At 49.4% G+C, this 69,877-nt stretch overlaps 4 protein-coding genes, 1 long non-coding RNA gene and 1 pseudogene across 8 annotated transcripts; 2 read left to right on the forward strand and 4 right to left on the reverse strand.

Annotated features, from left to right (window-relative positions):
• The first annotated feature begins 10,359 nt into the window (after positions 1-10,359).
• Positions 10,360-12,627, forward strand: LOC120667263 (DNA-directed RNA polymerase V subunit 7-like). 2 transcript variants are annotated; one of them, XM_039947351.1, is made up of 3 exons: positions 10,360-10,509; positions 11,280-11,318; positions 11,802-12,627. In XM_039947351.1, the coding sequence occupies exon 3, from the start codon at positions 11,812-11,814 to the stop codon at positions 12,337-12,339; it is 528 nt and encodes a 175-aa protein (XP_039803285.1). In that variant the 5' UTR covers positions 10,360-10,509; positions 11,280-11,318; positions 11,802-11,811; the 3' UTR covers positions 12,340-12,627. The 2 variants fall into 2 exon arrangements, with proteins under 2 accessions (XP_039803285.1, XP_039803286.1); XM_039947352.1 differs by lacking the exon at positions 11,280-11,318.
• A 186-nt stretch (positions 12,628-12,813) lies between these two features.
• On the reverse strand, positions 12,814-16,418 carry LOC120667264 (universal stress protein PHOS34-like). The gene is made up of 4 exons (XM_039947353.1): positions 16,084-16,418; positions 13,480-13,589; positions 13,272-13,390; positions 12,814-13,186 (listed from the first exon to the last, which is right to left on the reverse strand). Exons 1-4 carry the CDS (start codon positions 16,268-16,270, stop codon positions 13,105-13,107), a joined length of 498 nt encoding a protein of 165 aa, XP_039803287.1. The 5' UTR covers positions 16,271-16,418; the 3' UTR covers positions 12,814-13,104.
• Positions 16,419-16,899: 481 nt separating this feature from the next.
• LOC120667265 lies at positions 16,900-21,176 on the reverse strand (annotated as a pseudogene).
• Positions 21,177-22,111: 935 nt separating this feature from the next.
• Positions 22,112-24,830, reverse strand: LOC120667266. Of its 2 annotated transcripts, none has more exons than XM_039947355.1 (8): positions 24,357-24,830; positions 24,206-24,250; positions 23,932-24,018; positions 23,359-23,439; positions 23,225-23,284; positions 22,744-22,977; positions 22,524-22,626; positions 22,112-22,413 (listed from the first exon to the last, which is right to left on the reverse strand). In XM_039947355.1, the coding sequence occupies exons 1-8, from the start codon at positions 24,543-24,545 to the stop codon at positions 22,364-22,366; spliced, it is 849 nt and encodes a 282-aa protein (XP_039803289.1). In that variant the 5' UTR covers positions 24,546-24,830; the 3' UTR covers positions 22,112-22,363. The 2 variants fall into 2 exon arrangements, with proteins under 2 accessions (XP_039803289.1, XP_039803288.1); XM_039947354.1 differs by having other exon boundaries at positions 22,744-23,019; positions 24,357-24,694.
• A 746-nt stretch (positions 24,831-25,576) lies between these two features.
• On the forward strand, positions 25,577-28,250 carry LOC120667267. Of its 2 annotated transcripts, none has more exons than XR_005672117.1 (6): positions 25,577-26,026; positions 26,153-26,215; positions 26,293-26,591; positions 27,023-27,088; positions 27,548-27,661; positions 27,923-28,250. It is a non-coding gene; the product is annotated as an uncharacterized LOC120667267 (long non-coding RNA). The 2 variants fall into 2 exon arrangements; XR_005672116.1 differs by having other exon boundaries at positions 25,580-26,026; positions 27,023-27,071.
• A 5,666-nt stretch (positions 28,251-33,916) lies between these two features.
• Positions 33,917-39,825, reverse strand: LOC120667270 (serine carboxypeptidase-like 26). The gene is made up of 10 exons (XM_039947359.1): positions 39,457-39,825; positions 39,172-39,279; positions 38,998-39,093; positions 38,703-38,795; positions 36,888-36,976; positions 35,064-35,327; positions 34,836-34,978; positions 34,637-34,732; positions 34,347-34,452; positions 33,917-34,256 (listed from the first exon to the last, which is right to left on the reverse strand). The coding sequence occupies exons 1-10, from the start codon at positions 39,710-39,712 to the stop codon at positions 34,110-34,112; spliced, it is 1,398 nt and encodes a 465-aa protein (XP_039803293.1). The 5' UTR covers positions 39,713-39,825; the 3' UTR covers positions 33,917-34,109.
• Between the last annotated feature and the right edge of the window lie 30,052 nt (positions 39,826-69,877).

The raw sequence follows: 69,877 nt of genomic DNA on the forward strand, positions 1-69,877 counted from the left end.
CACAAAAAACTTGAAATTCTAGGGATAGAAATGACGTAGCTGTTGTATATTCCAAGCGTTGGTGAGGACTTCGCCTTTTTTGTTGGCCAGCTTGTACGTGCCGGGTTTGAGCACCTCGGCAATTATGTACAGTCCTTCCCATGGAGGTGAGAGCTTGTGGCGGCCCCTGTTGTCCTGTCGAAGCCTTAGCACCAAGTCAACTTCGTTGAGGTCTCGGCGCCGGACCCTCTGCGCTTGATACCTTCGCAAGGACTGCTGGTAGCGCGCAGAGTGGAGGAGCGCCATGTCTCGAGCCTCGTCCACTTGGTCCAGCGAGTCTTCGCGAGCTCGCTGGTTTCGTTGTTCTTGATATGCCTTAAGCCTCGGCGATCCGTACTCCAAGTCAGTGGGGAGGATAGCCTCGGCACCGTAGACGAGGAAGAACGGAGAAAAGCCCGTGGCTCTGCTCGGGGTCGTCCTCAGGCTCCAGATGACCGAGGGTAGCTCTGTGAGCCACCTCCGGCCGAACTTGTTCAGCTTGTTGAAGATCCTTGGCTTTAGTCCTTGGAGGATCATGCCATTGGCACGCTCCACTTGCCCGTTCGTCTGTGGGTGTGCCACAGCTGACCAGTCCACACGTATGTGGAAGCTATCGCAGAACGCCAAGAACTTCTTGCCTGTGAACTGGGTACCGTTGTCGGTGATGATCGAGTTCGAGACCCCGAACCTGAAGACGATGTCGTTGAAGAATAGAGCTGCTTGCTCGGATTTGATCTTTCCGATGGGTCGAGCCTCGATCCACTTGGAGAATTTGTCGACCGCCACCAGCAAGTGGGTGAAGCCCCCGGGCGCCTTCTTCAGTGGACCGACGAGGTCTAGTCCCCACACGGCAAACGGCAACGTGATGGGGATCGTCTGCAGGGCATGGGCCGGGAGGTGTGTTTTTCGGGCGTAGAACTGGCAACCCTCGCAAGTCCGCACGACGTCGGTGGCGTCGGCGACCGCGGTGGGCTAGTAGAAGCCTTGCCGAAACGCATTACCCACGAGGGTGCGTGGCGCGGCGTGGTGGCCGCAGACGCCAGCATGGATGTCGCGGATCAGCTCCTTGCCCTCGGGGATGGGGATGCATCGTTGCAGGACACCCAAGGGGCCACACTTGTGTAGCTCATTGTCGATTAGAATGAAGGACTTGGCCCTTCTGGCGAGGCGCCGCGCCTGAGCATGGTTCGAGAGTAAGATCCCTCGAATCATCCAGTCAAGGTACTGGATGCGCCAGTCTCCCGAAATGGGGGCCTCGTCGACTTCCATTGCTTCGGCCTCGTCCGCGGAGGTGGTCCCGGAGTCAATGTCCATGGGCTCGACCCCGTCCGCCGGGGGGTTCCCGTCGGGGGACCCGGTAGACAAGGGGCCCGGCTCCAACGGGTCCTTGAATTCGGCGGAGGGCTTGGTGATGTCGCGGGCGAAGATATTCGGGGGGACGGTGGTCCATCCCGAAGCTATCTTGGCCAGTTCGTCGGCGTCCTCGTTGTACTTGCACGGGACATGATTGAGCTTGAGGCCGTCGAATTTGTCTTCGAGGTGGCGTACTGCGTTGCAGTACGACTCCATCTTCGGGTCATGACAGCTAGACTCCTTCATTACTTGGTCGACGACGAGCTGAGAGTCACCGCGCGCGTCGAGGCATATGACGCCGAGCTCGATGGCGATTCGGAGGCCACCGAGGAGGGCCTCATACTCCGCCATATTGTTCGAAGCAGGGAAATGCAAGCGGATCACGTACCGCATGTGTTCCCCGAGGGGTGAGACGAAGAGGAGGCCGGCACCGGCACCAGTTTTCATCACTGACCCGTCGAAGTACATAGTCCAGCATTCGCCCTGGATTTGTGATGGGGGTAGCTGAGTGTCCGTCCACTTAGCCACGAAGTCAGCCAAGATTTGGGACTTGATCGCTCTGCGGGGGGCGTAGGTGAGAGTCTCCCCCATCAGCTCCACAGACCATTTGGCAATTCTACCCTCGGCTTCCCGGTTGCGGGCTATCTCTCCCAAAGGGAAAGACGAGACCACGGTGACGGGGTGGGCCTCGAAGTAGTGGCGCAGCTTGCGTCGAGCCAACACTACTGCATAGAGCAGCTTCTGAATTTGCGGATAGCGTGTCTTGGTTTCAGACAACACCTCGCTGATATAGTACACCGGCCGCTGGACGGGCAGAGCCTGACCCTCCTCATGTCTTTCAACCACGATCACCACGTTGACCACTTGGGTCGTCGCAGCTACGTACAGATAGAGGGGCTCGCCGTCCGTAGGTGGTGTAAGAATGGGAGCACGGGTGAGCGATGCCTTCAGCCTTTCGAGGGCTTCTTGAGCTTCGGGGGTCCATGTGAAGCGCTCGGTTTTCCTCAAGAGTCGGTACAGGGGTAAGCCTTTTTCGCCGAGACGCGAAATAAAACGGCTGAGGGACGCTAGGCATCCCATGACCCTTTGTACCCCCTTTAGGTCTCGGATCGGTCCCATCCGAGTGATGGCCGAGACTTTGTCAGGGTTGGGTTCGATGCCCCGCTGGGAGACAATGAAACCCAAGAGCATACCTCGAGGCACCCCGAATACGCACTTCTCGGGGTTAAGTTTTACCCCTTTGGCCCGTAGGCAATCGAAAGCGATCCTGAGATCAGCAACCAGGTTGTCCGCCTTCCTGGATTTTACAACGATATCATCGACATATGCCTCTACGCTCCGCCCGAGATGGTCTCCAAAAACGTGGAGCATACACCGTTGATAGGTAGCTCCGGCGTTTCTGAGGCCAAAGGGCATCGTAACGTAGCAGTACATGCAGAAAGGTGTGATAAAAGAAGTCGCGAGCTGGTCGGACTCTTTCATCTTGATTTGGTGGCCATGAACTTGGCGTAGCAAGGACGACCAAGGATGGCATGGTAGGATCCTCGAAACCCCACCACCTCAAAAGTGAGTACCTCCTTGCGGAAGTTAGCTGCCGTGCCGAAGCAGACAGGCAGATCGATCTGGCCGAGGGGTTGGACTCGCTTCCCCGGCGTGATGCCGTGGAATGGCGACTTGCTGGGGCGAAGCTTGTCCAGTCCGATCCCCATGAGCTCCAAGGTGGGGGCGTACATGATGTTGAGGCTGCTGCCTCCGTCCATGAGCACCTTGGAGAAGTGGGTGTTGCCGATGATGGGGTCGACAACGAACGGATACCGTCCCGGATGCGGGACGTAGTCGGGGTGGTCCTCGCGGCCAAAGGCGATGGTATCCTTCGACCAGTCGAGGTAGGATGGCGTGGCTTTGGTGACGGAAAAGACTTCGCGGCGCTCACGCTTGCGCTGCCGAGGAGTCATATTTGTCATTGCTCCTCCGAAAATGAAGAAGGCGTTCTCCACCGGGGGGAACTCGTCATCTCCACCTTTGTCACCCGCATCCTTCTTCTTGTCTTCGTCGCGATGCGCGACGCGGTTGTAGTATTTCTTGAGCATCTCACACTGCTCGAGGGTATGATTGACCGGGCCCTTGTGGTAAGGGCACGGCTTTTTAAGCATGTCGTCGAACTGGCCACCACCACCTTGAGGGGGGCCTCGAGGTCTGGGGCGGCTGCGAAGGCCTCCTCGGAGTCCTCTACCTGCCCCGACCCGCGCTGGTTCGGTGGGACCGGCTTCTTTCCCTTCCTCCCCCGCTTCTATTTCTTGGCGGGGGCGTTGGGCTTGACGTTGCTGCCCTCCGCGGGCGCATCGTCCTTGCGCTTGCTCGGCTTGTCGTCGAAGATGGCACCAACCGCTTCTTCGCCGGCGGCGAAGTTGGTGGCAGCGTCGAACAACTCGTTGGTGTTAACGGGTCGGCTTCTCGCGAGCTCATGCACCAGATTCCTGCACGTCGTACCCTCGAGGAAAGCGTTGATGACCTCGACGTGGGTGACGCTGGGGAGCTCGGTGCACTGCTTGGAGAAGCGTCGCACATAGTCACGCAGGGACTCGCGGGGCTTTTGACGACACCCCTTGAGGTCCCAGGAATTCCCAGGGCGCACGTACGTGCCCTGGAAGTTGCCCACGAAGATGTGCACCAAGTCGGCCCAGTTGTGGATCTGATCCGCAGGCAGGTGCTCGAGCCACGTTCGTGTGGCGTCAGCAAGATGAAGAGGAAGGTTGCGGATGACGACCGCGTCCTCCGTCGCGCCGCCTAGCTGGCATGCTAGGCAGTAGTCGTTGAGCCAGACTGCAGGATCAGTCTCGCCCGAGTATTTGACGAGGGTGTTGGGTTGTCGGAAGCGCGGGGGAAAGGGCGCGGTCCGAATCTCCCGCTGAACACCCGGGTGCCCGGAGGCTCCTGTGACTCACCCCTGTCGTGCTCGGGGTCGAAGCGTCCACCCCGTCGAGGGGTGTACCTCCTGCCGTCAATGACGTTGCGGGCGTCGCCGTCGCCAGCGTGCCCGCGAGTGTCACAGATTCGCTCCCTCACGGGAACTCTTCCGATGCGCTCGTGCACCGAGGGTGCCCTCGCACCGGGTATTACGGCAGCCTTGCCCCTCCGTGCTGGTAGCGTGTGCACAGAAGCCTCGCGGTCCTGATGCACAGTCCCGCCAGGCGGCTCCGGGGCCTTCGAGCGCATACGAGACGCAGAACTTTCGGCCTGCTGCACGGCAGCTTGCTCGATGAGCTCCTGTGCCTCGCGGCGCAGGTTGCGGCCCGAAGGCGTCGATGGCTCAGGCATAGCTTGGAGTAGATAGGCCGCAGCGACGAGTTTCTCGCCGGCCGTTTGCAGTTCCGGAGCTTTGTCGACGTTGTCGTCGGCCAGGATGCGCTCCCGCGCAACTCGTCCTGCTGCCTGAGCATGTGTACCACGCGCGGTACGCTGCTGCTCGAGTGCGGCGTGTAGCTCCTGAGTTTGTTGATGCTGCTCGTCGAGCTTGGCTTGAAGCTCGTTGAGCTGCGCCAGTTGAGCCTGTCGCGCCGCTGAACTTGATGAGGAAGGGGCTGCAGGCGGGTTCACCGGTTGCTTTGCCCGCGCGTCCGCCCCGGCGTCCCCGTCGTTGCTTGGGGCGTTGTCGTTCTGCTCGTCCGCCAGGTCCACCATAAAGCACTCCCGGGAAGGATCGAAATCCCTCTCGCTGGAGCCTTCGGAGCAGGTGAGGCAGTAACCCGCCGCCAGTTGGAATGAGCGAAGAGCGTCGGGGTCGCAGACCCCGGAGTAGTCCTCGGCCTCGTCGGCCGTGAAGTTGTTCATGAAGAAGTTGACGTCGTCGGCGATGGAGCTTGCCGCCTCGGGGTAAGGTTCGTCAGGAGACGACACGTCGAGGTTGCGGATCGATAGAAGATGATGCCCCGGAAGATCCGCACGCTTGGTGAAGTTAGTGCTGACCGAAGAGAGGTAGGCAGCAGCGTTGCGCATCCCGAAAGGGAAGGGTGATGGCGAGGTCGAACCCCCCCTAGGGAGCACTGGTGCCGCCGCAGAAGACGGCGGCGACGCAGGCGATGCCGGAGCACGTGGTGACGATGCGGTGGCCTCGTTGGCCGTGATGCTGAGTCGCGATATGCCAGCCTCAACGTTGGCCCGAGCGCCTGTTGCGCCGGGCTGGTGAAGTAGGAGTGACGTGGTCGCGTCCGGGGGAGAGGAGCTGCATGAGGTAACCGTTGCCGGTTGCTCTGAACTCGAGATTCCCGAACGAGATCACGCGTCCTGCTGGAAGCGGATCCAAAAAACCCATAGGGTATGGGTTGGATCTGCTCGCCATTCCTGGAGATCAAATGGGAACAAGAGAGAAAAAATGTCACGCGGCAGCTCCCCTACCTGGCGCGCCAACTATCGGTGTCCTGACCCGGGGGTCCGGATCCCAACTAGTAAATGCTGCGTGTTTCCTCGTCCCAGATGATGATGCAAGAGGCAACACAATAACGCACGGTTTATCCTGGTTCCGGCCGCGGGGCCGTACGTCCAGCAAAGGGGGCGTGCGAGGGCACTGTATTATCTTGCACCCGGAGTGCTTGTAGTAGGGGTACAAGCGAGGCGAGAGAGGGAGAGAAGCTCCCAAGTCTCGGCTAGGAGTGGAGTCGGTTGAGATGAGTGCTCAGTAGACCTTGTACGTCCTCTTGAAGAGAGAAGCCAGAGAGACCAGGCAAAAACAAAGTCCAGAGACCAGGGTCCCCTAAGGGGAGTCCGCAACCACATACCACTGGAGCACCGCAAATGCGATGCCAATCAACGCCGCCACCGGGATGAACACCTCGACAGCCACGGTGCCGAGCACAGCCATGGCTGTACGCCCTCAAGCTCACAAGTTTTTGCTCTTCCTTTGATCTCCGATGGATGGAGTGCTTGGGAAGATGCTATGTGGAGCAGCGACGGCCAAGCCCGGGTTTAAAACAAGGAACGGAAGGTCGGATGCGGTGGGGTGATAACTTGTGACTGCACCCCTTGGTTCAAAGCTTATCACAAATTAGCACCCCTTGGTTCAAAGCTTATCACAAATTAGTCCTCTGAGAAGATACTCGGAAGGTGTATGTAATATCCCACATATCCAATGGTTTCAGTGAGAAAAGAAGTCACGTTTTGTGTGACCAGTGACCACGCCGGGTACCGGCAGTCGCCAGCCACACCGACTGTTTGTTGGAGACGATGCAGTAAGAGAAGTATACTAGTCGGCTGGGAGCGGGCGAGATCCGACGGGGAGCAGAGAGAAAATATGAGAGAGAGAGGAGAGAACAAGCGACTCGTGAGATGTCGGCACTGTAGCAGGCGAAATATACTGTGCGGACCTCTTTTCCACTCCCATCCTTACATCACAGCTGAGCACCAAAAATTGGTGGGGTCCGCCACCCACGAGCTCGGCAGGTCGGGTGAGCCAGAGCTCGATACGCCGACAAGCAGACGTAGTTATTAGGCTTGCTCTAACAACTGGTTTTCCCTGCCACCGCAAGGTAAAAGCTTTCATGGTGTGTTCACAGTTTTGTTGCTTATGCAACTTATTTTGTCACAATCGCATGCTTTCTGGGAAATAAAAGATAGCCTAAAGTGCCTGCAAAATACACTGCCCAGAATTCCCTACTGTAGGTTCAGACAGTGCATGAATGTGAGATCGATGTATGGGATGATGTCACCAGGAGTTCTTTTAGACACTAAAACCTCCCTACTCATGTGATTTACAACCTTTTTTCACCATTTCTTGTGTGGTTGTTATGGAAATATATCCTTTCTTTTTCACCGAAAGTTGAGGGAAAATGAACTGCCATGTAACAGTTGTTTAGATTTATGCACCAATTTAAATTTCTATATATATACTGCAATCAAATGTGCTTAGTACGTGAACAAAAATTGTGGCATGCATAACATTCGAGGATGCCACCATGAGGGGAAAAAAACCGTAGGCATTCGGAGAAAAGCATTGGATGCGACAGAATTCCCACCTATTTTTTCTTTTAGCGTCTTTTTATTATACAGCTCATTGTAGCTATCCTTACGTATGCGTTTCGCATTTTTTCGGGGTCAAAGATGTTCCGTGGACTACTTTCCTTCCTAGCACTCTAGTACTAGAGAGTTTCTCGTGAGTTACATTCTAGTTAACAAATCAATATAACTGTGCCTCGCAGGCACACCGTACCCAGCGCAAAAGCCTCGTAGGATAGAGAGGCGTGTCGCTTGCGGGTTTGGCCGTGTGTGCCACCCACAACGGTGGCAACAACAAAACAAATCAATATAATTTTCCTAAATAACGAATCAATATAATTGTTCTTGAAAATTTTTACCACTATTTTAAGCATGTGATGTTTCTATTCATCAGATGACTCCTAAAGTTGGAGGAGTTTATCTGTACCTTGGAGGGATTCGGGTTCAAAGGTGTTCCATAGACTATTTTCCTTCCAGCAGTCTAGTTAACAAATCAATATAATTGTGCCTCGCGAGTACATCGTACCAAACGCACACAAAGCCTCACATGATAGAGAGCGTGTCGCTTGTGGGTTTGACCGTGTGGGGCATGCACACCGATGGCAACAACAAAAACAAATCAATAAAATTTTCCTAAAAAATGAATCAATATAATTGTTCTTGAAATTTTTTACGACTATTTTAAGCATGTAATGTTCCTATTCATAGGATGACTCCTAAAGTTGGAGGAGTTTATCTGTATCTTAGAGGGCTTCATCTAGCACACACAAAGCCTCGCAGGACAGAGAGGCGCGTCGCTTGCGGGTTTGGCCATGTGCGGCACGCACACCGGTGGCAACAACAAAAACAACTCAATATAATTTTCTTAAAAAGTTGAATCAATATAATTGTTCTTGAAATTTTTATGACTATTTTAACCATGTAATGTTTCTATCCATCAGATGACTCCTAAAGTTGGAGTTTATCTGTACCTTGGAGGGCATCGGATATAAAGGTGTTTTGTGGACTACTTTCCTTCCTAGCGGCTGGCGCTCTGTTCAAAGTAATAGAGAGTTTCTCGTGAGTTATAGTCTAGTTAACAAATCAATATAATTGTGCCTCGCAGGCACACCGTACCTAGCGCACACAAAACCTAGCAGGGCAGAGAGGCATGTCGCTTGCGGGTTTGGTCGTGTGCAGCACGCACACCGATGGCAACAACAAAAACAAATCAATATAACTTTCCTAAAAAAGAATCAATATAATTGTTTTTGAAATTTTTACGACTATTTTAAGCATGTAATGTTTCTATCCATCAGATGACTCCTAAAGTAGGATTTTATTTGTATCTTGGAGGGCGTCGGGTTCAAAGGTGTTCCGCGGACTACTTTCCTTCTTGGCGCTCTGTTAAAAGTACTAGAGAGTTTCTCGTGAGTTACAGTCTAAGTAACAAATCATTATAATTGTGCCTCGCAGGCACACCATACCCAGCGCATATAAAGCGTCGCATGACAGAGAGGCATGTCGCTTGCGGGTTTGGTTGTGTGCGGCACGCACACCGATGGCAGCAACAAAAATAAATCAATATAATTTTCCTAAAAAAATCAATATAATTGTTCTTGAAACTTTTTACGACTATTTTAAGCATGTAATGTTTCTATTCATCAGATGACTCATAAAGTAGGAGTTTATCTGTATTTTGGAGGGCTTCAGGTTCAAAGGTGTTCCATGGGCTACTTTCCTTCCTAGCGCTCTGTTCAAAGTACTGGAGAGTTTCTCGTAAGTTTCATTCTAATTAACAAATCAATATTATTGTGCCTCGCGGACGCGGTCACACCGTACCCTAGCAGGACAGAGAGGCATGTCGCTTGCAGGTTCGGCCGTGTGCGTCACGCACACAGGTGGCAACAACAAAAACAAATCAATATAATTTTCCTAAAGAATGAATCAATATAATTGTTCTTGAAATTTTTTATGACTATTTTAAGTATGTAATTTTTCCATTCATCAGATGACTGTTGAAGTTGGAGGAGTTTATCTGTACTTGGAGGCCTGCGGAACACCTCTAATTAGCCTCATTATATCTCTGCCTTGGCGCCTTGGTGGCCAGCAGGATGTAACCTACTTGTAATCTCCTAAAGTAGGGAGCGACCGAAGCAAACAAAAATTGTTTCACTTGAATACAGAACCACCACATGTTGTTGTAGGGAGGCGTTGTCTTATGATTCATGTGCCTCTCAGTTACCAACATGATTTATAAGGCCACACCAACACCACAAAGGGATAAACACAACCTTGCTAAGCCACCGAGCCTGGAGAAAAAGGATACTACGATGAGTCATAACCAACATTCACTTATCACTACTGACACGGGATTCGTAATGTTTCATTTTGTGTCACAACAAAGTTTTGGGTTTCCTTGCACATAAATTATCTTCTCTTGGATGGATGCTTAGTCTAGTTGCTGCTGTTTTGGGGCCTTTGAGCTAGGGGACAACCACTTTCTTTCTTTCTTTTTTTTTGAGAAAGACACCAAAAAAGTGTCTCATTTGATATATATCAAGAAAAATAATTGATAGTATAATAGAAGGACAACCACTTTTCTTGGTTAAATACATAAAAACGAACACTGTAAAACCAGGAGGTCCCGCTGCATTTGTGGGCTTCTCGTGGGCCTCCTGACGCACCGCACGGAAGTCCCCTCTCTCTCGCTCGCTCGCTCGGCCGCCTTCTTTCCAAGCGGCGATGACTGGGGGAGTGGCGCCACCCTTGCCAGGTCCAGTGACGGATCTGCCGGTGGGGCGGGCGGGGCTCGAGCCCCCCTACTGCCGGAGAAGCCATGGAGTCCTCCTTTGGCCCCCCTTAAATTTTTTGGCCATGGGAGGAAGGATAGGGGGGTCTGGAGGTTGAAGACGACCATGGGATGCGGCTGGGCTGGCAGCTTGGGCCAAAATTTTCCCCCTTGCGCCAAAGCCCATAAAGCCCAGTAGACCCAAGTCAGCCTTTTTTTTTCTTTCTACCGGTCTTTTTTTTCCTCTCTCTCGGTCGTTCTCTGCCTGTCCGTCTGTCGCTCTCTCTCTCCGCCTCTCCTCCGCCCGGCGCCTCGGCCTAGGGTTAGGCAGCTCCTGCGCGCGGGCCAGGTCTTCGTCGGGCGCTTCGCCGGCCGACAGGGTATATCCGCCCTTTCCCTTCCCTCCCCTTCCTTTCCTGCTGTGCGAAATCGAACATCCAAACCCCCTAACCTGTGCGAAATCGAACACCAATGTCCTATACTGGGTCCGCCCCGCCCCAATGTTGAGTACGCGTACGGCGTACGCCCCTGGTCCACCGAATGGCGATGCGGTGTTGGGTTGGGGTCATGGAGGCAGGAAATTAAGACTGGCAATGTTCAGCAAGCAATGTGTTGCCTGGAAACTAAGACTAGCATGCGGGTCTTTACCGAATCCGTTTGGCGATCTGGTTTGTCTGAAATTGTTACTTCGATTGGTTTTATAGTGACCCTTCCTCCCCCCCTCCCTCTTACAGAAGCAAACAGACATAGTGCAACTACAATTGAAAACTCGAAATGATAACATACTCATGCCGCTGAATTTTTCCATATTGTTTTTTTTTCGGTTGTTTTATTAGAATGTGGTTGGTTGTACTCCGGGTATTGTTGTAGAGGTCATGTTGGTAGAACTGGTTGATGGGATGTTCGAAAATCCTTCCGTAGCAGTTGGGGTCTTGGGCTTCAGGGTAACCATCTCGTATCCCTAGTCCTTCCCTGCTGCTGCCACACATTAGTTATGCACTACTGCAATAGATAGATGCATAAAATTCTGCAGCACTGTGTTTTTGATTGATATACGGGAAGTGTAAAATAAGAACCTCACCTACTATAACTCCATCCCTGAGAATTTAACTGTAGATGCCTTTCTTTATTTTGAACTTATTTTTTTCAGTTGAACTTCTCAAGGACACAGTGCAGGGTGGGCTGTGAGGTAAAAGCAATTTTGTTATTTATTTACATGCTTGTTTAGATTCTATAATGTCCAGGTTCCATCATTCTTTTGATTCCAGTAGTTAGTTTCACTAAGCTGTTATTCAGATAAGTCCTCTACATAACCTTAAAGAGGAGAATTGTATTAGATAATATCATAATACGCAGTCCTCTACATAACCTTAAAGAGGAGAATTGTATTAGATAATATCATAATACGCTATGAAGTAGTAGAAAACCTTCTCTTACCTCAAATTATTGCCATGATGATATGGGAACCAGAATCATGCTCATAAGACCATGACGATGTCTTGACATTCAAATTTGAGTTAATGTTATCTCTAACATAGTTTTGTTTTATATTCTTTTAACCTGTTACTTGTGTGATGATACTGCAATCACAATTGCATGTCTTCCATGAATCAATGGGTCACTTTATTTTACCCAGAAATACGGTAACCCAGCATGTCCTATATTTTGGCAGGTACTCAGCCATGGTTTTTCTTGAGGCAGAGATGTCATGGAATGTGTTGATCTCACCTAGCCAGCTGGACCGCAAGGGCCTCCTGCTCCGCAAGGCTATAATTGTGCGTCTTCTGGAGGATGTTACCAACAGGAGGGCTTCCAAGGAGCATGGGTACTACATTGCCGTCAATCGGCTGAAGGCAATATCTGAAGGGAAAGTGCGTGAGCTCACTGGAGACGTTCTGTTCCCAGTCACATTCACCTGCATCACGCACAAGCCTATGAAGGGTGATATCATGGTTGGATACGTGGATAGGATCCTCAAGCACGGTGTGTTTCTCAAATCTGGACCTGTCGAGAGCATCTTCATGGCTGAGAAGTCGATGGGCGGCTACAAGTACATTGGCGGGGAGAACCCAATGTTCATGAACGACCACTCAAAGCTGGAGAAGGACACCGCCGTGCGTTTCAAGGTCATGGGGTACCGCTGGATGGAAGCCGACCGCCAATTCCAGCTCCTTGCCACGATTGCTGGAGACTTCCTTGGGCCTGTGTGAACTGGTTCGACAGATTAAACGTGGCACTGATGTACATTGCTTGTTGGACGATCCATGGATGGGTGGGTGGTTGTGATGTGCTAGATTTAACTTTGCAGTCAGTAGTTTGCTCTGTAGCGTCAGGGCATGACCGATGTCTTCTGTGACGGTAATGCTTATGGCTGATGCCGGGCCATTTGGCTCCGTGGTTTAACATCAGTGTACTGTGATGAACCTTCGTTGTCAATTGGTGTTCCTTCCTATGCTTGCTTGCAGGTATATGATGCATGGTGTTTCTTGATCTGGTCAGTTGAATTTGTTCCATTTATATGGCTTTATGATTTGCGTGGCATGTTTATACATCCATAATGACATTTACCCAAACATCTGTCATATTACTCACAGCTGAGAAGCTTCTTTCTCTCGTATGTTTCTCTTATCTTATTTGAAGTATACGGTGCTTAGATTTCCAGAACCAAAATATAATAACATGTATGATGTGCAAGCATAGACATCGCATTGATCAGCAGAAGCACAATAGAATAGTGACCCAATTTTTCAGACCTACGAAGCTATAAACACCACTCATTCAGTAACAAAAGCATCGTCCAGCTAATCAGGAAAACAGAACTATTACATGTCCATGTCCTTCAAAAGGTCATTTGCCTATTATTACAATAAAACTGCCTGGTTCAACATGTTTCAGCTAGCTGGAATCTAGTGCATGTTCTTCAACAGGCCGATCATCTTATAACAGCAACACATTCGGTCATTTCGATGATAAGATCAGCCGTCATTGGGCTTGACGACTGTGACAGGGCAGGTCGCGTTGTTCACGATGTAGTCGCTGACGCTTCCCAAGAGCACCCTGAAGCAAGATATAAGAAGATCAGCACTGGTATGAGGAAGATAACATGCTCATTAAGAACATTCTGGAAGCAGCTTGGTGCAACCTCTTGAGCTTTCCCAGGCCTCTGCTACCTATGACCAAGCAGCTCAAGGGCATGTCGTTGATAGCGTGGCTTAGCTTCTCCCGGGGATCTCCCCAGAGGACTTTGATAACCACCATAACCTGTTTGCCAAAAGGAACTTGAAACCTCAGTAGACCAAACATTGGCAAGTGGATGATAAGAGAAAACAAGCAAAGATTTGAGTGATCACCTCCTTCTCCTGGGCTATGGAGTTGAGGAGATCTAAGGTTTCAGCATCAGGCTTTGCCCCATATTTCTTGGCAGTAATAGGATTAGAGAACTCCGAGAGGGGAATCAACGCTACCAGAATTAACAAACCAAAGCAATGAGAATATTGAGCAGCCAGCCTACCACGCTGTAATATGATGTTCAGAGTGAAAAAGCCATCTACTACACATGAAAGTGAACCCTCCATGTTGCTGTAACGGATCATGATGTTCCGAGTAAAAAATAATAATAATCTGAATTTCGATTTCTGCAAGCAGGAAGATGTGCAACTGCCCTGAAAGATGATATATATAATTTTGAAAAGTTGACAGGTAAACTAGAGTACTACACCCTGTTGCACCATTCTTTATTAAAATAAAGTAGTGGCATAGTGCTGTCCTATGCCAGCCTAACCCCTAAATAAAATTGGCCTGAATGAACACCAGTAGTAGTTGCATTGTTTATTGGCGAATAGTTCAGCCGAGCATAGGTTCGTGATGAAATTCAGAATTTGGCTTTGGTTCAGAAAACAATCGATCAATTTGGCTGCACAAATTGCGAACAATTAAACTGATGACGGAATCGCCGCAACTTGTAGGATATGACCTGTCCTAGACACACCCACTTTCCCTTGTATCTTTGGGCCTTTCCCTGTTTTGCCCTCCGTAACACGGATACGCCACTAAGGCAGCGTATCGCGTATCCGATACGTATCGGATACGGATACGTGTCGGATACGCCTTAGATATGTATCCTCGGAGTATCCGAATTTTTATTATTTTTGTGAATATTGGATACGCGAGCCAATACGTATCTGCTTGCCGGCCACGCGCGCCGATACGCGACGAGCCTCCGTCCCTGCTCGCCGGACGCGCGCGCCGCTCGGTCTGCCCGCGCTGCTCCGCTCGCCCGCAGCCGCGTGCTGCTCCGCTCCTCCCATGGCCATGCGCCCCACCTGCGCCGCTCTTCCCGCCTCCGCCGCTCCGCTCGCGGCCGTCCGCGCCGAGTGCAGAGGAGGGTAGGCAGCAGGGGAGGGGGAGATCCGCCGGCGGCGAACGCCGCGCCGAGCGGAGTGGAGGAGGAGGGTAGGCAGCAGGGGAGGGAGCACGGACTGAGAGTTGCCGGTGAGGGAGAGCTCCATGGCCGCCAGGGGCTGGCGGAGATAGTAAGAGATAAGGATTGGTTCTTTTTCATTTTACCCCTTATATTTTTTAATTATTATAGGACATATGAATATATGAAGTTGTGACGCATTCTGATCCCTGAAACTTCTTTTTTCTCTCAATATAGTCCCTATAACTTCATTTTTCTCACAATCTAGTACCTAAAACTTATATTCCCTCACATTTTAGTTCCTAGAATTTCTTGCAAGGTAATTTACTGCTTTTAAAAAAATAGTAAAACATATCCGCGTATCGGATTTTTTAGGAAATTGTCGTATCCGCGTATCCGTATCCTTCCGATACCGATACGCGTATCCTTATCCGTGTTGCATAGGTTTTGCCCCGATTCTAGCTCCCCGAAGAACACGAGCTCCCAAATCCGTAGTTAAGAGAGCAGAGTAATTGGCAGGAGACGATCGATACGTTCAACGGCGGAACCAGGGGGGGCTAGCAGGGGCCACGGCCCCCCTAAGGCTGAAAAAAAAAATTGAACCTCCCTCTTTTTTGCAGTATATAACAAATAATTAGATAAGTGATTCTACAACAAATTCAATATCTAGTAGCTCACGTTGTATTTTCAATTAAAATCAAGTACATAGTCTAAGAGGCAATAACTACAAGCAAAAAGTAGTCTGTTTTGCATAGCTTCCTCACCGACTTTTGATGAAAGCTCTATCAAAGTATCATTTTCAAAATGATTTTATCATGGGAGCCGTGAATAAAGCCATAAAACGGCTTTGCCTGCGAGCAAAAAATTGTGGCTTCTCGCGGCTACCATGATCCTAGGCGACTGAAGCCGTTTTAGGAAACAATTTTTTAACACAACTTCAGTTTCTACTTCATCAAAAAACTGTACCAGAGCTATTTTAGGAGGAGCCGCAGCGGCGCAGCCAGGGTTAACGCTACGTACAGTTTGCCTGGTACCGATGCACCAGGGTAATGAAAAATTTAGCACTAGCTAGACTTGCATTTACCATGTATTGTTAATTTTTTTTATGGTCTTTAACGGTTGCACCATGATAATTTTAGAGGTAGCTTTGCCTCTAGCCGCAGACATGGCACATAGACTCTGAATCGTTTTTGCAATGGTATAACAAACTAACGGACACCTCAGCCGAACTGAAGACGTACATACGTCGCAGTAACGCCGCCGGCCGCCGCCATGGCCATATGTTGGCTTAGCCTCTTGGCCCCCCCCCTTCAAAAATTTTCTGGTTCCGCCGCTGGATACGTTTGATTCTATACGCGCAGCGCAGGGTATGGATCATGGAAACCCGTGAAAGATCCGACCTTTGCTCGGGTAGAAATTCCCAACTTGGCGCGGCAAGCAACAAAAGACCAAGAACAGCTAGCAGGCAAAGCAAGGGCGGGTCGGAGGAGGAGATGGGGTCGTGGGGGGGGGGGGGGGGGTGGAGGACGCGTACGGGAGCCGGTGGATTCCCAGAGGATGGCCTCGCTCTGCTCGTAGTCGGCCTCCTTGATGACGTGCAGCAGCAGCAGCTGGTCGCCGGCGCGCAGCAGGTTGTCCGCCGCCCACCGCAGCGCGGCGCGGCTCCCCTCGGAGAAGTCCGTCGCCAGCCCCACCCACCTCTCGCCCCCGGCGCCGGCCATCTCCTCAGCTCCTTCTTCTCCTCCCTGGCCTCTCCTACAGCTACCCGGCTCGTTGTGCGGTGGTGGGCTGCTGGAGGACTGACTAGGTGGAGCACACTGCTTGGACTGCGAAAGGCGGTGGCGGTGGCAGCCTGTCGGTCAGGACTCGAGGCCAATTTGACGGATGCCGAAGGAGACACTTGGTGGCCCAAGGCGCGGTGACACCATCCGTCCATCCACATGTGCATGTGTGTCATTGTCAATGATGCATTTGCAGCTTTGTTTGTTTGTGTGGTTTGTCTGTCTTATTCCATTTCAGTTTTTACTAGAATATATAGCTTTAATATTCAACAAATATATGCGACTACAAAGCATTTTTAGAGACAAATTATGGTGATGGTTTTTATGTCTTGAAACTAAATATTGATTCAAAAGTTATTGGCAGTCCAGTTTCAAAAGTATGACTAGAATTTGATGAAAATGGAAAAGTATTTGTGACGGCGATGAGAGTAGAAACAGCGGAGATATTTTGATATACCGTGCGACAATCATGGTATTGGTTGGCTGATTAGCAACTTGCCATATTTGAGGAGCTGTTACTATAATTTTCAAATGAAAAATATTTCAAGTAGCCATTAGACAGCAATATATGTCGCCCTACCTGAAAATGACGGAGCAGCTGTTGCTGCAGTTTGTCAACTGCATTTCAATTTTGCACACCGTGTCTGGTAAACTAAAACGATGGTCAGCTGTTCAACTCGTACTGCTATTTCTATATTTATTTACAAGGGCAAAAGGAGATGTCCGCAGCACCACGGCACCAAAAGATTCCACGGCAACAAGGGACCATCCGCCACGACATGGACATGGATTCCTTGTCCAATTATCAGCATATTGACATCATCCAGGTATCCAGATGGCGCTGAAACACACTGCATTTCTTTTTCTTCACCTTCTGGATGGCAATATATACACTCTAAACCGGGTTCAAAGGTATAACTATCTACTTACTTCCTATTGTCAGTCTACTCCTCTTTCATGATAGGCTTGAGAGAGCTGGATAACCCTTCACAGGACCTACTAATGACAGGGCTTCTTGTAATGCCTCCAGCAGATGTTCTGGATGATCCTCAATGCGCACACAGCCAAACTGTGCCGGTATTTTGCGTAGAGTTCTTCCAATGACCTGTAATACAGAAGAAAATATGAGGAAAGCATATGTACAAAGCACATGAGAGAACCATGGGTTCAGTAGTAACTAGATCAATCTTAAAAGCCATGTCCCTACTTCTGTTTGAGTAAGGATCAAGCTTAAAAGCCACGTCACAAGTTCAAACCTTGCGAGCATAGCCACCATAAGCAATCCCTCCGATTAAAGTTTGATGAGAACCGATCGTTTCAGAAGTTGCTGTCCCTGAATTCAATTGTATAAAGAGGTTTCTCACAAGGACATTTTCTTCCCCTCAAAAGATAAGTTCAATCAGCAAGTGGAGCTTCATATTGGACAAGAAAAGGTGTGTAAGGAACAAATGACCAGGAAAAGTCGTAGACTGGAAAAGACCAGCTTTTTTTAAGCAATCGATAGTGTATGAGTTGATGCCACCGCCCAGCTGATAGAAACCTTCAAAACCATAGCAACAGCAAATACTTAACAATTCTCTTTTTTAAAGCAAAACTTAACAACTGTAGGGATAAGAGAGCCACATAAGGCAGAAAATATTCCAGCGGTTAGCCTGTACCAGGTGGTCTTTCTGACACTGAAGCCATATGAACAGCAAAAGAAACTGTTTCCCTTGTTGCACCACGGCCAATGTCACCACTCATGGGTCGGCCATCCAACTGATCACAAAAGAAAGTATTTTTCAAAAAAAAAATCTAGAAGAAAGTACAATATGTTTGACCAAAGGTACTACCATAATCATATGCATACACAGGTCCCTACCACATCAAGAGGATTAGCAAAGTGATGCTAGCATTTACAGAAAATCTTATTAAAGCATAAAAATTGTTTACAGTTTCATGTATTGTAAAAAAATACAAAATGGTTAATAAAGTCATGAACAATGCTATATTTGACAGTATACCCCTCATATTACAAAGTTGGAATTGAATGATTAATAAAGTCATGAACAATGCTATATTTGACAGTATACCCCTCATATTACAAAGTTGGAATTGAACAGTCCATTTTCTTGTGAACTAACCTGCCAAAGATTGTACCCTTGTATATGAGGCTCCATTATTGCGTATAGCGCATTCATGAAATCAACAGTTGATTCACCAACATCAGGCATGCTAACCTAAAAACATGAATGCATCAATCATGGAGAAAGAATGAAGGGATTTATTTTTCTACATGTTAAGGAAGATGGTGAAATTTTCAGCATCAGAACTAGTGCATCAGAAAATTAAGAGCGCAACTTACTGCCACCAGCTTCACATTATTGATTGACTCACTCAAGCTGTTCCAGAGGGTATTGAATGTATCAGTTCCCCTACAGTAATGGGATATATCAGATCAAATACCCTCTAAGTAATGCCAATAGTGAAAAGCTATACGTCAGTTAATCCATGATCTCAAAGAAAGGGAAACATACTTTCCAGTGGTATGTATCTCTATTGCATCAACATCATTCCTTTTCAACAGTTCAGAAGTGGTAGTTGGATCTCGAACATAGGACACAGCTCCTGAAATGGTTTCAAGCAAAGCTTCCATCATCTATAAGATACACAAGGTGTAGGAGGGATCAGATTTAAGAATACTGTGAAGTTTGACATATGCATGTTATGAAGGCAATTTGCACAAAGGTATAGCTAATCTATTCTGATGATGGTAAAATAACTTGGATGGAATATAAACAGTGCTCACTTATTCTGTCATAGGGGCAAACTGGCAAGCATCGTCCGCATCCATAGCACCGCTCTGTAAGAACACCACCCTGCACAAGGCAGAACTCATGTAAAAAATCTGAAGCTCATGAAGAGAATAAAAATACGCAGAAGAAAATAAACAAACCAATTGATACCTTAAGTTTATCATGTAAGGGATCAGATTGAGTGTGTTCTCCAACCATGATGCTCTCAAGAGATATTGCATCAGCAGGACAAACTTTCTCACATGGCTTTGAGCAATCCGGTGGGCAATCCTCAGGATCAAATTCTGGAGAACAGACAAGTTTTATTCAGATGCGCAAAAGTCTCAGTAGATATCAGGTGTATCCTAATTAGTATGTACCGGGGAAATACTGCTAGTGAAAGCAGGAAAGTAATTGCAATTCTCAAAAGATAACTATCAAAACAATGCAAAAAAATTGAAGAGACATGAATGCTATTTCAATAGATGGTTTCCATTGCAGTATGTCATTACCAGCTTTACGGAAATGAAGGTCTCTGCAATCATCATTAACACTAACCGCCATGGCCTTTGAGCTGCTGGTATGATTGAGGCTGCTACATCAATACCCTCATTCACTGCACCCACCACAGATGCATCTGCTGCACAATCAATGCAATCCACTGCATCCACAAAACTGTGCATGATTCGTAAGTGTGTACAATCAGGTTTTGTTTGTTAAAACAGTGAAATCACTGGAGTGTACATTTTCTTTTAAGAAAAGCATTTACCTAGAAGAAATACGCTTCCAACACAACAATTTGTTGGTTATCTAACCACTCTATTAAATCAGTATTTCTTAGCATATTCAAGTAAAATTTGTGTGAATCATCCGGTTGAGTTAACTAACTTTACTTCCACAAAGTCTTGAAGTCATGAATTTACAGAAGCTCCTCCAACCAAAATTTCATCAGAAGATAAAGACTAAGAGCTACACATTTTTTTTCAATCTGCATAGGTTTAGCATTCGTGTAGTACTTCTTTTCCTTTTGGTGTTAACATGTACTGTAGCTCTATTTAACCCAGCTTTACCTAATAAGGCGAAAAGGAATAAATGTGAAGATTGATAACAGTCATCTTGGATCAAATACCCTTTTTGATCCATAACAAATAAAAGCTTGTCCTTGTGTGCCCTGATGGCAGATTATTCTTTTTTTTTCATTTTGTTTCAGCTTGTTATAAAAGACCAAACTACAATACAAATAATTCAAATCTCAATTCTTGACAGACTGAAATTAAAAGAAAAACCCTGAGTTACTATGAGTATTGTCATGGCGTCATGAAATGTTACTTGTTACAGTAAAATATCCACTCCAAATGAATGTTTTCAGTAATTCAGTTGAATCAACATGGATACCTCCAGCAAGCGTGTAGACAAGGGAGAGGTTCCTGACATCAGCAGCATCCTGCATAAGCAATGCACGTAACATGAGAATCATAACGCCATCCGTCAGTAATTCTTCTCTCTATTTACAATTTTACATATACATTACGGCCACTGCCGATCTCATTGTTGTGAGTTGGTTTCCACAGGTCAAAACCCGATTCAATTTTTCCTTCTAGGCTAACACCAAAAGTCCAGCACAAGCGCATGACCCTTCCCGTCAGGTCAGCCTTCCACCACCAGTTGAGTCTTAGAGATGGAGCAGTCGCTGCTCCTGAAGTCCATTCCACCCTACTGTGCATACGCACTCACTGGCCCCAGGAGCCCAATCTAGCTAGGGGGTGAACCAGCGAGGACGCGAGGTGGAAAGCGCACGTTACCTCGAAGCTGGCGCCGCAGATGAGCTTGACCCAGTCGCCTCGCCGGAGGGCCGCGACCTGCGGCGGTTGGTCGCCAGAGAGGCGGGCGCGGCGGGAGCGGGATACGGCGGAGGCCGCGGCCCGTACGGCCGCGTGGGAGGCGAGGAGAGGCGGCGGCGGGACCGGGACGGCGGCCATGGCTTGTCGCGCGGCCACTTCCACACTGTCGAAGTGGGAACGGAAAAATGGGAAGTATCTGCGTGAGATTGAAAAGTGCACATTGGATGATCACTATGGGTGACGTGACTAGTCGGCTGGAGGTGGCGGCCAGTTAGGGCGAAAATCCTATTACTAGAGTGCTTGCATGAAACAAAACGAGCGAGTCGAGTTTATCTGTTTGTTTATCCTTCCTTTTTTTCTCTTTCCTTTGCCGCGTGCTCTTTTCTTTCTTTTTCCATTTTTTTGTTTTTCCTTTCTCATTTTATTTTCGACGCACATCCAATAGCTTGGTAGCTGTGGTACACGCTTTTTTTTTTCGTTTTCCTTCTATTTTTCTTTGCTCTATGTTTTTTTATCTATTTTTCAAAGGACATAGTTTAAATTATTGTATATCTTAGTTATATAGTTGTTTTCCTTTTTTCTTTTCTTTAAAATGCGTTGCTACCTTTTTACGAATTATTGCTTTCACATTTTTATATTGTTTTTTCCTTCTCTTTTCTTATTTTTTATTTTCTCAACACATATCACTCACCAGTCTATATTATAATTTAAACACTGATAAGTTGTACAGATAACTCATGTATTCGTTTTGGTTTCAAAGTTGTGTTTGTGTTCCGGTTCTGTACGTCATCTGTGGAGGCCGTAACTTTTTAGGACTGTTGTAGGGGACAATGTCCATCGAACCTGACGTGTGTTGTCGTTTCATTATCTAGTAATAAAGTTGCCAAAAAGTGTTTTCTTTTCGTTTAGCAGTGTGAATTTTGGATCCCCATCTCTCGCTCTCTCATTTTTATAGAAAACAGATATCTGATCTGTTGTTTTGCTACTCTGCATTTTGGGGCTGGTTATCTGTTCTGTTTAGTGTTTACGACCGCACGACCAAAATATATTTACGGTCAGGGTTCACACAACAAAAATGCGCACTACAATCTGTGCATGCATGACACGTACAATAGGCAATGGCTAATCAGAAATGCTGACCAAAGAAAGAAAGAAGACACCGTACCTGACCAAAGCAAAGAGTTCCAATATTATTAAGCACAAAAGAAAAAAAAATACTATTAAGCACAACGCCTATTAGTATTCGTCCCAGACCTCGGATAAAGATTCGCGGAAGTTATTATTATTCGATATACACAGGGAGGAACCAAAAGAAAATTTATTTGATATAGAGAGGAACCGTAAGCAGATAGGAGGCATCAGGCATGGCAGCATAGATGTACGGCTCTGGTGGGTGGGCATCTTATCCTGGCTTTCCATCAAGTTGCCGCAGCAAAGTTTGCTTTTGCTCGTATCGAATTCAGTTTTGCTGCAAAAACATAGTACGACGAACGCAAATAAATGAAACGGAAAATTGCCAAAAAGAGTCCAAGTAAACATGAGGACAAAGTCTTTTGAGCAGGAAACAATTTAACGAACCTCGGTTAAGATCATATATTGCAACCCTGCGGTGTCCAACCAGCTGGGAAATATATGATTGTGCATGTTTCATTCCATCATGGAGTATATCCATCGTCACTACCTGTTGAATGAAGCGCTATTACATAAGTTGGAGAGACTATTTTTCTGCGAGAATTTGGATATTTGGAATCATATCTTCACGAAAGCAAATTAACAATAAGTTATGACAAACTAATACCGTCTGGTAGCTTTCGGTTGCCGTCATGAACCTTTCTCTCAAGTTGTTCAACTTTTTGTCGAACTCATGTGAATGTTTCCTCATATCACTGTTAATACTATCTTCCATAGGACCATCGTTGAGCATAGACACCGTTTCTTGAACCACAATATGACAAATTGCTCCTAAATGTCTTAGAGCATCAAGAAATGAGAGAAGCTTGTACATCTTGATTGTCTTGTGGTGGTATGCATCCTTAGCAACATCACAAAAAGTAGGTGTGTACATTCCAACCATCTGTATTTTAACTTATACCAATATTAATCGCCATCAACTTTTGTCATTTATATGTGCTACTCCATCCCAAATTATAAATCGTTTTGGCTTTTCTAAATATACATAGCGTATATCTAGGTGCATAACAAAGTATACGTACCTAGAACAACCAAAATTATCTACAACTTGAGACAGAGGGAGTATATGAAATTGATAGTGAAATTACCTGGTTTGCTATATGACGAGAAAATTCTGTTGTACCAAAGCTTGTACTATCGGTAAGGTCCTGGATAGTTTTAACATAATTGATGCGGTAAATAAACAGTAAACACAACTAAATAATTCATTATTACTACCTACCATGATCATGGAAGCTAAATCCAGAGCTTTTTGTGCTTCTGTGCAAACGGTTAGTGCCATCACCTTGTTGTTCAAATGCCACTTTCACCAAACAAAGACAAATTGAAATCATTGTCATATCATTGTGAAAATCCATGTGACTACATAAAAATATGGATATGTAGGGGAAGAAACAATCACCGTAAATGTATTGTAAAACCCTTGAGAAATACAACGGAAGTAATAATAATAATAGTCAAGTCGAAACCAGATTTAAAAAAAATTGTACATTACATGGGTGTTCATTTCAATAGTTCATTATATTCCACTAGTTCATGAGTGATGTTTGCCACGCAAGTTCATTCTCGGTGATCCACCACGTTTTTTGCACTCTACTACCTGGGATAAGGTATTTCATTGATTCATTGGCAATGCTCAACATAGAAGAGTTGATGATATATTAGCATAATGCCATGTGTGATAAAATAAACATGCTTGACATACGTAAGTACAAGGTTGTGCACACTTATTCAACTTGGCGTTGGATTTTAACTATTATAAATAAAAATTGTCAATTTGGTTGTTGACGTGTACCGGATCGTCCGCAGAGGAAGAAGAGATCTCCATCATGTACTTTGAAATGTCATCCTTTTCCTTGCGGAACATAGCGGGAGGCTCACGCTTCAAAAACAAAAAGATGCATCCGAAACCCAACAAAGTTAATAAATAAATAAATGATAAGCACATCAGGAGGCCGCTTTTGTTAGAAACAAGAAAATGTATCAGAAATAACAAATCAATCTCAAATAAAGAAAATGCATAAAAATTAACGAATCAAATTAACTAAACGGAGGCGTGAAGTACATACCGGGCCCATCGCAGCTCTAAAAGCCCGCTGGTGTTTGAGCATCTCCTTCACCAGATATAAAAGTAGATGGATTGTCATCTCTCTGTTTATACGACGGAACAGATATAAAAGTAGATGGATGGATCGATCTGCACGGTACAGTTGGTCTTACCCTGTCCGGGTCCGGGTCCGGCCAGTAAGGCTCCGGCCAGTAGGAGCGGAACAAGTCCCGCTTGCGGGCCTGCGTCTTGACTGGCGCCGACCGCCGCCGCCGGCCGGGCGTATGGCGGAGATGCATGGTGGCCCCATGAATCGGGGAGGACCATGAGGCACGGAGCGGGGGTGCTGGCGGCGCGGCCATGTGCGTGACTTGCGGAGGGGGGCGATCGACGATCAGAGGAGGGAGATTCGGTGTTTTTATTTATAATAAACTAGTATGGTAGTAAACCTAGATTAGCCTGTAGTAGGAGACTAGGAGTCCCTGGCTCCAAACCAGAGGTTATTTGCTGGCCCCACGCACGCCCCGATCGAGGCCAATCCATCCACTAAAGCACGGATGCGAATTATGCTAAATCCAACCCGCACAATGCCCCCCTTGAGATATCAATCCAATGTGCACCAAAGAAATGTACCCAGCAATGCCCCACCTCACGAAAAACAACGGCTCAGATCACATGCTGACAAATCAAACGATGCAGATCCAACCCAGGCTTCAATCAAAATTTTGGAGCGCCGCCGCCGCTCCTCGTCGCCCCTGCCGCGCCGCCCGCTGTAGCTAGCTCCGCCCAGGGTTCACCTAACCGACCGGAGACCGGTAACCGCCGCCCTACCGGTACCGGAGGGCGGCGGTTACCGGTCGGAACCGGTGAAATTCAAATTTGAATTCAAATGGCGTAGTTCAACCGGTTTGTACCGGTATACCGGCCGGCTAGACCGGTTTACCGGCCGGTTTGGCCGGTTTACCGGCCGGTTTGACTGATAACCGGTCAAATTCAAATTTTTTTTCATTTTTGGTTTAAATTCAAATACCCGCAAAGTATACTAAATAAATGTTTGTATAATATATTTTAGTCTAAATGAACCCTTTAACCCTCTTTTGTACTACTTTTACATTATATTTGTATACTTTTGTATGCACGTTTTTTTGTTTAACTTCAAATCCCCGCAAACTATACTAAATGAATGAATTTTTGAGAAAATTTGACACCATTAAATTCGTCGCACCTTGAAGTATTTTTAAATTTTTTTGGGAATTTTTCATTTTTTGAATTTAAATTTAAATTTTAAATTTGGACCGGTTTCGTACCGGAAACCGGTCCGGTCGGTTTGACCGGCAAACCTGACCGGTTACCGACGGTTAGGTAAACCCTGGCTCCGCCTCGCCCCGGCCACACCGCCGTCCTCCGCGTCAGGCCACGCCGCCGTCCGCCGCGCCCCAGCCACGCCCACGCCGGGCCTCAGCTCCTCCGCGGCCTGCCGCGCGGCGCGGCCGGCCTGGGCGGTCAGGGGTGGCCCAAGCGGGCCCGCGTCCAGGGCCGCCGTGAGGCTCAGCCGTGGGCGTCCGGCGTGGGCGGGAGCCGTGCGCATCGCCCTGCGTGCGGCGCCCGGCGCCGCCGTAGTGAGCTGCCGCCGTGGGCCGAGCCGTGCGCCTGGCCGTCCTCCTCGCCCACGGCGGAGCTCACGGTGGAGCTCGCCGGAGTACCCCTCACCGAAGTACCCCTGCGATGCCTTTTCCGCGCGGAATCTGCTACCTCTGCCGCCGCAAAACAGATCTTGGGGTGCACTGCCTGGGATCGTGATGTGGATAGTGGATACAACGCCGACTACCTGAGCTCCAATCTGGTAAGTTGCGTCGCCCATCTACTTAGCCGGCAGCTTGATCCGACTTCTCCCTTGTAATGAATATCATGGGGCGCTCATTGATTTTCCCCTGCTCTATGATGTCTCTCTTCACATCTCGGTGTGCAGGTGGTGGGATGGTTCCAAGTGATTAATGGCCTGCATCAGCAATGGTCATTCACGTAGTCGCTGGTAACTATTTCCTGGGTTTTATTTCGATCTAACTCCTGCATTCATCTTCTCTGCATTGACTACACCCAACTGAACAGGCGCAGAACTGTGATAAGGTGCCATCGAGTACAGATCAGAGGATGATGTGCTTCATCATCGAGTACCAAACACTAGGGATCTTTTTATTTATGCTTGATTCATCGAGTACCAAACACTAGGGATCATCTCACTAGATCAATTCCTACTATTAGAAAAGAAGAAGAATGATACTACTCCAAAATAACTTCAGAGATCAATAATTATCATCTATCTCCGCAAACAACGCCAGCCGCCGGCAATGTCTCTGGCGGCGGCATCCACATCCACCTTTGCGGCGCTGCGCCTCCATCTTCATCAAGTGAGTTTATTCATCTGGTTGTTTTCTAGAAGTTTTTGTACTTTTCATTTTGTTAGTGGCCTCCATTAGGCTGGCTGGCATGGCGTTGACATGCTACTGAGCTTGATTGATTTCTTTGTGGCGATTCATCTGGACTCAATTGATTTCTTCTCTTTTTCCCTTTATTTTGTACCTATGGTCTTTATGGGGATGCTCTGAATTTGTTGCCTCTTTAGAGGATGTTTGTGTTTGCAATTATGCAGTCCGACCCAAAGTAATAAATGAATAAAAAGCTGATTTCAACTGTGGTTAATACTCTCATCCAAAGTTAAATGGTCAATGAATGAAAGCCAAAAATAAATCTAAAAATGCAACTATTCTGGAGGAATGGCATCATTTATTCTTTTCTTTTCTTTGCTCTCAGTTTCAATTTATCTCACCTCTTTGTGCAGATTGTGGAACAAGAAAAAGGTACAAAAGAATGCCATATCAAAGCAACCGGTGAGCAAGCACAATTGGTTAGGCATATTTCAATTCTATATTTCTCTTTTACCATATTAATTTCTGTTTTTCTTTTGCTGTGAAAATCTAAATAGCTAGACTGTTTTTTATGTTTACTGCAGTGTATTCATTCAATTGTGTGTTACAATTTTTGATATAGTCATGTCCATGCTGAAATTGTTTCCTCCAACTTGAGAGGTGGTAAATCATTCTCTCATTCGGAACAGTTGTAGAACTTGTAATCTAAGTTTAATATCTTTGGAAAGTTATTTGGTGATGTACATCTTTATGATATGCTCTAGCATAAACACAAGTGTTATTTGGGTGTTTGTTGACGTGGAGCAACAATTATGGTTTGTGTTATCCCAAATGGTTGAAATAGAAGTTTCAGATTTAAAAGTAGAAGATGTTCAGACATGACAAGATATATGTGTGCTATATGTAATGACTGAAATCTTATCTTCTCTCCTGCATAGGTGACTTTAGCATATGCTTCAGATATGTAGTCCTCCATGAAAGCTGAACTGATGATAAAGGATGATATGCTGCTGGTGAATGGGTGACCTATAAAAAGTTGAATTAATCCGTTGGTAACATGCTTCTCACCATTCTGAGATCCTTCATTTACTGATAGTTTATTGCTTTTTACTGATATTATGTATACACGAAATTATTGCTCTATATTGATTTATAATGTATACTTTTGCAGATGCATTGTATATTGCTCTATACACGAAATTATGTTACATACCTGCATCAATTATCTGATGATTAGGGTCAAATAGGATGGGTGTATGGCTGAATTTCATGTTTTCATGTGCCTCTTTTTTTTTGTGGATTTGATGAATCAGATACCTCTGGACTCTGGTGGTGATACATTACTGTGCTTGCATCGCTTCATTTAAGACATAGCCACCTGGGGATGCCTTCCTTGATGATAAGACTCGGAGAAGCTCTGGATAGGGTCACTGTCGAGTGTTTTGGTAAGCAAGTGACAAAATTTAATCGGAAAAATGTATTGTAGTTCTTTTTTGGTGTCCGTCTTTGATAGGTTTTTTGGTTGGTCATTTGCTGGCTCATTATTGGAGTTCAGGTTTTGTTGATATCACTACGATTATGCTGTTCTTGGAAGTTTATTTGGGCATTACAATAACATGTCTTTTGGTTTGGATTGATCGGTATGGATCATGTGCTATTTTTTAAATATCTAAAATTTATCCGTGGCGTTAACACGGGCATGCTTACTAGTGGTCGTATAAAAGGCCTTGGCATAGCTGGTCGCAAAGAATGCAAAAACTTGTGCAAAGCCGATAGCATCACTCAAATAACGAGCCACTACTTGATACAGTACTAGATAGTAGATAGCTGTGTGTGCATTGACGAGCACTCACCCAGAATGAACATTCAGACTCGACTGACATTGGCAGGCATGCCATGATGATTAGTACGTACAAAAGCAACTGATAAACGAGCCATGACCTTGGCTCATGCGCTCTGACTGTGACTAACTCGATTAACACATGGACTCAAATGAACTGATTCAAAAAGAACCTGCTGGGTACCAATACTACTGCTAGGTAGTACGTTACTAGTAGATAGTGTGTAGACTCGCGCCTTCGGGTGGTCGACGCCGCCCAAGAGCAAAGCTGCAACCTGCACTTGTGCCCAAGAACTGAGCAAAGCTTCTTTTTCGTGGGTTCGTACGCATAGCAAGCAAGGAGTAAAGAACAAAAGGAACCCCTCCCATCTTTCTTGCACAGAAAAGAACAAGAAAAAAAAGATCAACAGTGGGGTTCGTAAAGAACAACAGGAAGAGCAAGGATAGACGACTACAGCAGCATGGACGGAACGAAGAAAAGGAACCAGCAGGATGTTTTAATATAATCGAAACCACACTGGTAGGAAAAAGGCACTAGAGTATTTTCGAGCAACCGTACGTTTAGAAAGTGTGGCTACGAACGAAATCTGCGTCTGAGTTCATCAAACCAGCAGTCGACGAACCAGGCTAACACCAGAAAAAAAATAAACGCACAAGAAAGGCCGGATGCACAGTACCTTGGCAGGCGTCCCGCAGATCCAAGGGCCGGTGGCCACCCGGCCAGCGAGCACGCGCCCAGGGTTGGCCGTGAGAGGTAGCAGGCCAGGACGGTGGAGACGGCCGCTACTCGGGCTCGGTGGAACGACAACAGCGGTGAAGCTAGTGGAGTGGGAGCGGGCCATGGCGCCGGCGGCCATGATCGGACGGGAGCCTGAGGACTCGGGTGGGTTTTCGGAGGAGAAGCAGCGGTGTTGGCGTGTGTGGTTGGTAGCAAGAGGACCAGCGTGTGTTTTATAGTGGGAGCGAAGCGGTTTGCGGATCCTGTATGCGTGCTGATATTTTTACTTTTTTTGGGACGCCCGAACCCGGTAGCGTTTCCTTGGGCGTGACTCCAGCATTCTCCTGCTCGACTCCCCTCTCTCTTGTGTCTCCGATGCCCGCCGTGGGCCACGCACGGGACGGGAGAAGACGATGACAGGGCTACGTGCGTGCTCCTGGGCCCGTCCGGTCAAAGAGCCCGAGCTTTTTGCCTGCGAAAACAAAAGCGGCAGCTGGCCTGCACGTACAGCGCCATGAGCCCAGAGCCGTTGTGCGTCCTCCATGCATGACGGTGCTCCTGGAGAGAGCGACCCGTCCGTTCCGTGACCAACCTCGGGGTCGCACGGCGCGTCGTGCTGTCGTGGAGTGCAGCTGTGCGCAGGTGCAAAAGCAAACGTACGTACAGTATGCGCTTGACTGCGCGCGGGAGTAGTGGTAGTGGAGGTCGCTTGCTTTTCCCTCTCCGTATCATTTTACCGCTACCTTTTTCTTTCTACCACACGAATTTATAACCATGCCGCGTATGCTCAACCCATCCAGATTGCCAGCCAAGAAAATTACGTTGCAGAATGACAAGTGCCATCCAATATGACATGGAAATTAAAGTGCAAGACAAATCACTGGCTTTCTCATAATCAAATGTTATGTTTATTTATTTATTTATTTATTACCAAATGCATGCTGCCATCCCTAGAACAACCTTGTTATTAACTTGCCTCATGCTTGCGTGTGTGTGTGTGTTTTTCAAAATTGACTTACTTCGGTTAATTAGCTCTGGTGCGTATAATAGGTTTTCGATGTTCAACAACTGAAACGAGCATATATACCATTCTCCACACAAACGGGTTTAGTTTATTAAACCAATTTGCAGGTTAAAATTTGTGCACTTACTCTCTCTGGTAGATATTTCTTTCAAAAGATAATGTTTTCAAATTTGCCGCTTCATATCCACTAAGGGGCAAAATGGTTATTTCAACAATAGGGAGATGATCAGACCGTATAAACCTCAATATATAGTCAGGGAACGTATCATATGTAGGAGATGGGTGAGTGGTTTCGCAAAAATGTAATTATAGGTGGGTGGTTAAGTGCAAAACTTACTTAAGTCCCTCGTGTCGTTGGATCAATATCGTGTGCCTCGGATTGGAAGTTTGCACGGAGAGTTGGTTTGAACTAAATATGTTCCCCAATAGTTATGGCACACTAATCTGGTGATGATAATTAATTTTGGTCTTTTTCGCGAGCAAATGAGGGACATACACAACTACGTGCGTATATAATCTTAATTTTTGGAAGAACAACTAGAATATATATGATGTGTTTGGACATGATTTTTTAGTTTGTTGTTAGTGCAAAGTAGTTGTGTGAAACTTCTGGGGAAAAAAGAAAGGAGGATGCAAGTAATAAGAGAGATCAGTATGTAACTCAAGTTTGGATGTCAAATAATTCAAATCTGTCTAATGAACCTTATGTCCTTGCTAAAATTATAAGACGATGTACTAGAGTAAACAGCATGTCTAATGAATCTTCTGTGCTTTTGATATTTCTAAACTTGTAAACAAAGAGCTTTTGGTTGGAAAAAGCAACTATGCTTTCTGCTGCCTTTGGGTTACTTTCCCTGCGCTCTTTTCTTCTTTGTTTCTATTGGCAGGGCTAGCTCCTGCTGTCTGTCTGTGTCACGTTCAGTTCGGCGCTGTCCCTGCTCGCGGTGGCAGGGAGTCCAATCCAGCTGATCGACGTGATGCTAGGCGCTGCAGCCATATGGATGGGATCGGACATCGGTGCTGCGGCGTTCCGCGTGTGCAACCACTGCGGTGGTGGTTGCTGCCGGGCCGGGCGGTCACGGTAATCGTGCACGCAGGACCATGACGCGCCCAAAAGGAAATTAACGCTCTCAGCCGCGGCAAGGCCGCAGCAGGATACACACGTTCGTGCTTCGTGGCGGGTGCGTGGGAGCGAGACTGCGTGTGATTCCTATGTGAAGCAGGTGACGAGGAGGATTGAAAGGGGAGTGATCGATCGATCAAGAGATCATTCAGAGTGCACGGAAAGGGTTGTGCATGGTTGGTGGTTCGTGCGAGAGGTGCCTGCCTGCGTGTGCTTGGATGAGGCCGTTGGGTGTTTAAGGAATCATGTGGCGGCATGTGGCCTCGAGTTAGGAACAACATGCATGCATGCATGCATGCCCTCACCTTCAGGCAAGGCGCCCCAACATGCCTGCATGCACTGTCCCATCCCAATGCGTGTACCATATCGAATCCACATGCGCGTATGATCTAGCTAGCTATGCTGCATATGCAAAGCTTTTGTTTTTTTTTTAATTTTTTGATTTGGTCACTGGAAAAGTATGTGGTTATTCTTAATGATCCGGCTTTAATTTGTCATGCCAATGCATGAAGCTAATCCACACACCCATCTCCTCTTCCAGCCTGGCTTCCGGCCACCTATCTCTCTATATAAACACCTCTTGCCCCCTCTCTCCCTCTTGCATGAGTACTTCGCTGCAGGCATCACCATTTCATCTCTTGTTGGATAGATACGCTGTGCATTTCTCGATCTCCTCATTGTCTCTCTATCGATAGCCACTGCGTGCGATTTGCAGCAAAGATTGACCATGCTGGGTGCTCACACCGGCAGCTGTCGACGCAACTCTTCAGCGACATCGACGGCGAGGTGGATGAGGACGAGGCCGCCGGCGTCCTCGTCTGCTGCCGCCGTGGCTCCCAGAAGAAGGCCTTCGCCGCTGCCGGCGAACAACGACGACGCCGCGTGCGGCAAGGCGGGGAAGGCCGCCAGGCGACGCGACGCGGAGGTGAGGAGGAAGATGGAGGCGCTGAGGCGCCTCGTGCCGAGCGGCGGCGACGAGGTCGACGAGCTCCTCCTCCGCGCCGCCGGGTACATCGCGCGGCTGCAGGCGCAGGTGATGGTGATGCAGCTCATGGTCGACGTGCTGGAGCACACCAAGGATTGATCATCCCGGCCGTCCCCTTGTTAATCAGTCTTGCTTTTGATGCATGATTAGGCTCTTGAGAGATGAGACACATACATGTACACAGAAAGAACACACACCAACAATCATATATACAATCAATGATGCATTCTCTTTTTTTTTTTCTTGTAAGGGACCGGACTTCCGTTCATGTGCTTCTTGGTTTCATTCGTTTGATGATGAGATTTGCATCAGGTGAACACTGGCTGTGCCTTATCTTGTTTGAGTAACCACTAGTCTATCAACCCGTGCTTCCACACGGGCTAATTAGAATTAATATAAGAATAAGGTCAATAATTATGATTATCTATCTCACGCCTTTTTCATCTATTAAAATTATAATTATAATTCTAACACATACTCTAAAATATATATTTTCATTATTTAGTTACAATAGATTTCATTTTGTGCACCTCCATATGTATTCAATATATGTTTAATTGAACTATTTATTTGTGAATTGGTATTATTATCTCTTTCATCATACATGAATACATATGGTGACATATATCGTGGGTAGTATTTTATATATAAATAATATATTAATAATGATAGAAATAATAATTTTAGAATTTTATATTAGCGCACTTTAATATATTATTATAATTATATAATTTAGATTCAGATTTATGAGTAATTTAACTTGTAATAATAATGGCATAATTGGATAATTTATATGTAAATTTAGGGGGTATTTGTATTATTTTTATAATGTCATAGGTGGGTAATTTACACAAAATTTAGGGGTTACTTTTGATTTTTTTTATAATAGTAGAGGTGGGTAATTTAGACACATATTTAGGGGGTTACTTTAGTCTATTTTCATAATGACAGAGGTGGATAATTTATTAGAAAAGATAACAGATCCGATGGTTATTATAATTAGAGTTGTTGGATTGATGACTGGATGTTTCTGATTTTTGTAATTGGATAATTTATATGCAAATTTAGGGGGTATTTGAATTATTTTTATAATGGCTTAGGTGGGTCATTTACACAAATTTAGGGGGTTACTTTAGATTTTTTTATAATGACATAGGTGGGTAATCTAGACACATGTTTAGGGGGTTACTTTAGTCTATTTTCATAATGGTAGAGGTGGGTAATTTATTAGGAAAGATAACAGATCCGATGGTTATTATAATTAGAGTTGTTGAATTGATGGCTGAATGTTTTTGATTTTTGTGAGAATTTCTAGGATTTCTCTATTTTTTCAGAGTGTCCACCTAGAATCCTAGATGGCTTCACGTGAAGACTCCAAATGAGTCTCCAATTAGTAAAAGTAAGATGGGTTTTCAGCGCTATAGCCGTGGACTTCCATGGCAATAGCGCTGAAGATGGGACATGATGTGGTGCAAGTCCAAGTTGTTTTTTTTTGAACGAATGTGCACAGACCGTGCACCGTTTCTATTAATATAGAAGAGTCAAAATACCTACCTAAAGCCCTGGGAGGCTTCAGGTAGGGGAACAGGCGAACAAAAATAAAACAAGACTGAACACTTAGGAAAAAGTCCAAGTTGTTGAACACCAAGTATTTGGCCAACCATGATAAACAAGTCCCAAATTCAAACTTCGCAAGTAGGCTAACTTCTTGAACCAATGCAAGAGTCCAAGTTGCCGGTTTCGGGCCAAACATCCTTGTATCCAATGCCATCTTCCCCTGAACCTTGCACTATCACACCGCACACGTCCATCAACGGTGTGTTGGAAGCTGCTCACCACGGAGGAATGCGTTGATCAGCGTCAGCGCTTCAGCAGGCTTGTTGAGGGGCACCAGGTGGCCTGCGCCCCGGACCGTCACCATGCTCAAGCCATGGTACTCCACAAACCTCCCAGCAACCTGCATTCCATGTTTTCCCCCTCATTTCGGCATCGCTAGCTACTGATATGTTCGATGCACGAGATGTTCAGAGAAGCTGCTGGTTCAGACCTGTTTGTCGAGGTACCAGGGTTGCCACTGGGTCTTGATCGGCAGGCCAAGTGCTTCCACGCAGTACCGGGAGCCGATCACTGGGAGCCAACCATCTGCATCGCCGCTGCATTGACAAAGAAAAAAAAACAGAGGCATTTTGGACAGAGTGATTGGTGGGTGTTAAGAATTTTCTTGAGCATGCACTTGTCAGGTTTCAGAGAAGGTACACATGGAAAGGTAACAAATGATGCCTAAGATGCTTAGATGCAGAATTTGTATGACTTCTCAGTGCCGTCGAAGAGCCAGACCTGTAGAGCCAAACTCTCAGTCCTGCTTTGATGAGCTTAGAGTATATTGGTAGGACCGAGAATACCGAAAAATTGTAGGAGTTCTGGATGAGATCACTGCAAAAGAGGTGGATAAGTTCATGTTCTTTTTTGTTCCAGAAGAATTGAATGGCTGGTACTCGAATATATCCAAGTGAACAGCTATGTGGTGGCGATCCACCTGCAGGCATGCCATTTCCCCGGGAGCAATCCACTGAAATTCGCATGAAATGCTTTCTGCACTTCCTGCTTGTTGAAGTAGTCCTCAGGATAGGATGAGTAACAGGGATCATAGCCAGAGAACATCCGTATCCTTCTCCTGAACTGCTGACGGCGTCCCGAATATAAGCATCATTTTGAGAAAGACCTTTGGACTGGAACTGTCTGCATTGATGCAAGTGTACTTTACCTGATCATTCACGAAGTTTGCAGATGATGCTGAACTCTGATTGAGAAGGCATTTGGGGGCATATATGTTGTACATGTCGATCTCTTGGTACTGACCATACAAAATGTCCATGGCGGCGTTGCAACCATCAGACCAGTTAGAAATCTTGAAGTCACAGTGCTTCTTAATGCGGCTGTATACTTCATCCGACACAATTGCGTGGCTCCAGGCATACTCAGCTAGACCTTTCGAATCATAGTAATGGTTAGTGGCAGGATTGCCAACCTGCAATAAGTCCATTGCGAATGTGTTATGTTCTTGCAAGAATTAATTTCTTATACGCCAAACATGAATATAACTCTTGTTTCCATTCAGACCCTGTTTAGTTTTCAAAATTTTTAATGCGCTATAGTAACTTCAAACGTTTGGCCACTAATTATGAGTATCAAATATGAATAACTGATAAAACCCATTCCATAACCCCAGGTGAAATCGCGAGATGAATCTAATGAACATAATTATGCAATGATTAGACAATGTTGTGCTACAGTAAACAACCTCTAATGATGGATTAATTAGGCTTAATAGATTCGTCTCACGATTTCTCATCCATCCGTGTAATTAGTTCTATAATTAGTCTATGTTTAATACTTCTAATTATTATTGCAAACATTGGCAAAAAAAATTACCCAAAATTTTTTACTAACTAAACGGGCCTTCGTAGTTTATGTGCCCAATGTAAATTTATCATAAGTCTAAAAAAACTTCAGCAGTGTCCCAAAAGGCTTTTCTTATGTGTGTTCTTCTGTTTTCTGAATTTTTATCTTGATTTATATTTCATTTGTTATTGAGAAGACTTGTAACCAGAAATGCATTTTTTTTAAAATAATTATCATGCAATATAAATATTCACAACAAGAAGACATCTTATTCGCATGCCATATCTTCTTAGCCATGAAACAATTTATTTAAAAGGACAATTTCTGCACCATTTTATCTTACATTATTAATTGGAGGCTCCTTTGAAGCATCCACATGAAGGCACATAGGATCTTAGGTGGACACTTAAAAAAATATAAAATTCTAGAAATTCTCACAAAAATCAGAAACATCCGGTTATCAATGCGGTAACTATAATCATAATAGTTATTAGATATCCGACAACTATAATCATAATAGTTAATAGATATGTTATCTTTTCTAATAAATTACCCACCTCCACAATTATGAAAATAGACTAAAATAACCCACTAAAATCTATCTAAATTGCCCATCTCTGCCATTAAGAAAGAATCTAAAGTAGCCCCCTAATCTTCGTGTAAATTACCCACCTATGCCTTTAAAAAATAATACAAATAACCCCTAGATTTGCATATAAATTATCCAATTACGTCATTATTAAAAGCTAAAGTAACCATATATAAATCCGAATCTAAATTATATAATTATAACAAAATATTAAAGTGCACCAATATAAAATTCTAAATTACTATTTCTATCATCATTAATATATTATTTGTATTATTGTTTATATATAAAAATACTACCCACAATATGTGTCACCATGTATTCATGTATGATGAAAGAGATAACAATACCAATTCACAAACAAATGGTTCAATTAAATATATATCAAATACAAATGGAGGTGTGATGCAAAATGAAATCTATTGCAATTAGGTAATGATAAGTATGTATTTTAGAGCATGCGTTAGAATATTTAATAGATGGAGGGGTTGAGATAGATAATTATAATTATTAGCTATATTATTTTTATATTAATTTTAATTAGCCCGTGTAGGAGCATGGGTTGATAGGCTAGTAAAATCAAATTTGAATCCTTACAATGAACCCCTTGATGTTGATATATGCTTTGCCCTTCTTCTCCTTGTTCCTCTCATAAACAAGATCAACAAGTTGTGGCACATAATGACCTGCGACACTGGAAAGTTTATATCTCTTTTCTTTTCTCAAATATGCAGGAGGTATGAGTATTGTTGCATTAAGAAGAAGAAAGTATTCAAATACAATAGAAACATACACAGAACACCCAAATCATCTCTAGGAGACTAGGAGAGCCCTAGATTACTAAGGAAAGAAGGAAATGAATTTTTTCTACGCTTCTGAAATCTCACGCTAGGAAAGGATACCTTCCCTATGGTACTCCAAATTTTCCTTGGAAAGAGGGAAAACCCATAGGAAACCATGGAATTCATTAGTGAACACACTCTTAATAGATTACATTCGCGCCACAAAAACGTCAAAAACAACCTACATAAACAACACCAAGCTCAGATTTCTTCTTCAGTAATGCACAGAAGAGAGTTTTGTAGACATTTCTCCACACATGTTGCTGTCAAACTAAGCGCAATGTAACCCATGAACCTGCGACACTTCTTTAACCATTCATTTTAGGGAAGTGTATCTGGAGACCCAATAAATCATTAAAAAGTAGGGCGATTAATTCAGCTTGGTTTCAATGTGTACGCAGAATGAATTTCCGTACTAGGTTTCAAGCAAAGTAGGCCAATTAGTTCAGCTTAGATAGAATTCATGTTCTCAAATTCAGAAATCCAAGAAAAAAAGAACATGTTTAACTCAATTTCTTTTTTTTAAAAGAGGAACTATGGCAGGCAAGAAGCCGGTGTGAACATTTTTTTTGCTGAAGTACAAGTGAATTGCCCATCTCTCCCTTTCAGCTTAAGTTTTTAGGTAGAATTGGTTGGTGTATGCAACTCAATATGATATCAGGGTCAGAGGTCTCGAGTTTGAATCCTGACAGTCGTGATTAAATAAGTAATTACAGCCGACTTCTATTCCACGTTTAAGGCATAGTGGAGCCTACACATGCCCTATCAGCTTAAACTTTTGGGATGAATTGGTTAGTGCATGCACTCAATATTATTGATTGGAGGTTCTTTCATACAAAGATTTGTGAAAAAGAGGGCAGTGGAAAGAAGATAAAATTAAATCAGCTCAGCTTACACTACCAATGTAATTCTCCCACCATAAGATTATAGGTGAGCTCGTTGAGACCAGAGTTCTCTGTTCTGAAGAATTGGATGACAGCCAGCGTACTGTGTACTGTGAAAACGAAGGCTGAAAATGATGCCATTATTCTTTCAAAGTGCTGCTTTCTGAACCCAAATTTTCCAGTTTGCGTGATATAATCTATTAGTCGCTTAGGAGATGGTGAGCTATGGGTTGTCACAATCGCGGACCCTGTGGAAAGACTAGCTGTCACCCTGTTCTAGAAAGTAACAGGTGATTTTTCTGAATTCCAGATGAGATGGTGACGTTATTTTGTCGGGCATACTTGCAATATTGAGAAATCCAAGCAAGAACAGGAATACTTGGCATGATGATCAATCCAAGAAAGAATAGAAGGTTGGTGAAAGTCTGTGTTACTACTTCGTCCATTTGTAGTGTTCAAGATTCCTTCAAGCACATTGTCTACATTTCTCAAAAGAAATCCAATCAAGAATAGAATGCAGAAGGGTAGCATATAAAGCTACACTCACATGTTTCATGCCAGATTTTGTGTGTTCAAGATACCTTCTAGCACATTATCTACGTTTCTCAACAGAAGTAAAGAATTCTAAACCATGCCCATAAGTCCAAACCAAGGCTAGACCTTTCGTGGTTACCAGTCAAAATTACCTGCATAGCTCTCTCCTGCAATGTAGAACTCTCTGTCCTTGTACTCCGGAAATCGCTGTAGCCAGTTCTCTAGGAAGCTATAAGCGTCTTCAGCTAAAAACAGAAAAAAGGAGAAAAGTATTACACAAAAACCCATTTGTTAATATTTAGAGTTCTAACCCATTTAATCAGTAACCACATAACAACCGAGATCTAACAGCAATGCAAAGTTTAATATTCAGAAGAAATTGAGTTTTATGGCCTTTTTTTTAAGTAATAGAGGGTCAAGCAAAACTTTGTTTTGTAATCAATTTACCTACAAAGTCATCATTCAGTTTGTCAAGGTCAGAGGATGTGTTGGTGTAGGAGAAGCCAGCCCCAACAGGAGACTCCAAGAACAGTAGGTTAGCCTCTGGCATGCACAAAAAACAAGACTTAGCATTGTTCTTCAACCAAACTCAGAAGCATGCATGTACTGTAAGCAGAGCACCTTTGTTCCAGGCGTACTCATTGAACTTCAGGGCTGCTCCTTGTCTGATAACTCTGAGAGGCCCCAGCTCAGATGCAGCTCCATAGCCAATCGAGGAGCAACCGGGTCCTAAAGTGGCAATCAATAGTTAAAACTTTCAAAAACAGAAGCGCAAAAAGGAGCAAGAACAGAAGTGCTACCATGATCACAAATACCAAGAACTCGATCGCCAAAGGAGCAAAGCCCACTAATTTCCGGTGGAAATTAACACTGAATTTTTTAACTGCTAAAGGTAGTTCAAGCGACCTCCGTTGAGCCAGAGGAGGAGCGGCTTCTCCTCCGGCGTCGTCTGCGCCTCGAAGAACCAGTAGAAGAGCGCCCTCCCGTGCCGCTCGTTCACCGTGACGTAGCCGGCGAACTGCGACACGCTCGGGCTCTCCGGCTGGCCGGGGAGGCGCGCCACCCTGTCGGCGTCCCGCTGGTTGCTGGCCAGCGACAGCGAGCACGAAGAGAAGGCGAGGGCGGAGACGAGGCAGAGGCAGCGCAGACCTGCAGCTGCCATCGCTACGGGTGGTTTTTCAACTGTCAACTGGAATCGATGAGTTGAGGTCAGGGGCTGGGGTTTATCCCCAGAGGGGGTGCTGGGGCTCGATGTGTTATGTGTGCAAGGCCTTGTTCAAAGGAGGACGATGTCGTCGGCTTAGAGTGATGTGGTGGAGAGATATCATAAAAAAAATTACACTAGCGACGAGTATTCCGCCGCTAGCTTATGACACGCTTCCCAAAGTGCTGTGAGAGACGATGCACAAATCGAGAATGATTTGTAACCTGGATTTTTCTTTTGTGTTGTTTCTTATGGCCATATCATCTGACGATATCGTCATCGTCAGTACATTTGGAGGAGGCCTAAGTGTGGGCGCGTGAGTCCTGGTAGGCGTGTCCTTAGACTTCTTAGCAGTCCATTTGGGTTCGAGCCCGTGATCAAAGTTCCCAATTAAGTTCTCTCATGATTCCCCAATATTTATGGGTGCTTTAAAAAATGCACTGCTCGTATTTTTTTTGAAGCCTCCACGTGAAGTCACTTGAGATTCTAGGTGGACATTCTAAACAATTAGAGAAGTTTTAAGAATTCTCACAAAAATTAGAAACATTACCCACCTCGGCCATTGGATCTATCTTTTTCTATTAAAGTACCACCTCTATAATTATAAAAATAGATAAAAGTAACATCTAAATATGTATCTAAATTACTCACCTCGGCCATTATAAAATATAATATAAAATAACCCTCTAATAATGTATCTAAATTACCCACATCTGCCAATATAAAAAATAATTTAAAATAACCCTCTAATCTTTATAAAAATTATCCACGATACTGTTATAAAAATAATACAAATAGCCCCTTTAATTTGCATATAAATTATCTGAATATGTTATTATTAAAATTTAAAGTAATCCCTAAATCTTAAACTAAATTATATAATTACAATAAATTATTAAAGTGCTCTAATATAAAAATTTTAGATTATTATTTCTATCATTATTAATATATTAGCTGTGTTATTTTTTATATAAAATACTACCATGCCTATGTGTCATCATATATTCAAGTATGATGTAAGAGATAAAAAATACCAATTCACTGACAAATGATTCAATTAAATATATATCAAATAGACATGGAGGCCAATGTGATGCAAAATGAAATATGTTACAACTGGATAATGATACATATGTTTTTTTTTTCAGTAGGAGGGGCCCCCGGTGCGGCGGTGCCAGCCCCAGGGATCGAACCCGGGCTGCCGTCGTGGGAGGGGGCTCTAGGAGCCACTCGGGCTCAACCCCCTGCCGATAATGATACATATGTATTTTATAGTATATGTTAGAATACTTAATACAGAAAGAGAGCGGGAGATAGATATTATAATTATTAGCTCTAAGTCTTAGTTTTATATTAATTTTAATTAGTCCGTGTGGGAGCATGAGTTGATAGGCTAACGGGTTAATAGGCGAGTGACAATTAACCCCGGTGCAATGTTTCGCACCTTGATGTTCCTTGTTCAGAGCACAGGAATGTTTCAGTTACTGCTTTTGGTGTCTGGAATTCCTACGAAGCAAACGGCATGAAGGATGAGTGGAAGTTCCAGAGGATCCAGGATCCCTGTGAAGAATCGTACAAGAACCGAAGAAGCCCTAGCAGAGGCGCTTCCTGATTTCAAAACACGCAGAGGCACACATTTGGGGAAGACGATTTTCTTGATTTGTTTGTTGAAAAACAGTACAGGGTAGACACACATTGAACGGAGCGACGCATTGCTAGCTACTACACCACGTGAATACATGAACACGCATAGAACCATGTTTTTGGACTCGATCTTTCCTAGTGTCTTCCGCCGGGACACCTATCAGACTCTGACTGACTGACTGACAATGTAGATTTTTTTTTTTGAAAAAAAAGAAACTTTATTGATCTGAGACAATTACATCAAAGTGATACAATTATATAAAATCTATTTCGAACTCTCCATAACTAAGATGCACACAACCTATGAAAAAGGAACAAAAAAAGAGAACGCCATGACCTGAAGATCATGCCGTAGCAAACTACCACAAGCGACTTCACCTTCATCCGCTTCGCAAAACAAAGCAGCTCTTGGACTATGAAGTAGGCTCCCGAGACAATGCCTCCAACGAGAAAACGGCACGCGCACGTGCCGACATTGCAGTGGCCCAACCAATTAAGGCCAGATCAAAAGTTTTCACCTGAGAGAGTAATTCATCTTAATCCAAACAATGCCTTCAACAAGGTCACTGCCAGATTCAACCAATTAAGGTCAGGCATAGGAATTTCTTCCTGGAACCGGTGAATTAGTAACAAGTACCACCACAACAAAGTCACACCGTGTTGCTTCCCCCTTCTTACCAGGCCAATGCTTCCATATAGACCAGACTTGACCCACTTCGAACGGCCACGAACTCCAAGTCCGGCAGACCATCTGAACTCGTAACCTGAGATACCATGCTGCAAAGTAGCCACTGGGTACCCGTGCATAATCCATCGGAACAAAGTGCAGATGAAATCCGTCTTCGAGTAAGAGAATCCGCGAATAAAGCCAAGGTGAATCATGTCTCTTGGTCTATATGAAAAACAAAGGCGAAATTGAAGATGTCATCACTAGAAGTAGTTGCAAAGTCCGGAGCTAGTCCTTCCAACACCAAAGCTGAAGGCGCAACTGCCGGAGAGGAGTCACCACCGGAGGCCAAGCCGACGTCAGATCTGCATCCGGGGGCCCCGAAGCCACCCATCGAGGACCATACGGAACTGCTAAAGCGGCCAGGCGCTGGGAAGAACGAGACCCCCATGCTGCGTCGGAAACACCGCTGAGATCACCCAAGAGGTCATCTCCAACTCCGTGAAGCCAGCGCCACCACGCCTCAACGCCTTCCGTGCTAGCCCCCACCGAGGGCACCGTCCCCTGCCCCGGGGCTGCCGGATGCGGATGCGAACCCGGCGCTGCCCAGGCCACCGCACCGACAACAGCCGGCCGTGGCTACAACGAAGACCCGCTCCGATGAGATCCCACGAAGACGGGACCGCAGAACCGGCGATGCCAGATCCGGATCAGCCGCGCCGCAGACCCGCTGGAGTCACACGCCGGTCGCGGGACTCCCATGCGGGAAGACCCTGAGGGGCCCGATCGTTGTAGCCCGTGGCCGCCGCCGACCTCGGTCGCGCGCGAGCGGCCATCGTCGCGGCGGCGCCGCCTTGCCCGTCACGGGTGCCGAATGAGGGACCTCCGACTCCGTGGCCACCAGATCCGGCAGACCCACCTGAAGCCGGCAGCCATCGCGGGCCACTCGCGAGACCTCCCAGATCCTCGCTAGCCACGCCCATATGCGAGGAAAGGACCCCGCCGCTGCTGTTTTAGGAGGGACGCGGACTTCCGGACCCCTGCTCAGGCAGCGACGAGGTGTGGATGAGGTTGGGGAGGGGCTGCGGCGGTGTTGGCCTGGGTGCCGCCCGTGAAACCCCTGGGAGGAGGGCGACGCGAGGGCCTCGGTAGAGAGTTAGATGCCCCCTCACTGACAATGTAGAAGGAAGCACTTGTTGGACATGGACTCATGGTAACACGACGCGTGCAGGCACGCAGCGCAAATACAAGGGAAAGATACCTTGCAGGGTGCCTCTTGCCGTAGAGAGCTCTGTATCTTCAGGTAGCCTTCCTCTTGGCCTTCATCCTTCTCCATATGTCCTTGCAAAAGTGCTTGGTCATGTGGACAAGATGGGCGAGGTGGAACCCGTGGGCGACGTGGAGGACGGTGTGCTGGTGATTCATGGCCTGCTGTGCCACCGGGTTCATCTTCTGGGCAAGGGTCGGTATCTTCAGGAGATGATGAACCACCATCTCGCCGGACACTTCAAACTGGCTGGTTCCTACAGACAAGTACACACTACACTTGGTGTAAGATAAGGGATTGAGAAAAAAGGCCCAGGGGGGCCTCGGATGGCGGTTATGCTCTCACCCTTTGAGAGCCCACCACCACCGAGCTCGACGCCGGCGAGATCTCCGACGATCCTCCGGAAGCTAACGGCGAGGGAGAACCAGCACGTCCACACCGTGATGTGTGCAACGCCTGGGGCTCCACGCGGCACGAACCAAGAGGTACGTGCCCATGGTAGATCTGTTGCACCCGCTCCGTCTCCCTCCCCTCCCCCCAACCTGACCTTTGGGCCATGGGCGTCAGTAAAACCAGGTGAGAGAGCAGGGGAGCAACCACCACAACCTATACTCGCTAATCGCCATTCCTGTGGCACCCTGTCAAACCCTATCTCCTCTCGTGAGAGCCCTCGGCGCTCTCAGAGAGGGGATTCCACTTCCTTTTCTCCACATCATGAGAACCCTTTGTGTTCTCGACTCGAAATCAGGAATCCCGATCTAGCGGAGCGAGTTCTGCACATCTGGAAGCGCAGTGAAGCCGTGGGTGCTTGTGAAGAAATTCCGATTCCAATCCCCCTAAATCCTCAAGGGCGCCCTACAGCATAGAGACCGTGGTCTACACTTGGTGGGGATACTTGATCCTTTGCCCAAGTGACGAGATCGAAACCTAGGCAGATGGCTGACCGTGACAGTTTTGGGGGACCAGCGTGCGCCGATGGGTGGAGGCCGCCCTGAGCGCGGTTTTGGAGCTCAGAGATTTGGTAATTTCAGAGACTTCCCGCAACATCCTTTCCATCCTAGATATGAGCAAGGAGATTTTAGGGACAGAAGAAATTCTTACACACAGTGGAGACCGAGAGGTTTGGGAGGGGTAACATTCAGAATCAGAATAGAGATAACCAGTTTGATCTCAGAGAGAACCTCAATCAGAATAGAAAGAACATGGAAGGGAGCGAGCCGATTCCAGAAGGAAGTAGGAACTCTGAGGATACCCATCTGAAGGAAACCGTTCTGTCTGATAATTCTGATAGACTGGGATCAGGTCGGGATCACATGGGCAAGGCTGAAACTTCTGAAGCGTTAAAGAACTTGGGAGAAAAAGAGAGCATCAATCCTAGAGGGGTTTGTAGTAGATGTGGCAGACTTGGCCACAACCCAGAAGATTGTCAAAAACCAATGGTTTGTAGCAGATGCAAAAAAGAGGGGCATGTGTCAAGAGTCTGTGAGGAAGTTTTGCCTTGGGAATGCATAGCCCCCTTTGTGGGCCTTGCATCTTCCAGCCAGGGTTTTCATGTGATACAAAGCGAAGGTTTGGAAGAAACCAACAAAGAAATGGTTAATTGCGCTCTGATAAAAATCATTACAGGCTCTGTTACTGCAAGGCAGTTAGAAAATGAGTTCAAAGCCCAATCTGGTCCCCAATCCACTTGGAGGTGGTTTGCTAAAAAAATATCTGAGAACACTTTCTAGATGAGGTTCCCAACTGCCAAGAAAATTGAGGAATTGTCCTTCTTTACTGGTATGCAAATGGGGACTGTCCCAGATGTCACCTTCAAGGTTGAACCCTGGAATGCTAATGTTGGGGCCAAGGGCAAACTGGAGACATCATGGTTTAGAATCTTTGGACTACCCATGGAGAAGAGATCTGAGAAAAAGATATGCATGGTAGCCTCCCTGGTTGGTCTACCTTTAGAAGTGGATAAAATCAATATGAAGAGGTGGGATTTTGTGAGAGTAAAGATTGGCTGCAGAGATATGACAAGAGTCCCAGCCATGGTAGAAGGGCTGTTGGATTTTCATTTTTATGATTTCACATTCCAAAGAGAAGTTCCTACAGAAGGTGTTACTAATGTAGCTGGAAATAGATGGACTAGAAATTCAGATAGACAGGAAGAAGACAGTCCCTCTCCAAAAAAACTAAAAAGAGGTGACACCAAGAGAATGGATCGAAGCCAAGTCATTCCTAGTGGTGACTCAAACAAAGGGAAGAGCTCTGAGGTGGAAGTAACAGAAGGAGGGAAAGAGCACCGACAGATGGAGCAAGATCCAATAGGACAAAAAGAAAATAGTGTTCAGATTCAGGAGAACTTCCAACCCACAGAGGAGGTATCTGAGGTTCAAGTAAGCACAGAGAATGTTAAAGAAAAAGATGGGGAGAATGAGAACTCTGATCAGGGATTAAGCTTTGATGACATCATATCTCCAGGAGGAGAACATTTCACTTTTGGCTCTTTCCAAAATGTGGAAATCAAGAACTTGTGGAAGTTTGACACTGGCAACAACTCTTCTACAGTGATCAATGAATATGGCACCAATTGGGTTAAATCCAAATCAGATCCATTGGTTGCAGTGGAGGCAAAGCAAGCTCTTCTTTCTGGCCAGCACTCACCTCTAGAAGCTGTGCATGAAGAGACACACCTTGTGGCAAATACCCAAGAGGAACAAGTTGGTAATTCTGATGAAGACTCTACAGGAAAGGTGTCTATCCCAAGTCCATATAACAGCACTCAGGAGACTGCAGATTGGTCAAGCCAGGACTTCCTCTCCAAAGAGCTGCCTGATGTGGGGGAAAACCAGCCACCCAAGCTTGTTCAGAAACAGAGTGAGAGGCTAAGGAACCAAGGTAACAACAACATCAAGATTACAGAGAAAGCAGAAGTTCTCCTAGCAAAAAAGAATCTAGAAGGTAACTCCTTTTCTTCTCAGAACTCCTTTGCAGTTCTAGACAATAATGATATTATTATTAAAGCTGGTAAACTAGGTATTGACTCTCAAAATTTAAGTTATGAAAAAATAGATTTGCTAAGGGAATTGGAAAAAGCAAGAGCAGGCTTAAAGGAAAAACAGACCACCAGTGAAGTAACTGTAGAATGTGTAGAAAATACTTCTCTCCCCTCTGAGGAGCTGAAGTTCTTAGAATGGCATTCTGAAAAATCTGATGACGAAGGTTTCCAATTGGTTTCCAGCAGACAGTCTAGAAGAAAAAAAAGAGCTTGACTCTTAGGCCTAAGAAGAGACCTGGGAGATGTGATCCCCCACCTCATGAGGGAGAACACACTCTTGAGGGAGGAATACCCAAGATTTGCTCTGGGTATAACCTCAGAGAAAAAAGAGTCCCAAATTATAAACTTAAATCATGATAGGGGTTCTCTGGAATTGTAGGGGGGTGTCCAAAAAGGGCATGTCCAGTATGGTGAAGGAAATATTGCAAGACTATGAGGTGGATTTTGTGGGGTTGCAAGAAACAATGAGAAAACAATACTCAGACAAATTTTTTAGGAAAATTGATTATAACAAGAAGTTTGCTTGGCACTGGGTTCCTTCCAATGGAAAGTCTGGGGGCATTCTCTGTGGTGTGAATCTAGACAGATTTGAGGTCATAAAGTTTGTAGAAGGGGCCTTTACTGTAAATGCAATTGTCAATGATAAAAAAGAAAAGAGAACACTCTCTCTAGTGACAGTTTATGGGCCAGCTCATGAAGAGGGCAGAGAAACCTTTCTTGCTGAGTTAGCACAGATTTGCACTACAAATGTTTATCCTATGATTCTTGGAGGTGACTTTAACATTCTGAGATTCAGTTCAGAGAAAAATAAGAGTTTCTCAGGTAATAAATCCACTGATATTTTTAATTGGGTCATTAATACCCATGAGTTGAGAGATTTACCTTTAGTTGGTGGGATGTATACCTGGAGCAACAACCAACAAGACCCCACTTTGGAAAGGCTGGATAGAATCTTAATCTCAGAAAGCTGGGAAAGTCTTTTCCCCTTATCTAGTTTGAGAAAATTACCAAGAGAACTCTCAGACCATAACCCTCTGTTGTTATGTACTGATCAAAATAAAGACAAGAAGCCCAAAGCCTTTTGCTTTGAAACCTCTTGGTTGAGACATCAGGATTTTATCCCAAAAGTCAGTGAAATATGGAAAGAAAAGGTGGTTGGGAAAAATGCAGTTGACAAATGGTGTATTAAAATAAACAGAGTGAAGAAATTCTTGAAGGGTTGGGGTTTAAGTCTGAAAGGCCACACTAAAAAATATAAGAAGTATCTGAAAGAGGAGCTGGCAGCTCTAGAAAAAATGGAAGAAGAGAATCCTTTACCAGCACACCTACTAGAAAGAAAGACTTTTATCCTTTCAGAACAAGGCAGACTGCTTGAAGAACAGGATATATATTGGCATAAAAGGTCGAACAGCAAATGGTTGTTAGAAGGAGATTTGAATACTAGTTTTTTTCACAAAATGGCAAATGGAAAGAAAAGGAAGAACACTATTTTCAGCATTCAGAAAAATGGGGTGGAAATTGAGGAAACAGAGAAGATTCTTGAATTAGCAACTGATTATTACAAAGAGCTTTTTGGCCCCTCAGCCAAGTCTGATGTGAAGCTTAATCAAGAGTGTTGGACTTCAAATGAAAAAGTTTCACAAGCAGAAAGAGAAGCTCTATGCAAGAAGTTTGAGATGGAGGAAGTAAAACAAGCCATTTTTGATATGGAAAAAAACACTGCACCTGGCCCTGACCATATGCCTATTGAATTCTTCCAAGTCAGTTGGGACAATATAAAAGAGGACCTCTTAGAGATGTTTGATGAATTCTATGAAAATAAACTGGAGATTGGTAGACTTAATTATGGCCTATTTGCCTGCTTAATGTGATCTTTAAAATCTTTTCCAAAACACTGATGCTCAGATTAGAATTAGTTCTTGAGAGAATTATAAATAAGGGTGTTAGGTACCATGATTAGGGGCACCCTAGTCATGGGACTAAAATCGCCCTAAAAACGCAAACACATGTTAGGCAACCGGGCCCACAAAGGCCTACAGCCTTCTTCCAATCCGGAAGAAAGGAAAGGACTCAAAGAAGCCCAATACGCGGCCCACGTACATAGTGCGGCCAATCCGCACCCCCCTCGAACCCGTGGGGCAATCTCCGCCTCGCTCGAGGGCTCCCCGCTGAGACCCTCGACCGCGCCCCGCGTTTCCGCCTCGCTTGAGGGTAGCGAGCCTACCCTCGGGGGAGCGGATTATCTCCGCCTCGCTCGAGGCCACCCCTCGACGGAAAGGAAGAACAGCCCTTTCGCTCACCCGCCCGCCGTACGGAGGCATTAAACGCCAACCACTCCTCCACAGCACTCGGGTCAGACGGTGTCAGGCCACTATTCCTCACAGTGGCTGTGACCGGAGTCCCGTCCGCCAACTCCGGTCACTGCTCCGCCATACCAGACGTTGTGGCGACACTGTGGGAACCTGGGACGCAGAGCAGGACGTGCTCGGCACTGCTCCAACCACTGTGCTACGAACTCCCCATACCTCCTTCGTACTTTCCCCTCCGCGGAGCCCTCGAACAGCATGGGCGCGACCCTCGGAAGCAGCTCCGGCCTTGATCAGGACGAGACCTTGGCCCGCAGGACCCTCGGAACATCACCACGCCACGCCTGGAGGATGGTACCCCCTACAGCGATGACCACACCGCCTGTTGGAGATACAGGGACACCAGCGCAATCTCCGCAAGGCCAAGAACGACGCCCAGGATGACGGCCACGCCAAGCGCCATACCCCACAATATACTTTCCACAGTGCTCGACCACTACACCCCCGCGATTCGGGGAGGAGACGACGACTTCCACGAATTCTTGTGCATGTACACCGCCCCTCCTTATGTCTATAAAAGGAGGAGGCGGGCTTTCCTTTAGAGGGATCGATCCATCCGGTAAAACACATCACCCAGCACTACTCACAGAGCACATACGCTCTTCTGAGCCCCGATATTGGCACTAGCCTCAATCAACTCCTCCTCTAGCAGAGACCTGGAAGCTTCCCTCCCTCTCTCGCCTCGCTTGTACCCCCTACTACAGGCACCCCCGGTGCAAGACAATACAGTGCTCTCGGACACCCTTTGCTGGACGTACAGCCCCACAGCCGGAACCAGGATAAATCCATGCGTGACTGTGTTGCCTCTTGCATCAACCATCTAGGACGAGGATCATGTAGCATCATTACTAGTTGGGTCCAGACCGCCGGGTCAGGACACCGACAGTTGGTGCGCTAGGTAGGGGCACGCTGCGTGACATTTCTCTTTGTTCCCATTTGATCTACAGGGATGGCGAGCAAATCCAACCCATTTCCCATGGGCGCCTCGGATCCGCTCCCAGCGGGATACGAGATTCGGTTCGGGAGTCTTGAGTTCAGGGCAACCGGCAACGGTTAACTCATGGAGCTCCTCTCACCCAGACGCAAGCCCGACGCTCCGGCATCACCAGCCCGGCGCAGCAGGCACTCGGGTCAGCACTCGCGACAAGCGCGCATGGAGCGGCGTAGGGCGGCACGCCTCACCTCCCCCACGTTGGATGAGGTTGGCATGTCGCAGCTCAGCGTCGCAGCCGACGGAGCCACCACTTCGTCATCACGTGCCCCGGTGCCATCAGCGCCGGCACCATCATCGACTGTAGCCCCAGTGCCTCCCAGCGGGGGCGTGACTGCGCCGTCGCCCTTTCCCTTCGGGATGCGCAACACTGCCACCTATGCCTCTTCGTCCAGCACCAACTTCACCGAGTACGAGGATCTGCCGGGTCATCACCTCCTGTCGATCCACAACCTCATCGCGTCATCTTCTGACGACTCCTACCCCGAGACGGCGAGCTCGATCGTGACGACATCAACTTCTTCATGAACAACTTCACAGCTGAGGAGGCTCAGGACTACTCTGGGGTCCGCGACCCTGACGCATTCCGCTCGTTCCAGCTTGCGGCGGCTTACTGCCTCACCTGCTCCAAAGACACCAGTGAGGGGGATTACGATCCCACTCGAGAGTGCTTCACGGCCGAGCTCGCGGACGGACAGAATGACAACGCCCCAGGCAATGACGGGAATGGCGGGGCCTACGCGCAGGCAAATCAAGAGGTGGTGCCTGTCGCGACCCCTTCTTCTTCGTCAAGCTCGACGGCGTGGCAGGCACAGCTGGCGCAAGTCAAGGAGCTTCAAGCCAAGCTCGACGAGCAGCGTCGGTAGACACAGGAGCTGCACACCGCACTCGAGCAGCAACGCACCACGCGTGGCGCACGTGCCTAGGCGGCAGGACGCGCTACCCGGGAGCGGATCCTAGCCGACGACAATGTCGACAAACCTCCGGAATTGAAGACGGCCGGCGAAAAACTCGTCGCTGCAGCCTATCTACTCCAAGCAATGCCCGAGCCATCGACGACTTCGGGTCGCAACCTGCGCCGCGAGGCACAGGTGCTCATCGAGCAGGCTGCTGTGCAGCAGGCCGAGAGCTCTGCGTCTCGCATGCGCTCGACAGTCCCGAAGCCCGGAGGTACAGCACACCAGGGCCACGAGGCTTCGGTGCACACTCCACCAAGAGGGAGGGGAAAGGCAACCGCAGCGGACGGTGCGAAAGCACCCTCGGTGCACGACCGCATCGGAAAGACTCCCGCAAGGGAGCGACTCCACGACACGTGCGGACACGCCGGCGACGGCGACGCCCGCAACATCATCAATGGTAGGAAGTACACCCCTTGACGGGGTGGCCGCTTCGACACTGAGCACGACAGGGGCGAGTCACCGGAGCCTCCGGGCACCCGTGTGTTCAGCCGGGAGATTCGTACCGCTCCCTTTCCAATGCTTGGAATATACAGCAGCTACGTCGCTTCTATCCTTAGAGTTCCAAGCTATTTGTACATTGTTTGTACTCATATTTACGATTTCCCAAAACAATAAAGGAGTATGCTTTACTTATTTATTTTTTGGGAACTTTCCTGACCCTCGGGCGCTCGGATGCGCACGAACACTGAGGTACGCTCGGCTTTACCCTCGGCAAAGCCGATCCTCCCTCGGGGGCTACTACGGGGGGAACCCCCGAACGTCCCCAAAAATCGCCAATGTTTTTTTGAAAAATTCCCATTTCTATGTTTCTCGTATACTTGGAAAAATGGACGCGAGGCATAAGCAACTATGGTACGGGGCCGGCCGAGTCGTGGGGCCGCCTACGCCTCCGGGATACGGCACCCCCCTCACCACCTCACGCCTAAGTCGCTTATGAATGCGAAATTCCTCGCAGAAGTTTACCTAAATCGCATACGAGAACACGGAAATGGAGTAAAGAAAACGAGGGCTCGAACGCACAAGGCCTCGACGGGCCACACTGTCGATTTACAATAACAAATTTCTTACGTCCAGAAGTACAATTATGGCGAGTACTAATTACATGGGCTCCGAGGCCCAGACTTCCAACAGGTTATCATCCCCCCTTGCGGGTCTTCAACAGCATCGAATTTGGCTATGGGGGGATGTCAGCTTCAAGCTTCCCGACCAGGACGGTGGCGAACCCCTCGACGGTGGCGTCGGTGTCGTTCATGATGGCCGATGCAGTGTCCGGGCTAGCGTCGTTTGGGACCACGTACCCCGACAACATTCTCTGGAGGTCCATGATGTAGTGCGTCGAGGCCACGACGAGGGCTCGCAGGACACCAAGGCGGAAGGTGCGCTTGGCGTGCTCGGCGATCCGGCCACCTAGTGCTCACAGGCGGCTGATCACCGAGCTACCAGACACGGCGCCCTCCCCCTCGAGTGCCTAGCACACGCTCACAGCGGTCCGCTCCAGGTCAGCGTATTCAGCCTACGCCGCCATGAGTGTGGTGTTGACAGCCTCCTTCGCCGCAGTCTCGTCCGCCACTTTCTGCCTTAGCTCTGATCAGAGGAACCAAGATAAGCTGCGATAAATTAGAATCAAAACAACAGTGAAATCTCGAGTACTTACCCGTGATTAACCTTTGCGCCTCTTCCTGCTGGACTCGGGTGGCCTCCTCGAGCGAGGACAAGGAGTCCTCCTTCTCCTTGAGGGCGGCCTCCGCGTTCCGCACGACAACCTCCTTCTCCTCGAGGGCTTTGCCCTTCTCCTCGAGGGTCCCGGTGAGCATGGCGACGGTCGTCTTCTCGCGCTGGAGCTCGGCCTCCTTGCCTTGGAGCTCGGCCTCCTTGCGCTGGAGCTTGGCCTCTTTCTGCTCGAGCGCCGTCCTAATGTGCTGCAGCTCGGCAGTTTGCGCCTCGGCCTCCTGAGCCTTCCGTTCCGCTGCGGCTGTCGGGTGCCACAATTAGGGACACCCTAATCGGGGTACTAAGACCGCTTTTAAAAACACAAACACCTGTTAAGTCAACTAGGCCCATGACCTCCTTCCAATCCGGAAGAAAGGAAAAGACTCAATAAAGCCCAGCACGCGGCCCATTCGCGTCCCCCTCGAACCCGCGGAACGATCTCCGCCTCGCTCGAGGGTCCCTCCCGGGACCGCTGGACAATCTCCGCCTCGTTCGAGGGTAGCGAATCTACCCTCGAGCGGGTGATTCATTCTCCGCCTCGCTTGAGGACCCCCCCTGGGACCCTCGACCGTGCAACACACTTCCGCCTCGCTCGAGGGTAGCGGATCTACCCTCGAGCGGGTAACTCATCTCCGCCTCGCTCGAGGCCGTCTCTCGGCACAAGGGACAAACGGCCCCGCCGCCCAACCGCCCGCCGTACGAAGGCATTAAAGGCCAGCCACTCCGCCACGGCTCAAAGGACGGGCGGCGTCAGAACGCCACTCCCACAGTAGATGTGACCGGGGTCCCATCCGCTGACCCTGGTCATCACTCCGCCATCCCGGACGCTGTAGCAGCGCCTTGGGACCTGCGACGCAGGACAAGACAGGCTCGGTACAACTCCCGCCGACCTTCCAGACCCGCCCCCCACTTAGGAAGGGGTCCGGCGATGTCACGTGTCCCCCGGACCTTCTAGTGTGCACACCCGCACTCCGACAGGGGGTCCGGGGCCGACTCGCGCCATTACTACTGCCAAGGCACAGCATGATGACTGGCGCCGTCCCCGCGGGACCAAGGACGAAATCCAGGACAACAGCAACGCGCACCGCCTTCCCACAGTATACTTCCTACAGTGTTCGGCCAATGTACCCACGATTCGGGGGAAAACGACGACTTCCGCGCCCTACACTCGTGTACGCCGCCCCCTCCTTGTGACTATAAAAGGGGGAGGCGGACCCCCTTTAAGGGTCTCCGGGCTCATTTGGACGCGAGGCTCTAACTGGACTCTAGTCTGCCGGGTCTCTATGATTTTTATCTCCCAAGATAACTCTCAGCACTACTGAGCACTCATCTCAACCGACTCCACTCCTAGCAGAGACTTGGGAGCTCCCCTCCCTCTCTCGCCTCGCTTGTATCCCCTACTACAAGCACCCCAGGTGCAAGATAATACAGTGCCCTCGCACACCCCCTTTGCTGGACGTACGGCCCCGCGGCCGGAACCAGGATAAAATTGTGCGTTACTGTGATTGCCTCTTGCATCATCATCTGGGATGAGGAAACACGCAACATTTACTAGTTGGGATCCAGGCCCCCGGGTCGGGACACCGACAGTTGGCGCGCCAGGTAGGGGACGCTGCGTGACATTTCTCTCTTTTTCCCATTTGATCTCCAGGAATGGCGAGCAGTTCCAACCCATACCCTATGGGTGTTTCAGATCCGTTCCCAGCGGGACGCGTGATCTCGTTCGGGAGTCTCGAGTTCAGGGCAACCGGCAACGGTTACCTTATGCAGCTCCTCTCTCCCGGACGTAACTCCATCACTCCGACTTCGCTAGCCCGGCGCAACAGGCGCTCGGGTCAGCGTTCGCGACAAGCACGCGCGGAGCGGCATCGTGCGGCACGCCACAGCTCCCCCACGAGGGTTAAGGCTGGCATGTCGCAACTCAGCATCACGGCCAACGGGGCCACCGTTTCGTCATCACGTACCTCGGCGTCATCTGCGCCGACATCATCACCTGCTGCGGCACTAATGCCTCCCAGAGGGGGCTTGACTTCGGCGTCGCCCTTCCCCTTCGGGATGCGCAACGCTGCCGCCCACGCCTCGTCAACCAGCGCTAGCTTCATCGAGCGTGAGGATCTGCCGGGTCATCATCTTCGGTCGATTCGCAGCCCCGTCGCGTCATCTCCTGACGAATCCTACCCCAAGACGGCGAGCTCGATCGCCGACGACATCGACTTCTTCATGAACAACTTCGTAGCCGAGGAGGCCGAGGACTACTCCGGGGTCCGCGACCCCGACGCTCTCCGCGCGTTCCAGCCGGCGACGGCCTACTGCCTCACCTGCTCCGAAGACTCCAGCGAGGGGGATTTCGTTCCTTCCAGGGAATGCTTCATGGCGGACCTCGCGGACGAGCAAGACGACAATGCTCCAGCCAACGATGAGGACAGCGGGGCAAACGTACCGGCAAAGCAACCTTCCTCATCGAGTTCAGCGGCGCGACAAGATCAACTGGCGCAGCTCAACGAGCTTCAAGCCAAGCTGGACGAGCAGCGTCAACAAACCCAGGAGCTACTCGCCGCACTTGAGCAGCAGTGTACCGCGCCTGGTGCACACGCCCAGGCGGCGGGACGTGTTGCCCGGGAGCGCATCCTGGCCGACGACAACGTCGACAAATCTCCAGAACTGAAGACGGCGGGCGAGAAGCTCGTTGCTGCGGCCTACCTACTCCAAGCTATGCCCGAGCCATCGACACCTTCGGGCCGCAACTTGCGCCACGAGGCACAGGAGCTCATCGAGCAAGCTGCCGTGCAGCAGGCCGAGAGTTCTGCGTCTCGTATGCACTCGAGGGCATCGGAGCAGCGTGATGGGACTTCGCGTCAGGACCGCGAGGATCAAGGCTCGACCCATCGGCAAGATTAAATCCGAGCAAACAGCTCTATTCTTCAACGACATCGTCTTCAGGTTCGGGGTCCCGAACTCGATCATCACCGACAACGGCACCCAGTTCACAGGCAAGAAGTTCTTGGCATTCTGCGACAGCTTCCACATACGTGTGGACTGGTCGGCTGTGGCACACCCACAGACGAACGGGCAAGTGGAGCGTGCCAATGGCATGATCCTCCAAGGACTAAAGCCGAGGATCTTCAACAAGCTGAACAAATTCGGCCGGAGGTGGCTCACAGAGCTGCCCTCGGTCATCTGGAGCCTGAGGACGACCCCGAGCAGAGCCACGGGCTTTTCTCCGTTCTTCCTGGTCTACGGTGCCGAGGCTATCCTCCCCACTGACTTGGAGTACGGATCGCCGAGGCTTAAGGCATATCAAGAACAACGAAACCAGCGAGCTCGCGAAGACTCGCTGGACCAAGTGGACGAGGCTCGAGACATCGCGCTCCTCCACTCTGCGCGCTACCAGCAGTCCTTGCAAAGGTATCAAGCGCAGAGGGTCCGGCGCCGAGACCTCAACGAAGGGGACTTGGTGCTAAGGCTTCGACAGGACAACAGGGGCCGCCACAAGCTCTCACCTCCATGGGAAGGACCGTACATAATCGCCGAGGTGCTCAAGCCCGGCACGTACAAGCTGGCCAACGAAAAAGGCGAAGTCCTCACCAACGCTTAGAATATACAACAGCTACTTCGTTTCTATCCCTAGAATTTCAAGTTTTTTGTGCATTTGCTCGTACTTGTATCTTCAATTTTCCAAAACAATAAAGTACGCTTTACTGGCTTATTTTTGGGAACCGTCTGGGCCCTCGAAGGCTAGGATGCGCGTTAACGCTGAGGTACGCCCGGCTTTACCCTCGGCAAAGCTGAGCCTCCCTCGGGGGCTACTACGGGGGGAACCCCCGAACGTCCCCAAAAAGTCGCCAATGTTTTTCGAAATATTTCCGTCTCGACCCTAAGTTTCTCGTATCCTTGGAAAAAACGCACGCGAGGCATAAGCAACTACGGTACGGGGCCGGCCGAGTCGTGGGGCCGCCTACGCCTCCGGGATACGGCACCCCCCTCACCACCCTACGCCTACGTTGCTTATGAACGCGAACCCCCTCGCAGACGTCGTCCAAGTCGCATACAAGAACACGGGAATAAAGTAAAGGAACACAGGCTCGAGCACACAAGGCCTCGACGGGCCACGCACTCAAATTACGAAACAAAATCTTCTATATTCATAGAATGCGATTACAAAGCGCGACTATGATATAAACACTAATCTATTTACATAGGCTTCGAGGCCTAGTTTTCCTACAGGCTATCATCCCCCTTGTGGGCCCTCAGGGGCATCGAATTCGGCGATGGGAGGGATGTCTGCTTCGAGCTTCTCGGCGAGGACGGTGGCGAACTCCTCTACGGCTGCATCGGCTTCGTCCATGATGACCGACGCGGCGTCCGCATCCGCATCATCGGGAACGACGTACCCTGACGACACCCTCTGGAGATCCATGAGGTAGTGTGTCGAGGCCACGGCGAGAGCCCGCAGGACACCGAGACGGAAGGTGCTCTTGGCGTGTTCGGCAACCCGGCCGCCTAGCGCGCGCAGGCGGCTGATCACCGAACTGCCCGAGACAGCACCCTCCCCCTCGAGCTCTTGACACACGCTCACGGCGGTCTGCTCCAGCTCAGCAAACTCCATCTGTGCCGCCGTGAGCACGGTGTGGACCGCTTCCTTCGCCGCGGTCTCGTCCTCCACCCTTTGCCTCAGCTCTGAGCAAAGAAAACCAATGTCAGTTACGAAAGAAAACAAATCTACGAAAAATCAAAGGTACTCACCCGCCATGTTCTTCTGCGCTTCCTCCCTCTGGGTACGGGCGGCCTCTTCGAGCGAGGACAAGGAGGTTTCCTTTTCTCTAAGGGCGGCCCCCATGTTCTGGAGGGCCACCTCCTTCCCCTCGAGGGCCTCGCCCTTTTCCCGGAGGGTCCCGGTGAGCGTGACCACGGCCACCTCTTTATGAAGGAGCTCGGCCTTCTGTTGCTCGAGCGTGGTGCTGAGACGCTGCAGCTCAGCGCTCTGCACCTCCGCCTCGCGAGCTCTCTCCTCGAGCGCCGTCCGAAGGCGCTGCAGCTCGGCAGTTTGCGCCTCGGCCTCCCGGGCCTTCTGCTCCGCTGCCGCCCTCTGGACGTCTCGCTCGCCAGCAACTCGCGCCAGCTCCTACTCCAGTGCCTGCTGACGCGCTCCCAGATCGGCCATCTTTGTATTGGCGTCGATGTTTTTGAGCACCAGCTCGGCGTTGTGTTGCCCGAGCTGGCTCATCTGGGAGTACAGCCGGTTCATCTCGACGCTCTTTTGGCGCGAGATTTCCCTCAGCGGCTGCAAAGGGGGAATGCGTGGGTGAAGACGCGTAAAAGCTAAAACCGAATCCGAGCAATTTCCGGGGGGAAATATTTACCTGGCTGACCTGGTAATCCGTGTTCTGATGGAGCTGATAAGCGCCGTCGAGGGCCTGCAAGATCTCACGCCCGACGCCCATCTGCTTGTTCCAGGCCTCCTCCTCCTCCTGCTCCTTGTGGAGGAACTCCGAGGGGACCCCGGACGGGACGATCGACCCCGCTTCGAGCACGCCCGCGCTGGCCGACGCGAACTCGACGATGTGTGCGGCAGCGCTCGCCGCAGCAGCGGGGTCGATGTCCATCGAATCCCCGTACTCCTCGCTGCTGTCTGGCAGCTCCACCACCGCTGTCACACCCCCTCGCGCCGTTGGCTGAGGCACTACCGCAACGGTACTCTCGTCCAGGGCCTCCGCGGGCCCCGGCGCAGGGGCTCCTTCCACCACCGGCCCTTCTTGCGCCGTATCATCCTTTGCGACGCCCCCGCCCTCGGCCCTCGAGGGCTCGAAGACGAGGGTCTCCTCCACACGGTCGGCAGGGCGCTCCTGCGCGCCCCCACCGGTCTCTCCTTCCGTGTCCGGCCGGGCGGTGCTGGCCGCGTCGCCCTGGCCGGCCTCTACGCCGGCGTCGGCCGCCTGAGCAGCCGCCTTGGCACCACGCTGGCCGGCGTCGCTCTGACCGGCGTCACCCTCCTCCTCCTGGGCTTGCTGCGCCGCCTGGGCCCCTCGGGCCATGGCCTCCCGTAGCCTAGCGGCCGCCGCCTCGAGATACACTGCGGGCTGGGGCCGCGGTGCCATGTGCGGAGTGCTGCGAGCCCCGGTCTTGAGAGCCTTGGCCGGGGCAAGCCGGACTGCATCCTTGGGAACGGCCCCGGGGCTGGAAATCAAGAGACGCGAGTTGAGCAGGATCGAGAAATCCACCAAATACGTAACAAAAACGAAATCCAAAATACTTACCCAGATCGAGCACTCATGCTCCGCTTCCTCGTGGCGCTCCTTCGAGCCCGGGGCATCGAGCTGTCCCTCGAAGACCGCCCCGAAGGCGCCCCCCTCGTGTCGGCCCGGTGGCTCGAGGCTGCCAGCACGGACGACTCCTCTCCCGCCGTAGCCTCGACGCCACGGATCAACACCTGGGGTGCGGGCGTCTCCTCGGCGGCCACCGACGGGGATGACTCCCGTGCCACAGCCTCGAGGGAGGGATTCGCCGATGGCCCCGCTACGGCCCTCGGCTCCTCTGGCACCACGGTCGCTCCCTCTTCTTCGTCCCACAGGTAGAACGGTGGGAGGCTCGCGCCCTCCCCGTCCCTCCTCGGAGCGTGGTCCTCGGCATCCAAGGCCTCCTCCTCATCCTCCTCTGAGGACTCGGGTGTGGCGGGCCGCGCCTTCCCCTCCGAGCGAGCGATCTTGCACGCCTTGTCGTGCCTCGCCTTCCTCCTCCTTTTCCTCTCGGCCTTTGTCTCCGCCGCGTCCTTCCGCCTCTTCATCTTCTCCGCGTGGAGGCGATTAATCAGGCGCTGTTCTGGGACCGGGGGCCTCGACGTGCCGCACCTCAACCCCTGTAAAACACACCGGAGATAGGGTCAGGAAAGGGGAATTACATGACGCATGACGAGTTCGAAGCCAAAACTAACCAGGGAAATATACTCCGGCTCGGGGCACATCTTGATCCTCCAAAGATCCGCGGGATCTTGGGGAAACTCTGCCACCGCGTACTTCGCCCTCCGGGCGGCGTTGGTGTGGGAGAGAAGCTTGCTCGACGTCCTCGAGCCTTCGACCTTGCTCCTGGGGGCGAGCTCGAAAATCGGCAGGGCCCTTTCCACGAGAGGGATAACCCTCTGCCGGTTGAAGTTCGCGATGACGGCCGCTGCCGTCAGCCCCTTCTTCGCCAGACGCACTAGCGCGTCGGTGAGGCCCTCAAGCTTGGCCTGTTGCGCTGGGGGCGACACCCCCCAGTCCCACTTCGGCGGTCGCTCCCGGAGAACTTTGTTGGTGAACTCCGGAAGCGCGCCCTTGTGGTTCCGAAGGTAGAACCACCCTCGGCTCCACCCAGTGTTGTTCGTCGTCATCTTGCTCGTGATGTAGAAGTTCCTTCGGGTCGGGCGGACGTGGAGCGTCAGGCCACCGGCGCGCGCGTACCGCCTCGGCTGGTTCCGCGTGTTCTCGACGAAGAGTTCGCCGCGGAACAGATGAACCCAAAGGTCCCAGTGGGCCTCGATGCCGAGGTACCCCTCGCAGACGGCGACGAAGACTGCCGCCTGCGAGATGGAGTTGGGGCTGTAATTGTGCAGCTCCACCTCGTAGTAGTCGCATAAGGCCCACATGAACCTGATGACGGGAACGCCGAAGCCCCGCTCGTGGAGGCGCACGAAGCTCACGACATAGCCTTGCGGGGGCCCCGGCTCGGTCTCGTCCGGGTGCGGGGAAATACACGCCGGCGCCCCCAAGTCTGGGTTCCGTGGCAGCAGCCGGTCGGCGACCAGCTGCTCCAGGACCGCCACGGTGGCGGAGGACTTCCCCCACGGCAAGGGCTCCTGAATGTCCGATATGTCTTCGACTCGAAGGGGAATGTGGGAACGAAAGCTCTGGATGGCTAAGGTGCTTCTTTCTCCCTTCTCTCTCTCTCTCTCTTTCTCTTTCTCCCTTCTTCCTTCCGCTCTTAGCTGCGGGCTCAGGATGCAGGGATGCGGAGAAGGCGAAGCAGAGTAAAAGCAAATGGCCAGGTGAACCCGGAACCTCCCCTTTCTCTTCATATTTATTCACCATTACGGGCGCATCCGTAGCCATGGCCCAAATCTACCGCATTGAAGGCGGTAGATTTTGCTATCGCTGACGGGTGGGTCCCACGACCGCGGAGTCTCCCACGCGCGCACGCGACAATAAATGCGGCACGGTAACCGGCGGGCACGGCGCGACTGTTGCGCTGTCCCATCCGTCAGCCGCCGCCCACGCCGCTTCGCTTGCTCGAGGCGGACGCCTGAAAAGGCGCGCCCACGCTGTGCCGCCCAAATCGGGCCACGTCGCCCGCTACCGGCGGAGGACCCGCGCGCGCGTGGCTCGCGGCTCTGCGACGTTTTCAGACCACGACGGAATATTCCTTCATAGGGGTCTCTCTACCCTCGAAGGAATCGCATTTCGAGGCCTTACTGATCAGGGGGTCGAAGCCTGGCCCTTCAGGGGGTTCGACAGGCACCCCAGATCACCAGAGTCAGGGACTGCGGGGGATGTGCCGTACAAGCTACCCTCGAGCGCGGAGTTCAAGACATCCTACGCAGTGTTCAAGGCCAGTCGAGGGTGCCTAGAAGGGGGATCCCATCGAGGGAGAGCATCGAGCCCTCGGACCCTATCGAATGGGTTCGAGCCCCGCCTAGCAAACCCTCGCGAGCGCTTTATGAGACGTATCTATGGACCACGAGCCGACCCCTATCGAACGGGGCACAGACGTCCGCTTGAACAACCCGCTAATAGCTCAATGAAGCAGCCATAGCTCGCGGCCCGGGCATGGGTAGCATGGTGCGCTTCACCCCTCCTCCCTGCGGAAGGGCGACGAGGGTCGTAGTCGAAGTCGAGGGTTTCCCCTGAACGCCTTCACACAGGCCTAGGCTCGGGGGCTCCTCGCACACCACGGTTCAAAACCACACCCTCGAATAAACCGAACCCGCCGCTATTAGCGTACGTTCCCCTAACGGCTAGAGCTGAACGCCGGATCGCTGTACCAGCACTGAGAGTGCCGAGGCCGGCTGAAAAAGTGCCGATGCCGGCTGAAAAAGACGCTGGACGGCCATCCCAGTAAAGCTACCCAGCGGGATAACATTTATAGCCCTTGGACGAGCATAAACTCTCCTCCAAGGCCTCGGGGGCTACACCCGCGGGTGCGCTGACGCGCCCCCGCGAAGGTAACTTCACACATATTCGAGGGTCGTAACTTTATGTACACCCCTATACCCTCGGTAATCCTCCCCGCAGGGGAGAAAGGGGACTTTATTGCTCAAATGCAAATAAAGATTACAAAGGGTGACCGGCGCGAAGCCATCGAAAGATACAAACACGTTGGCACCTACGTGGCAATTTTCCCTGTCTTAGGGAGGAGCGAGCGATGAAGAAAGGCACCGAGCCCCTAGCTGACGCAGCAGCGAGGCTGCTAGGGATGCGAGAAGTGGCCCCCAGACCTCACGGGCCCAGCGGGATGCTCTCCTCGCAAGCCTTCTTCTAGCGTCTCCTCCACCGAAGACCACGCGGGGGGTCGAGCTAGCGGACAGCGCCCTCCGCACCGTCTCCCCGAGAGCAACCTTGTCGCCGGGGGGGACGATGCGAAAAACAGCCGCCGGACCTGGCGCCAGCGCCCCGGTCAGGCGTCTCCATCCCCCTTCAGGCTAGGGGACATCGCGGAAGCATGACCCCACGGGCCCAATGCTCTTCTGCTGATCCCACTGAACCTGAGGGATGGAGCGCACGTCCACTCCGGTCTTCCCCAACCGCTCGCAAACATTCTTCTAGCGCCAAAAGCCTAAAAAAGCCAGGCCACCCCATCTGGGGGCCGGTCACAAAAGGGCAGAGAAAACATTACAAAATTAGGGTGATACTGGAAGAAAGAGTCGGGAGGCTGGAGAAGAAGGGAAACCCCACGACCCCTATTTATAGCTGCGCCGGGCACAAAGCTTCAAGCTTATCAAAGAGCGGAGGCTTGTATCGCCCGTGACGAAGCAGCGCTCCACGAGCAAAGGATGTCCTCGGTCCCCGCGCCGAGACATGACCGAACGAAATAAAGCGGAGCTGAGCCCCTGGATGCTAAGTGGTGCAGCATCGGCTCTGGCCGGATGCCCTCGAACGACGCACCGTAAAGCAACCAGGAACGCCGGGGCCAAGGCCCTACGTATGGGACAGCGCGATGGGAGCACCAGCTGCCAAGCAGCGGGTGCTACCATCGCCCTGGCCCCCCCAGCACGCGGACACGTCTTGTCCTTCAAACAAACAAAGAGGCGCGCGCCTCGAATTACTCCCCCCTCGGGCGTACTACCCCGACCGGCGTGTTGTCACATCTGCTGAGCTGGCGCTTAGGCGCGTCTGGCGGGTGCGCGACATTGACTGATCACGTCAAAAGGGAAATCACCGAATCACCCTTTGGCCGAATCCATTGACTCGACCAAAGCCTCGGGGGCTACTGTCGGGTGCCACAATTAGGGACACCCTAATCGGGGTACTAAGACCGCTTTTAAAAACACAAACACCTGTTAAGTCAACTAGGCCCACGACCTCCTTCCAATCCGGAAGAAAGGAAAAGACTCAATAAAGCCCAGCACGCGGCCCATTCGCGTCCCCCTCGAACCCGCGGAATGATCTCCGCCTCGCTCGAGGGTCCCTCCCGGGCCCGCTGGACAATCTCCGCCTCGTTCGAGGGTAGCGAATCTACCCACAAGCGGGTGATTCATTCTCCGCCTCGCTCGAGGACCCCCCTCCCGGGACCCTCGACCGTGCAACACACTTCCGCCTCGCTCGAGGGTAGCGGATCTACCCTCGAGTGGGTAACTCATCTCCGCCTCACTCGAAGCCGTCTCTCGGCACAAGGGACAAACGGCCCCGCCGCCCAACCGCCCGCCGTACGAAGGCATTAAAGGCCAGCCACTCCGCCACGGCTCAAAGGACGGGCGGCGTCAGAACGCCACTCCCACAGTAGATGTGACTGGGGTCCCATCCGCTGACCCTGGTCATCACTCCGCCATCCCGGACGCTGTAGCAGCGCCTTGGGACCTGCGACGCGGGACAAGACAGGCTCGGTACAACTCCCGCCGACCTTCCGGACCCGCCCCCCACTGAGGAAGGGGTCCGGCGACGTCACGTGTCCCCCGGACCTTCTAGTGTGCACACCCGCACTCCGACAGGGGGTCCGGGGCCGACTCGCGCCATTACTACCGCCAAGGCAGTGCAGGACGATCGGCGCCGTCCCCGCGGGACCAAGGACGAAATTCAGGACAACAGCAACGCGCGCCGCCTTCCCACAGTATACTTCCTACAGTGTTCGACCACTGTACCCACGATTCGGGGGAAAACGACGACTTCCGCGCCCTACACTCGTGTACGCCGCCCCCTCCTTGTGACTATAAAAGGGGGAGGCGGACCCCCTTTAAGGGTCTCCGGGCTCATCTGGACGCGAGGCTCTAACTGGACTCTAGTCTGCCGGGTCTCTCTGATTTTTATCTCCCAAGAGAACTCTCAGCACTACTGAGCACTCATCTCAACCGACTCCACTCCTAGCAGAGACTTGGGAGCTCCCCTCCCTCTCTCGCCTCGCTTGTATCCCATACTACAAGCACCCCGGGTGCAAAATAATACAGTGCCCTCGCACCCCCTTTGCTGGACGTACGGCCCCGCGGCCGGAACCAGGATAAAACCGTGCGTTACTATGATTGCCTCTTGCATCATCATCTGGGACGAGGAAACACGTAGCATTTACTAGTTGGGATCCAGGCCCCCGGGTCGGGACACCGACAACGGCCTTCTGGACGTCGCACTCACCGGCGGTCCGCGCCAGCTCCTCCTCTAGCACGCGCTGGCGCGCTCCCAGACTGGTCAACTGGGTGCTGGCGTCGATATTTTGGAGCACCAAATCGGCGTTGTACTGCCCAAGCCAATGCATTTGGGAGTATAGCCGGGTCAGCTCGGTGCTCTTTTTGCGCGAGATGTCCCTCAGCCGCTGCAACTGGAAGAGCGTGAGTAAAGCACACGAAAAAAAACCGAACACGAGCGATTCCCAGGGAAAGGCGCTTACGTTGCTGATCTGGAAATCCGTCGTTCTATGGAGCTCCAAGGCGCGGTCGAGGTGGTCCAGAATCTTAGAGCCGACCTCTAACTGCGTCTCCCAGACAGCTTCCTCCTCTTGCTCATTGCGAAGAAGTTCCAAGGGGACCCCGGACTGGATAATCGCCCCATGACGGGGCCCCTCGGACGTCCCCGTGCCAAGTACCTCCTCGGAGGCCGACACGAACTCGGCAAACCGGTCGGCGGCGCTGGCAGCAGCAGGGTCGATGTCCCTCGAGTCCCCGAACTCGTCGATGCTCTCCGGCAGCTACACCACCGGCACCATGTTCTTCGGCGCTGTTTGCGCCGTCGCCGCTGCAACGACACCCTCGTCCCCGGCCCTTGCAGGCTCCAGGATGCAGGTTTCCTCCACTGCCGGCGCCCTTGGCGCCGACTCCTCCTCCGTCACACCCTCGACCTCAGCCCGCTGGGGCTCGGGGTGGGGGTTTCCACCTCCATTTGGCTGGCGGGGCACTCCAGTGCGTCCTCACCAGCACCTCCTCCTTCGACCGGCTGGGCAGTGCTATCCGTGTCATCCCGACCGGCCTCGATTTCGACGTCCGGCCGGGCGGCATCATCCGCGCTGCCTCGGCCGACCTCCACCTTGGCATCGGCCTGAGCGGCTGTTACAACACCGCTCTGGCCAGCGTCGCCCCCACTCTCCGGCACTCGAGCCTGTTGGGCCGTCTGGGCCCCTCGGGCCATCGCCTCCTGGAGATTCACGGCCTCCGCCACTATGTCCACAATGGGCAGGGGCTGCGGCGCCGTGTGTGACATTACGCGCGCTCCAGTCTTGAGGGCCTTGGTCAGTGCAAGCTGGGCCGCATCCCTGGTGATAGCCTCGGAGCTGTGTAGTCGGAGAAGAAATGCTGGAGCCAGCAGGATTGGGGGGTCGATTAAACGAATGCGAAGGATAAAATTAAGATCACTTACCCCGACCGGGCGCTCAGGCTGTGCTTGCCCGAGCCACTCCTCAGGGCCCGCGGCACGCTGATGCCTCCCAATGAGTGGACTGAGGGCGCCACCCTCGGGTCGGCCTGTGTGCGGCCCCGCCCAAATTAATCCGGCTTAAGTGCGCTAACCATCACCGAAACAGTAACTAGGGTTAACACGCACTTAAAACGGAGTAATCTGGCAGTGCTGTTGGGTAAAATCCCGATTAAACCACTTGAAACAGGATCGACAAAGCAGTCCAGAGAATACAACATTCCACAAATTTTACAATACAGAGTATGAAACTGAATTATTATTACAAACCAAGTTTGAATTTATAAAAGTATAACAGAGTTTAAGTTTGACGGAAAACAAACAATAATCTAGCGACGAAACAAGACGTCATGATGAAGCCCGTACATGACGTCATCCATCCTCAAATATACCACCTGAAAAACAAAGCCACAAGCAAGGCTGAGTATACTAATACTCAGCAAGGCTTACCCGACTAAGGGTATACTTAGCCCTTAATCTAGACATGCAAGGCTTTTGGCTTGAGGGGTTTGTTGCCGAAAAGCAAAAAAGTGTAGATCCTTAATTTCATATTTTAGCTTTCAGGTTCTAGTTCAAATAACCATTCTAGGTGAGCATCTATCCAATAGCATACATAGTGGGAAACAATTATCTTTCATCATTCAACCAATCATATTCATCATCATTATCATCTTTCACTTCTTACTCTATGTGGCAAAAGGGTTAAGCAGTCCCAAACCGTGAGAAGCGGACGATTCGAATCGAATTTGTTAACCTGGCCAGGCAGACCTAACACACACGCATGGGGATCGACGTCTCGCTTCGCCCACGCGACTTTTCCCTTCAATTCCCGTTGCACGGAACAGGCCCTCCGCCCTCGACTACAAGAATCCACGCCACGGTATGGCGCCGGGTCGTGAGCCTCCTTGCACCCGCATGTGGCCGCATGAGAACAACGTTCAAAGACGGTGGGAAGGTATGTTCCGGCCTCGGTGCAATCCAGTACTTAAGTTTACCAATTACCATATTTCTCGGCATGTGGTTAGTACGTTCAAAAGCTTAACCACCACTACCACACACTGCGGCCTTATCCATTTCACTAAATAGACGGGGTATCACAAGTACCACAACCCCGCCCGTGAGCCTTATAGTTGCAATATGTAGTAGACATTCAACTCCTATAGTTCTCGCGAGTGACAGGAAATCACTCGACTTCTACCGAACCATTAGCCTAGCCAACTAGCGACCTACACATACTAGTGTTCAAACATATGTACCTAGGACCATGCAGCTAAGGTTCCAAGCAACTCCTGTAAACTTAAATGCGCAAGTAGATAGAAATAATAATAAGTTGCATAAATTTAAAATATATAGGACATGCTCCGGGGCTTGCCTGAGAATAACACTAGGTCCGTGTTACTTAGAGAATAATTGCTCGGCGAGCATCTTCCTTCGGTTGTGCACATCGGGATCCATCCGTCCATCTTCTAGACGTGTCCACCATTCACCGTCTTCTGGCTCGGCTCCAACATTACATCCTTCACGTGGTACATCTATCGTACCTAAATGAAATACAACAATGCATATGTATGAATGCAAAGTTCCGAGTTGCTCAACAATATGGATGTTATTATTTTTCCTTCACGATAAAGTTGTAGTTCAACATGATGTGAGTTTGGATGTGAAACTTCTTAATTAACATCTCCTGAGCAGTCATTTATAGAGTATTAATTTTATCTATACTAACTCATAAAAGAGCTGGGTGTGTTGCTTTTCTTTTATATTAGTACAGAAAAAGCATTTCTACCCAAAAATAATTATCCGGCTAGCGAATGTAAGTCCTGGTAATGAAATTTGACCAGTAGGTTATATTCCTTAAGCTGAGCTTGTGGTAAAGTTTTCATAATTTATTGAGCTATACAGCAAGCATAGGAATTTAGATTCCTTTCCTAGGCATTTATCTAACTACAAATCTACAGAGTAAACTACTAAGTTTCAGTGGCTAAAATTTTACAGGCATGATTATGTTCTGAAAACCAAGCTCTAGTAAAAATATGAGATTTTTCTAACGAAGGAAACTAGGGTTTTTGATTTACAACTCTATTCATGAATAAAACAAAAGGACTAGTTATATATTACTAAAAGTTCCCAAAATTTTTCTATAGCATCTAGAAACTAAGGTAAGACTTTTGTAAAAATTTCAGCTCAAGAAAACTAATATATAACCCTATGGATTTAATTCTATTTAACATAGGCATAAACTAAGATCTAAATGAAACCTATAGCTAAATTTGTCAAAATGTCCTAAATTTTTACAGTAAGCTATCCATCTATGGTGTAACACACTGTCCAAAAATGGCAGCCATGAAGTGTATAGGACTAAAGATCTAATTAAAGCTCTAATAAACTTGCATTTAATATAAAACAAAAACTAATGCTCAAATAAGAAAGTGCGTGTAATGAAACTTGTAGATATTGTTCCAAGGAATCCAAAACAATTGAGTTTGAATTTTTATGATTTTTCTACAAATTGTTATCTATTTTTAAAGTTCACAACTTGAGTTACATTGGTTCTTTCACACTCAGACCCCTAGGATAGTTTTAATTCTTGCAATCAGGTCCTCGCTGCCAGAAACAGAGGAGGGCGCATAGGGGCGACGGCCAGCCGGTTTCCAGCGATGTCCTTCGCCAGCGGCGAGGGATAGGGGGTGGAGAAGCTAGAGGGGTCCGAGAGCTACCGTTGGGAGGTCTCGGCGCGAGGGGAGGTGGCCTGAGGGGGCGGGTCGACTGGCGCAGGCGGCCGGTGGAGGCGGTGCTCCTGCGGCTCTGGACGGTGGTGGCCGGGCCGACGAGCACCAGTGGGCGACGGAGAAGCTCGAGAGCGGGTCAGTGGGGGTGGAGGAGCGTCGGACAGGGGAGCTCCACGGGAGCAGGGCGACGGCGGCCATGGGGTGCCGCGGCGGTGGCTTGCCGGCGGGCAAGGGAGAACGAGGTTGGGCCTGTGAGCTTCGCTGGGAGGCGGGGATCCCATTCCCGGGGTCAGTTGGAACTGGGAGGGGGTGAAAAGGAGGGCTCCGCGGCGGCTCGAGGGGGAGGCGGCCATGGAGGACGGCGGCGGCGTGCCTAGGCAAGGGGAGGAGGGGAGCTCGGCCTGGGCTCGGCGCGAGGAGTGAAGAAGCGAAGTCGAAGTTGGCTTCGACGACAGCTTAAGCGGCGACGAGAGCAGCGGCACGGCGACACGTGGACACGGACGCCGAGAAGCTACGGCAGCGCAAGTAGAGGAGGAGATGAAGGTGATGGCAGTCTCGTAATTAACTCAAAGTTTCAAAATGCAGTTTGTAAATTCAGTTTTTATCCTTCTTCCTGGCCTCAAATGAAAAACTCTTGAATACCAAAGTTGTTCAAAATTTCGAGATCTACAACTTTTGTTTTAGGCAATTTTTCATTTGAACAATGGTTTGAAAGATAAAAATTGAAACTTCAATGCATTTGAAAATATCGTATACGCTTCGGAAATCTACTTTTTCTCCCATTTTTGTGTAGCAACTCGAAAAACTTTGAACACAAAAGTTATTCGTCATTCAAAAACCTATAACATTGGTTTTGGGCAAAAGTTCATTTGAACAACAGTTTAAAAATTATTTTTAAAACCTGGTTGTTACAATTTGAAAGATAATTTAAATATTTAAAAACTGCGATTTGAAGAACTCGTCATTTCATGTGCAAAACTCCATTTTCTCACCTGTTTTCATATACAGGTAGACACATATACACATGCATAAATAAACACACACACATACATTATTTCTCGAAAGAAATGCATAATTTTAATTGCCCTTGTTTATTAAGCATGATTCTCTGTTTAGTTTCTTTTGCTTAGCATTTTCAAACTCTGGGATGTCATAGCCTGGTGCCTCGAGGCCGTCTGCGTGGGCGTCTCCGCACTCGCCGCGGACCCTCCGCCGCCACCCAACGACACCGCGGGCGCGGGTGTCCTCCTACCCGTCGCCGGCGGGGGCGACCTCTGCCCCGTCACGGGTGTGGACGATCTCCTGCCCGCTTCCGGTGTGGGCGACCTTCGTCCCACCGCCGGCGCGGGCGACCTCCGCTCTGTCCTCGCGGGGGCCGGATCCACCAATGACCCTGATGTGAGCCTCGCCTCACCCAGCGTCACTAGCACATCCTCGTCACCAGCCCCTCGATAGACTGGTGGGGAACCCGCGCCTGTCGCCCCCCTCATCGTCGTCCGAGAAGTTGAGCTCGGCGTCCGAGGATTCCTCCTCCACCTCCTCGGTGGACTCGGGCATGGCGGGCTGCGGCTTTCCCTCCGCGTGTGCAATCTTGCACGCCTTCTCGTGCTTTTCCTTCCTCTTCCTCTTCCTGGCGGCGGCCACCTCCGCCGCATCCTTCTGCTTCTTCAC

Source organism: Panicum virgatum, chromosome 3N (assembly GCF_016808335.1).
Source record: "Panicum virgatum strain AP13 chromosome 3N, P.virgatum_v5, whole genome shotgun sequence".
NCBI lineage: Eukaryota > Viridiplantae > Streptophyta > Magnoliopsida > Poales > Poaceae > Panicum > Panicum virgatum.

What these genes read in the sequence shown, in the direction of transcription:
- LOC120667263 (XM_039947351.1), top strand. Translation starts at nt 11,812, where the DNA reads ATGGTTTTTCTTGAGGCAGAGATGTCATGGAATGTGTTGATCTCACCT.
- LOC120667264 (XM_039947353.1), bottom strand. Translation starts at nt 16,270, where the DNA reads ATGGCCGGCGCCGGGGGCGAGAGGTGGGTGGGGCTGGCGACGGACTTC. An exon ending in CTGGGAATCCACCGGCTCCC is followed by an intron (nt 13,590 to 16,083) that starts GTACGCGTCCTC and finishes TAATTCTGGTAG; the next exon opens with CGTTGATTCCCCTCTCGGAG. An exon ending in CCATAGCCCAGGAGAAGGAG is followed by an intron (nt 13,391 to 13,479) that starts GTGATCACTCAA and finishes TTTGGCAAACAG; the next exon opens with GTTATGGTGGTTATCAAAGT.
- LOC120667266 (XM_039947354.1), bottom strand. Translation starts at nt 24,545, where the DNA reads ATGGCCGCGCCGCCAGCACCCCCGCTCCGTGCCTCATGGTCCTCCCCG. An exon ending in TTAGAGCTGCGATGGGCCCG is followed by an intron (nt 24,019 to 24,205) that starts GTATGTACTTCA and finishes TTGTTTTTGAAG; the next exon opens with CGTGAGCCTCCCGCTATGTT. An exon ending in CTCGTCATATAGCAAACCAG is followed by an intron (nt 23,020 to 23,224) that starts GTAATTTCACTA and finishes GTTAAAATACAG; the next exon opens with ATGGTTGGAATGTACACACC.
- LOC120667270 (XM_039947359.1), bottom strand. Translation starts at nt 39,712, where the DNA reads ATGGCAGCTGCAGGTCTGCGCTGCCTCTGCCTCGTCTCCGCCCTCGCC. An exon ending in CCTCCTCTGGCTCAACGGAG is followed by an intron (nt 39,280 to 39,456) that starts GTCGCTTGAACT and finishes TTGCCACTTTAG; the next exon opens with GACCCGGTTGCTCCTCGATT. An exon ending in CCTGGTACCTCGACAAACAG is followed by an intron (nt 34,257 to 34,346) that starts GTCTGAACCAGC and finishes CATGGAATGCAG; the next exon opens with GTTGCTGGGAGGTTTGTGGA.